Here is a 71840-nt window from a genome sequence, read left to right on the forward strand (position 1 = left end):
GATCACTTGGACCAGTTCAAGGTTTTTACCTTTCGACCAGCGCCGTGTGTTGATTTGGAAACCTTTGGGTTCCCTTTATTCTTTATGAAAAAAGACATGATGAAAACCAAAAACTTGAATAACTAAGAGACGTAAACTTATTGAAATCTTTAAAGCATTTCTCCCATGCCCATCACTACCTACTCCACATGTGAGTTTCTGACTTCTTCCTCCTGTATTTCATTTGCCGATATAACTAAACACCTCATTACCGCCACCACCTGGTCTGGCGTAAGAAATGGAAAGCTGTAGCCTACTTGTTTCTATTCTAAAAAAAAGTCTTCGATCTCTTGATCCCAAATTAATGTATGTTCATTCATGGCATTACCCCTCCTCTATTAGGTGAATTGAGATTCTATCAGGTACCCATGATAATCAGCTTTTAAGATTAGCTGACAAATTCAGACCATTAGGGGTATTGTGGTCAACCTCACCTAGATGGTGCTATTAATTCCACAACAAAATTGTGTAGCCTAGGCCAGTGTTTTTCAACCACTTTGCCGGGGCACACTAGTGTGCCTTGAGAGATCATCAGGTGTGCCGCAGAAATGCCGTCCCAAATGTCACTCACTGGTCCAGAAAAGCAACTGTTGCATCAAATAATTTATAACCACATGCTCTCATTGATTGTATGATTGCACTATTTGTGGTATGCAGGCATTGTACAATGGGGGCCCCATATCCAGTATTCACAGAATCATCACATATCCAGTTCATAACAACAATTAAATTAGATATAGTCACCTACAAATGAAACAGAGGGCGCTTGTTTTATTGAGTAGGTCTTGCATAGAAGCCATAATAAGGCCATATCTGTGTATTATTTGAAATTTTATGCTATGGCATGTTTATTTTTTCTTCACACGGGATGTTGGTGTGCCGTGGGACATTTTAAGTGCCAAAAGTGTGCCGTGGCACAAAAAAGGTTGAAAAACACCTAGGCTACTGTGCTGTACTGCTGTGATTCAATGATAAAATGCTTGATAAAATGTTTGTTTGATCGTGTGAATGACACTGAATTAGAGTTTGTTCCCGAGGAATTGAAACCTTGTCATTGTAAATTCAATAACTTCAACCAATTCTTGTGGTGAAAGATATGCAGTCATCTATTCAGTAAAAAGGTAACTCATTCCTACTATCTCTATCTGCTGACATGCATTTTCAGTAATGGGGGCATGAGAAGCAGTGTGTGTTCTGTGTGTTTGTTTGTCAGGGCACCTCTGGACTCCTCCCCTTCCTCGCTTAGACACCTCCTCCTCGTCCTCCTTCTCTGTGCCTGTGATGATGGGCAGTGCAGGCCAGCTGTGCTCTGTCAGCTCTGTCACACTCCTCTCCGCACTCCGCGCACAGCGACCCCTCTGCCCCTCTCACCCTGACTGGGGACTGGGGACTAACTAACAGACTGGCTTGGGATGACTCGGACTCCCATCCAGAGAGGGTCAACAGGTACCAGCGGATCAGAGGAGCCAAGCACTGAGGTCAGGACAAACACTTCATCAAGCAAGACCAACCAAATCCATTCTACGTGTGATTGCAGGTGAGTTCACTCCTTTGTAAGGTTTGTATTTTTCCTGTACGCTTGTAGAATAACCTTTTTCTGTTATCAATTGAGAAAATATTGAATAATAACTTAATGATAGTAGAACAGGCTGTTTCTAATCAATGTGAATTATGTGAATGTGAATTTCTAATTAAAGTGAATTATTCAGTCACACTAATAGGCCTTTAGTTTTTTGACATCAATATATGAAAAGAATCTAAGCTTGGTCTCAGGTAGTTTATGTTGTATTGGGTTTGCTACAGCAGTGTAAGTAATGATTTCTTACTGTATTAGAAGTCATATGGTGCAGGTTTTTATATTGTGTTGTATGTTTTCGTTGGAAACTAGTTTTGATGTCCCTGCATTCATTTTGAATGCCATATGGTCATATGAATGAGTAATAAGCACAACTGTCGCCACCTAGCTTTCCAGGTGATTCACTCTGAAGCCTGCGGCTGACAAAAATGTAAGAAATTCAATTACAGCAGGATGTTACCAAATATGATGTCAAAATATATACAGTAAGTCAACATACCTGCTAGCTTATAGTGCCATCTGTTATTGGTGGTAGAGATGCACCGATTAAGACATTTGGGCCGATACCGATACTGATGTTTGAAATAACAATCTTGCCGATAACCAACGCCGATACTGTTTGTTTGTGTTTTTGTTGTCTTCATTTTTGTTGTGGCAAGTAAACTAAAAAATATTCATAAAAAATCATAGCACAACATTTAACTATTGCAGACTTTATGCAAAGTAACATATAAACATCAGCCACTACCATCAATAAATATTATATAAATTTGCTGATAGCTTAGTCAACAATACCGATATCGGCTGATATCGATGTTGGGTTGATATCAGTGCATCTGGTGCAATTGGTGGTGTTTGCTAGGTATGTTTGTTAGTAAGTTAGCAGACCTATTGTGTATTTTAGACAAAAAATGTTACACATCTTCCAGGAAAACAAATAGTATTTTATGACCCAATGTGTTTGGTGTGATTCTGTGTGCCAAAGGAAATGCTAGAATTACTTGAAAGAAGATACTGTAGAACTTACTAAGAGAAGGATATGGTTACCTCACAACTTGAACTCTGGCTTCACTTTCAGTAAAAATAGTAGATTCAGTACAGTAGATTGGCTTCACTTTCAGTAGAAACAGTAGATTTACGCGGGGCGATTAAAAGTTTTTTTTAAAGGAACTGTGAGTGTGGTTCTTTTTCTTTATACTCAGTTATTTCATAAGAATGATGACCAAAAATGAGGACAGTCTTATCTTATATAACATTTGCCATTCAAAACGCTCTTCCCCAGTCCCATTAGCACAATGCATTAAATGTCATCTGTTATGTACAAGAGATTTCTGCTCTGTACATGCACAGCACATGGCATGAAAGGAACAGCAGTGTTTTTAACAGCTGTACATAGAAACTGCAGAGTGAGGGGGTGCTGAACAGGAAGTGTGTGTGTGTGTGTGCCTGTGTGTGTGCAATGCATGTGTGCATTCTTCAAAGCTGGATTTATCTCTTCACACCCTCTGACTTTAGCCTTTTGTGTAATGGCAAGATTAGCAGCACAATAAAAACACTTCATAGTGTTTTATTTTAGCACACCCACACATACGCGCGCGCACACACACACACACACACACACACACACACACACACACACACACACACACACACACACACACACACACACACACACACCCCTCATCTCTTCCCACACATACTTAAAGATATTTGGAGAAGAGATGCACAGTGGGGAACAGTACAAAAGAGAGAAGTGGACAAAGGAGGTGCTTCTGAAACATTGCATATACTGATCCCACATCAGTCTCCCAATACATCACTGTGTGAGGGCGGTGGAGGTTGAGGTGACAGTGAAACTGGTTGATGTGTGTAACAGGAGGGAGAGAGATAGACAGACAGACAGACAAATGGTCAGATGGGCAGACAGTTCCCTCTGCAGCTGCGAACAACAGGTCTGCTGATTATGCCTGCTCTTCAGAGGGTCTGCACAGCGAAGAGCAGTTTGGCCTCATAAATTATTCCCACTGATCAAGCTGCCTTTTGAGTTCCCACTGTCACATGCAGGGAGTGTGTGTATATGTGTGTGTAATCAGTGGCATGGTTGGAGGGGAAACACACAGACACACATATATGTGGAGAGGGTATGATTGTCCTCTCTTCCAGTGAAAATCAAACAGTAGTGTTATTTTTTGTGGTTTAATGACTGTTTGATTTGGATCCGGGCTTACTACCAGATTACTACAATTACTTATAATCAATTGCACTTCCAATAAATATCACTTCTTCATTGTCAATGTTAATGAAAATGCCTTTACTCATAAAGGCTATTAATGTATCTGATATGAGAGCTGTAATTGCCTTACTGAAGACCAGTATTCTAGAGTTTCCACAGATTAAGTTTTTAATGCTTAATCTAGCCAGGAAAAGCAGTTGCAGTCAGCCTCCCTTTTCTTTGAAAAACATCTTCCTAAAGTCATCTATTTCTCTCCTCGGTAAAAGACTGTGTATGGTGTATGGGAGTGTGTGTGTCTGTGTGTGTGTGAGTAATTCATGTTTTAAAAAAAAAAATATATATATATGTACAGTAATTCAAATCTCCATTTCCTGTTATGTAATTGCAGGATTGTACAATGGGGCCTCTGACCTCCATCTGCAGGCTCCTTCAGACCCAAATGAGTAGAGATGCATGGAGGACTGTGGTGTTGTGATCACCTCCAGTATTTCCTGTAAGCGATGGAGTATAAGGACCCTTCAGGGCTGACCAAGGATCTCAACAGCACAGTGTCAAATGATTCCCTCCTCCACGAGGTCTCCTTCTCCCTCCTCACTCCCAGCATGCACCTGGGCCCCCCGCTGCCGCCACCGTCCGCCGGCCCATGGCGCCTGTGGGCGCTGGTGGGCCTAACGCTGATGTTAGTGCTGACCAGTGTGGCGCTGCTGGCTAATGTGGCCGTGCTGGCGGTGGTGGTGCGGGCGGCGCACCTGCGGCAGCGGCTGGTGTTTGTTGGGCACCTGTGCGCCGTGGACCTGCTGTGTGCCACGCTGCTCATGCCCGCTGGCATGGTGGGCGCCTCGCCGCTCCTCTCTGGCACCACCAGCGCTCTCCTCGCCTCCTCGTCGGCGCTGCCGTGCCGCCTCTACGCCGGGCTCCACGCCACCCTCGTAGCCGCCTCCATCTTCACCGTCACCGCCATCAGTGTGGAGCGCTACTACTACATCGTCCACCCCATGCGCTACGAGGCCAAGATGACGGGCAGGCTGGCGGCGGCCATCTTGGCTCTGCTGTGGCTGGTTTCGCTCCTGCTGGGCTTCGCCACCATGCTGGGCTGGCCGGCGGCGTCAGCCGCCCACGCCAAACTGAAGGCCCGCTCGCCGTCCTGCTGCTCGCTGCGCTGGAGCCACGGCGGCGGGCAGTGCTGGGGTTTCGCGCTGCTCTTCGCCAGCGTCTGCTTCTGTGTGCCGGCCGTGGTCATCCTCGGCGTCTACGGCAGCGTCTACAAGGTGGCCCGCGTGGCCGCGCGCCACCAGCACGGACCGATGGCCAGCTGGACCGGTAAGCCCGCCGTTGGCGGTCTGCCCAAGTGCCATTCGAACTCGATCAACAGCCAGACCACTATCGCCACGGTGACCAGCCGCTGGCACGGGTGCGCTGGGCCGGGGGCTCCGAGGTGGCGGAGGTCGCCACGCGGGAGCAAGGCGGCCGTGACGCTGGCCGTGATCGTGGGTCAGTTCCTGCTCTGCTGGCTGCCCTACTTCACCTTCCACCTGCGGCTATCTCTGGCCCCTCCGCACGGTGTGGCGTCCAATGGAGCTGAAGCCGTGGCTCCGGTCACCTGGCTGGCCTACTCCTCCTTCGCCGCCAACCCCTTCTTCTACGGCCTCCTCAACAGGCAGATCCGCGAAGAGCTGGCCAAGCTGCTGTGCTGTTGCCGACGGAAACACGCGGCCGTGCGGCCAGTTAGGACAGAGGTGGCCATTCCTGAGGGCGTGGCCCAGGACGACTTCCTGCATTTCCTGCAGAGGAGTAGCTACCTGGAGGGTACGCCCTCCACATGTAACAGCTCCACCCCCAGGACAATGCTGGACCAATCATGTGTTAGGATACCTGGACAAATTCCTGAGGAACTTGCATGATGCACTGTGAAGTCACATTTGACTGTGAAACCTTTCTCAGAGCAAGAAAAAATCTTGGTAATTAATCTATTATCAAATAAAGTGATTTATTACCAAATTATATCAGTAAATTAATTGATTTACGTCATGAAATTGTGCATTCATGTCTTATGAAGGTTTTTGCATGACAGAACATAACTTACATTTCATACAATAACAACAGTGAATTGATGACGATGTCATATCAAAGAATTGTTGTCCAACATGATTGAGTAGGCAACACAAAGTTAAACTAACATTCACAGTGCCCAGGTCTGGTTGAATAACCATACAACAATCAACTCAGGAACACATTGCTTCTACCACCATCTGGGTTTCTTTGAAGGACAGAAACAAAGTGCCGGTAAATCTGTGTTAGGCAACCAATGTTTGGTTATGTATTTGACATATGGAGAATGAGAATGACATTATCAGCTGATGTAAAATCTTTGATTAAATATTGTATTGTATTGAAGCAAAAATAAGTCTTATTTATTTATTAATTACAATAATAATTGTAACAATGCATGTTACATTACGGAATGGATGGAACTAATGAATGAAACTAAAATGACAATTCGGTTTCAGATTGGGAGAAGGTTGCTGATATTGGAGCTCCCTTCTGTGCTGTTCTGATTGGCCAGGGTTGCTTGTCTCAGTCTGAGCCACTATGTCTGTTCCTACTTTACAGATTCAGGACATGTATGAACACCAGAGTTCTTTTTCTACTCAAAAGGCTCAGCCAGGAGACTGTGTGGAACAATTTACTGAATTTGAACAAAAGTGTAAGAATAACAGCCTACACACATGCATTTCCATGCATTCAGTAGCACATCTAAGGTATCTGTGAGAGCATCCTTTGAGATGAGTGTCAGGATGTGCCCTCGTTGCAGAGACACTGCCCCACTCTCTGTGCCCTGCATGTTCTCTGTCATATATTACCGTTATGTAAGCAAGATAATCTCCCTAAACAGCTGGAAACCAACATTAAAACCCTTGCTTGACACTCCAGCCATGCAATCCCCACCCCCACCCCTCACACACAAACACAAAACAATCAACGTAATATGACAACTACCAATACAGCACATCGTTCAACCTGGACTGCGACTGGACATGACGGCCCGTGGCACACAACTCCGCTGTCTAGAGCAGGTGCTACATTCTGCTGGGAAGAGGAGAGAGTGCAGTGTGAGTGGGATGCAGTTATTTTCAGAGCCAGCATTATTATTTAGTGGGCCGAGCAGATTAGTTTTAAAGGATCAGTCTGAATTTTACCGGATCATGACAGCAGAAGAGAACATCCATCACTACCCTGGATGGGAGGATTAAAAACGGCACAGAGGTGAGCACAAAAGAAACAGCGTGTGCTCAATCACCAGATGAAATCGCGCAGGTACCCCACTCCCAGTTGATCTGAATATTGCATCCATTTACATTTACAGTGACCCTTCTGCCCTTTAACCTCCACTTCTCTTACTGCTCTTAGTCCTGGTACTAGGGATATGTTGGCATTCTAAACAGGGCATCCTCTCAAAGGCATCCTATGGAAGTTTTTTACCTTTATATAACAGCTTTAGCAAGTCATTTTGATGGAAAAGATCGGAAAGTTGTAATAGGGATAATTGTCTGCTCCCCGGTGACATCTTGCGAGAATCGTGAAACATTACCTGGTCAGTGGATATGGCTCTTTGGAAATAGTCTTCACCTGTTGCTAGTCCTTCGGCTCCAAAACAAGTCCACACATACTGTACCAATGTCCAGAATGGAAGGGCTCAAGCCATGAGAAGTATTTACAACTGCAAGGTAAAATATAAATACTTGGCGTCGCAACTCTAGGAGGAGCCCATTAACAAAATACCTGAAACTGCATTGGATACTTTTAACCATATGCATGGCCTATGCGTATCAACATTGAGTATAAAACTACAGTATATAATAATCATATGGCAGCTGGGTTACCTGGAACCCCTGTCTGAATTCTGGCAGCTGGGTTACCTGAACCGTGCTCTATCCCAAATCTTCTAGTTACACCAATTTAGTTTTACCAGAGTCGTTAATGTTTAGCGTAGAATTAAAAGAATTCAGACTCATGACCAGCTGGTAAAATGCCAATGGAATGAATAAACCAAGGTCTGCTCAACAACCATGAGTTGAAAGTTGAAAGAATCAATTATTTGTCAGAACCAGATTTTAGTTTGGAGCTCTATAATCTTTGGTCAGAACTGTGACTGTGCAGTAAATCAAATTAACTTATGCAAAACTAATAATAATATGCGAGGCAAGGGGGCATTGTGCCAGCAATGCACTGGTTCATGGTATACAGTAACTCATTCGATTGCTTAAATATCAGGTAAATACCGTGGATCTGCCCAAGGTTTCTTCCTTGGTAAGGGAGTTTTTCCTTGCCCCTGTTGCTCTTGGGTGCTCCTTGTTGGTGCCCCCCCCCCCCAATTCCAATCCTCCCCCACCTTTCTTATGCAGCCCTTGCCACTTAATCTACTAAACCCCTCTTCTACTGCACTTTTTACCCCCCCACTTTGCACAAATAGGCTGACACCAGACATAATTTCACTGCATTTCTTACTTCCAGTAACTATATGCATGTGACAATAAACTTCCTTGTATCCTTGTATACATCACCTATTATCACTCAAAATATGCCCAAACAACTTTACCTATGCGTAGAGTTAGTCTATGATGCTATGAGGCATTACGGAATATTTCACAGAATCGGATGGAACACAGATGGAATCTGCAAGAGCTGTGGGTTTGGTCCAGCACATATGGTTTGCCTTCAAGCGGCATTTCTCACAGAGGGGGGTAAATGAGGACAGGAGATTATGAAGTGATTCAATTATCATCAGCACTGATGAAAATTATGTAAAACTAGATGTACCGCAGAGCGGTACAAAATACGACCGCCGCCCAGTCCAGGACATTTTTTCCACAAAAATAAATCACGCTGAAAATCCTATATTATTCTAACTGTCTCACTAAATTGCATTATCCACACTCAATTCTCACTGGTATCTGCTAGACAACAAGTACCAAAACATGATTAGTTCATAGATTTCACATGTAAAATTCATTTTATACAACCCCACCCCTATCTTGCCTGTTCATAATTCTGAGAAATTCTTGAATTGTGTGCATGTGTGCGTGCACACGTTTATGTTTATGTGTGTGTGTGTGTGTGCGTGCTTGTGTGTTTGTCTGCGTGTGTTTGTGCATGTGCATGCATGCGTACATATGTCTACTGTGTGAGTATGTGTCATACGTATGATTACTGTGAATGTATGTGTGCGTGTGTATCTGTTTATGCACATGTGTGCACATGGAATGGGTTAACATGACCCCTGGAGGCGAACATACAGAAAAAATTGGTCATCCTAGGCCCTATACGGTTCTCAAGATATTCACAGAAAACTGTGTCTGCCCTACCCTCCTTTCGGGGGGTCCAGTACAGCGGGGGGGCTACAGATCAAAACGAAAAACGATGGTTCCATGCTATCCATGTGGGGTTACATGCCCACCAAGTTTCGTATACCCCGGTCTTTCAGTGTCCCAGGAATCCTTGTTGGTGTACGGTCACTAAATGTACACATAAATTATTTTATTGTAAGGCCCCCCATGAACGAAAGTTCACAAAAGTTGGCATGCATTAGGAAGGTGTCATAATGATCCTACACTTTCAATATCGTGCAGTTTTGACCATGTCAGCCAGAGATATTGTGATGAAAACACCTAATTTTTTGCTTTTTAATTTTTAACTAGGTGGCGCTATACATGAAATAAGTGGTAATGGGATGGGTTGACATGCCCCCTTAAGACCAACATACAAAAAAAAGGTGGACCTCCTAGGCCCTACGGTTCTCGAGATATTCACAGAAAACTGTATCCGGCCACCTACAGGCCAGTTGGTGTATAGTAACATAAATTAATTTATTGTGTGGCCCCCCATGAACGGAATTCCACGAAACTTGGCGTGCATTCAGAGGGTGTCATAATGATATTACACTTCCAATTTTGTGCAGTTTTGACTATGTTAGGTCACAGATACCTGCGATTACAACACCTCATTTTTACTTTTTTGTGTTTAACTAGGTGGCGCTATACATGAAATGAGTGGTTATGGAATGGGTTGACATGGCCCCTTGAGATCAACATACAAAAAAAATGGTCCTCCTAAACCTTACGGTTCTCGAGATATTCACAGAAAACTGTGTCTGCCCTACCCTCCTTTCGGGGGGTGCAGTCCAGCGGGGGGGGGGCTACAGTGTCTTATTAACAGTGTCAAGTGCTCTGTGTGTGCTAGGACTCATCAACCAGTTTTAGCATAGTAATCACTCCAACTCCTCTTCTTAAACTACATAATAAACTAAATAAATGAAATATAACCAAAAGTTAAAAAGAAATTAGGAAAGTAATAAAGTTAAGATGAAAAATGATAAAACACAGTTTTCTGTCATTTGTAAAATACCAGTCATACATATTTTGTCTTATCAATTAAATCCTATGTTTTCACAATGATCTCACAAGATTTTCTTCTGTGCTGTCCAGTTCCTTACGGTTTCCTTCCTATGACTAAAGCCAGAGACTTTCTAATGAGGAGACACAGCACTCAAAAAATTCTCCATAGAAATGCATGGGCTTAGTTTGTAACGCCAATATGGCAGTTGTCTACGCATATCACACCCCTTCCGCGGCAAAACGTTGACATGTGTGAACACATTGAACCAATCATGTGGTGTGTTGTGAAGACATCGTGCCAATCATGTGTTGTGATCCTGCCGCTGGAGCAAGATTGCAGTAGATTGGTGTCGTGAAGCCTTGCGCACGCGCATTTCTGCCGAGATGGATGCCCGATGAGTGCCCAAAAAGCCGCCGAGTGGAGGGACTCGCCTAAAAGGACTTTGCTAAAGCCACAAACTTCATGCGAGCCTCATGATTGGAGGAGCATATGGACACAACAACAGATGTATAGACCCAGAGCCATATAAAGGTAGAGTTGCGACAATGGGTGTTCAAAATTCGTTAAGGTCTCGTGGTTCATGTAAACTTCAAAAATTTCCCGGAAGTGATTGACAATGGATTAGAATGCATTAAATAAGATACTGTTCCATGAGAGACAGAGCCACAAGTTTGGATAATTGACAGCCAATAAATGCATTGATATACAATATTTATAACACAGTGTAATTATTGTGTAAACTGTGTAGTTATCCTACCATTACAACAATATTAAATTAAATTCCAGACCGTAGCCTGCTAACGGGTGACCTTTTTTTCTCCCTTTTACATGTGTCACTCATTAATTTCTGTACCAATTAAAACCAAGATGGAAGATTCTTTAGAAAACGCAATAGCACCCACCCCATAAGTGTAGACTAGGCCTATCTAAATTATCGTTATAAAAAAAATTACCTCCTAGCTGTACAGTGTTTTTGAGACCAGCCTACAAAAGCGCATGGAGCTCCAGTGATGTGTAATGGTGGGCATGTTAAGTTAACCGTAGCATTACCTACACAGTAGCCTAACCCCATGGTAATGCGAGTGATCATAATAACATATAAAACGTGATATAGTCCTTGATAAATAACCAGGCTATAAACTCATAAACAACAGCATTTTGTCACCGTTGTCATTCACCGTGCTGTGAATACAGCACTAAGATGCTAGGCTAAAGAGCTTGAGATTCAGAGAACCTGCATGGTTGTGCTCATCCTGTCAGAAAATAGCAATTTGATCAGTGATCATGCATCATATCAGCGCAAGCTTGGTTTGAAACTTTCTGGGGATGGGGTTTACACAATCCTTCACTGGGCTAGTGCCTGCTGTGTTAATATGACCGTGCTAATGCTAACAGCTGCAGCTCCATCAAATCTATATAGGTTCTCATGCATATTAGGCTAGCTTTTGCCAATGAAAATGAATGCAACATAAAAAAAACAGTCCTGCCCCTAACTGAAGAAACGTTTACGTTACCATCAATGTTAACAACAAACTCCGCTTCACTGCTGCAAACAAAGTTGGCTATATGCTTCGCCATATAACGAACCAGCTAGCCTTGTGATAACAAAATCTTTTCCTTTTGTTTAGTCCACTGAAAGTTATCCACATATCAAACGATTAAATACACGGTTATGGAGGAATTGTTTTGGGGAAGCAGTTGCACTATATCCCACTTTTGCTGCCTTTAAACCACTTAAATCCATAGCCTAGATGAGCATTGCGCTTATGTTACAACTTGACGTGATGGTAAAGCTAAATGCCCGAGAAACATCACGTCATAAAAGTTGTACTAAACGCAAAAACTTAATGACAGCTGTTCGCGGTGTAGCCTAGTGCTGCCTAATTGAAATGGGATAGGCAGTTATATTCGGCTACGTGTGGCCCGTTTATTGGACTGCTCTTTTAATTTATTTGATGAGGAACTGATAAAAACTGAGCAGCAGAAAAGCTGTCGATACATAAATCGTTTATTATTATACAAGGATACAAGGAAGTTTATTGTCACATGCATATAGTTACTGGAAGTAAGAAATGCAGTGAAATTATGTCTGGTGTCAGCCTATTTGTGCATTAATGGGGGGGGGGGGGGGGGGGTAAAGAGTGCAGTAGAAGAGGGGTTTAGTAGATTAAGGAGAAATCAAAAATAATGAATAAAAAGTTCTATGGAGATGTGCAAAAGTTGGAGAAAGTCAGATATATGTGTGTGTGTGTGTGTGTGTGTGTGTGTGTGTGTGTGTGTTTTGACGTGTGATGAAATAAGAAAATAAATAATTAGGCTATTGATAGCCTACGATTACTTTACTACTATTACTGTTATTATTATTATTATTATTATTCGGATGAGGCAATAATGTAAATCTGAGTCTGAAATGTTGGCTACAGCCAGTCTATACTGCTGTAACTGCACGGCTGCTATTATTAATTGTTAACTTCCGGGAACTATTTGAGGCTTCCATTAGCTGCCATTGTTGGAAAAAAATGGAACATTAGCTTCAATGGAGTTGTCGCAACTCTACCTTTATATGGCTTTGTTATTGTACAATCTGTTCTCCCCCTTTATTTATCTTTCCCTCTGTGTTACACAGACATTCAAACAGACAGGCACCATGAAACGGTATACTAAACGTTTTTATAATTATTTAAACAATGAAGCATTGAAATAAATAGGCCACACATTTCAAGGACATGGGTTTCTGTGGTGCTTGTTGTCCTGAATAATCCTGGATATATGAAACAATATGCGCTGTTATATATAGAACATACAACTTTAATACATCTTTAAAATAACATTAAAATTTTACAAAATGTCTTGGCTTGGCTCTTGGCTTTTTCATTGGAAACAGATGTTTTAATGGGCCGCTGACTGGCTGCCATCTCTTAGGCCTACTCATGGACATCATGTGGATTATCCTTTAATGGATCCAAAGGTTGGGGGCAGTGGGAGGTAGACAGTAAAAGCCCTGCTGGGACAGTGCACTTGACACTGTGCTGACTGGCAGAGAGTTGGGCTGACGTAGTCCACTGACTCTGTACACAGATCAGCCTTCCGACTCAGTGCTTCTGCTGCCCAGTACATTTCCAGGATTTCTCAGTGGGAGAGGAATTCACATGAGAGCCCGGTTGCTGATGTCAGCCACTGTATTTGTGGACAGAATCTGTTAATATATAACACATTGACAGCCTGCAATTTCAGTAATTAAGTATTCCTAAAACTACAAGCTTAGGGATTGGAACCCCTCAGTTAATGTACGAAAACCCTGCATTCTTTGAAACTCCTTAAAACCAGAAATTTAACAAAAGCTCAATTGCTGATTCAAACATTGTAAAAATATCTCAAGATCTCAACATCTCACCTGACTAGGGGAGCAGGTATTTACATGAATGAGAACCGTTATTATCTGAGTTAAGTCCCTGTAATGAGGAAATGCCAGGAAATGTTTATATAGCCCAGACATAAGTGTTGAAACTGGCAACCACACACCATAGTCTTAAAGGAGAATTCCGGTGTGATTAGGGTGACCAGATGAGATTGGCTGAAATTCGGGACGCTTTCTTTTTTTTCCGCGGGGGGGGGGGGGGGGGGTGGACGGTGGTAGGCTTACAGCGAATTTTCAAACCTGTACCAAAACACATTTTTTATTCAAACATCAAGTCTGCCTCAAAATACAACAGAGAAATCATGAACTCAAAATATCATTGTGGGAAAAAAACAAAAAAACAATGACTGCGTAACAGTGCAAATCAGACCTTTCAGAATAAGGATAATAGCCTAACACTAATAACAAACCTTGCCAAAATTATGGGTCATTAAGTAAGAATACAAAATAATTGTTAGATTAAGTAGATTATGTTAAAACGACATGGACATTAGGCCGAACTGCCGACGTATTTTTTTTGCACACACGCTGGCTCTGCCTGCTGCGCTGCCTGCACATTCAATGTCCTCGGCTTCGCGAAATCAGTGCATATTCGCGCCTAATTATAGAACGTCAAAAAGAAACAAAGTAGCCGGGCTGCATCCAGACACTTAGCTGCCGTCGGGGGCTGCATGCAGTCGACTCAACCTCTCTACGGACAGTTTTTAATGTTTATCAGAAAATAACTACTCAGTATTCTGATTGAGTATAATTTTCGGGACAATTAGGGCAGGATTCGGGATTCGGGACAACTGCTTGGATATCGGGACTGTCCCGAATTTTTCGGAACGTCTGGTCACCCTAGGTGTGATATTGACCTAAAGTGTGTTGAAACATGATACCGAGTGTGAACGTATGTCTCATAGCCCATCTCGGCTTGTCCCCTGCACTCCAAAATCTGGCGCTAGTTAGCCGATGCTACCAACAGCTTTTTCAATGGTGGTGCTTCGGCATCGGGCTAGCCATGCAAATAAATCTTGAGTCGTGGATCTGCTCGAGGGATCAGATTCCAAAAAAATTCAGTGGAAATGCATGGATTCCAGTTTCTTCCAGTAGCAGCAACTGGAATCCATGCATTTCCACGGAATTCTTTTTGGAATCTGATCTCTTATCATACCTGTTCATTCTTACTCGTCGCTCGACTTATCGTGACTAAATTCAAGATGGCTGCAAATGCTGAACTTCATGAAGATACTGTCTGTATAAATCGTCTTGTAAGTAAACTACCAGTACAAGTTCTCAGTGTCTCGTTTTAAATGTCAGGGCCCTTGGAAGTCTACCAATGAAGTGTGGAGATACATTGAGCCTCGTAAATGGTGTAAAACAGTGATTTATTTGCATGGCTAGCCCGATGCCGAAGCAACACCATTGAAAAAGCTGTTGGTAGCATCGGCTAACTAGCGCCAGATTTTGGAGTGCAGGGGGACAAGCCGAGATGGGCTATGAGACATACGTTCACACTCGGTATCATGTTTCAACACACTTTAGGTCAATATCACACCGGAATTCTCCTTTAACATACCCAGTCCAAAGATAGGCTACTTTTGTGTACAGGATGGAACAAAAACCTTAGACCTTGAAAATGGTGTTGGCCAGAAGGTGGCGCCTCTGTATCAGTGCACTGTCACATGGTATGTTTGCTACTAGTTTAACTGTTGCTTTGCTTTCTAGCACCTGTTATCACAGAATGCCATAGCCATATATTTCAACAGACCAGCAATGCAAAGGCCACAGTGTTTGTAATGATACACATCAGTCTTCCCCAATAGAACCCCTTCAGGCCACCCTCTTTCATGAACAGGGCTACGTCCGGACTGCTCTCAAGCAGGATTCACACCTGCCCTCAGCCAGTAGAGCATTCACACCTGCCCTCAGCCAGTAGCAGTGGAAGACATTCTCAGGCTTCCCGCTTGTATGAGTTGAGAGGCTCCTCTTCCCTGAGGGTCTCCTAACTTGACTTGACATGACTGTGTGCTGCTGCTCTCTCCTCGCTTGGCCCATCTGCTCGGCTCAGTGCCTCTCCCAGGAGTGAGAGAGTATTTACGGAGCACATGTGGAGCTCGGCCCTTAAGATATTAATAACGTCTGTATTGGAGCGGAGGGCCAGGAGGGGGGGATGGGGGGGGGGGGGGTGTCTGTGATCCACCCTTGCAAGCGAGCAGGGGTTCGGAAATTCCAGTCGGGGCATGGTCTGTTTCCCAATATAACTCACAGCAAAGCAGTGCCTGCCCAACCAGGGTTTAGGCTGTCAACCCTTAGACTGTGTGAGTATGTGTCTGTGTGTATGTGAGTTGGTGGGAGCACTCGACAGGATCAAGTGAATATGCGGCATTGAGAAAAGACTGAGGGCCAGTGTGTGGACGTTGGCTTTGCTAATTTGCTAGTTCCTCTCGCTTTTCTCACCCTTTTCCCCTGCTCTCTTGCTATCCCCTTTCCCCTCTCTCTCCTTATCGCTCTATCCCTCCACTCCTCCCTCTCTCTCTCTCTCTCTCTCTACTGTGGTTGAGTGTGAAAGTGTGTGTGGGGCACCATGATGCATGGAATGGACCATGAAGAGGTGGACATTGACCTGGGGGATATGGACGAGCCACAGCAGACACAACCACAGCAGCTGCAGCAGCTGAGCTGGAAGATGCCTCTGGAGACAGTCCTGGAGGAGGAAGAGGACGAGGAGGAAGATGAAATCTCCACCCAGAGTGACACCAGGCCCCTGATCAATGAGAGGGACCCACGGCAGATGAATGAGTGCCTAAAGGTAGAAAGGAACATTTAGTCCGATTTCGTTTCTGAGTCCATCTTCAATAGTCAAACTGATTCACTGAAAGCTTACTAATGCAACAATGTCCAGGTATGTGCAGATGGTTTTTAGCCCCTAGTTCACCATATCCAATATGACTTCTGGTCTCTGTAAAGGCGTTGTAAGAACAAAACGGTTCTGTAGAGAACTTTCTCTAGCCTACCGGATGTCGTAAGGTTTAATATCCCATTGTATTTGTAAAAAGTACAAATATGTCAAAAGTAAAATAATCACAATACACAATCAACAGCTAAACATCATTGTAGATGTCTTACATTGAAGCATTTTAAAGTTGACTGATATTTAGCAGACACTTTTATCCAAAATTACAGACTTTTGGGGTTGGTTCTAGCCTACTATATTTGGTTGGGCTGGTCGAAATTTTGGGTGGGCAATATAGCAAAGCGGTCAAATTGAAAATGGCTTTGTATTTTGTATCAAAACTTTTGTACTTTTGTGGTTTAAAAATACTGTATATACTTTTGGTGATGTGATGACATCATAAAAGTCCAAAACAATGAATGTAGCCTCTGACTGGTGCTGACTTATTTGCCCAGACTTGTTGTGATCATAATATTGAGATTCAGGAAGATTATCCAGTGCAAGATGAGTAACTTATAGGTTGCTCACACACACAATACACTCCCTCTCATACCAAACTCAAGTTTCTTGAGAACTTTAATCCAGTCGGAATGCATGGGACCGGTTGCCCTGCGGTGAGCGTGCATTGACGATGTCAGAGACTTGTCTGTACCACTTGACATGTTCAGTTGTGACTTTTTAAGTGCACGATCTCTGATACAATATTTACGCTATGAGATGTAACAGGCAAGTCAGCATGATAGTTGATCTGTTGACTGTTTGCAGGTTATGGCATGTCTCGCAGGCAGAGAAAAGCTGTTGTCCACTTAATCAACAGAGTCAGTGTACTGATGATTAGACAGATATGGAAGGTTTGCAAAGTGATATCATGCTCCCTTTAAACAGTAGAGCCGTGGATCTGCCCAAGGTTTCTTCCTTGGTAAGGGAGTTTTTCCTTGCCCCTGTTGCTCTTGGGTGCTCCTTGTTGGTGCCCCCCACCCAATCCCAATCCTCCCCCACCTTTTTTATGCAGCCCTTGCCACTTAATCTACTAAACCCCTCTTCTACTGCACTTTTTACCCCCCCACTTTGCACAAATAGGCTGACACCAGACATAATTTCACTGCATTTCTTACTTCCAGTAACTATATGCATGTGACAATAAACTTCCTTGTATCCTTGTATCCTTGTATTTTTAGGCTTACTTTTCAAAATGCGAAAATACAGTATTTTTATAAATGGTGTGGCTAATGTATTTCGGCTAGTTTATTTTGATACACTAAAAATTAGGCTGTTTGATGTTTTATTTTAAAATACATTTTGATGTATTTTTGCCCATCCCTGCCAACAGCTCTACACAACACACACAGCAACACTCTAGCCCACCCTGGCCCCTGCTTAGAGCCGACCCTGCAGACTCTAAATGGTGGGAAACAAACCTGGTGTGACCGGTTGTCAGTCAGTGACTCATTTTCACACAAAGGTTTATCACTCTGGTGGGCTAACACATGGTAAACACACAAAGTAGCCTAGCTGATACTAATATTAGCCGATGGCTATACTGAATTATTTTGCAAGGAAATTCACCGGTCAGCCTAGTATAGGCTACCAGTAGCCTGGGTGCCATTCCGAACTTAGTCCCGCCCACAACATTTGAGGTCGGGAAGTTCGGTCTGGCATTACTTCATTGTCGTGCAAGTATGCTTGCCCTAGATCGGGCGGACCAATCAAATCAGGCTTTACGATGATGGACAGGTGAGCAACAGCCCCTGGTCTATCACGTCATCTGAGCACGCTTAGATTAGGCTTATGTTTGAAACAAAAACGCTGTGGCTAGAAGGATACATGGCTTTTAAGACCCCATATGGAAAATGCATATTATTTAATGAGGTTTTATCACTGAAAACGATTATTTCTGAAAACTTTGGCCAAAGTTGAGATGTGGGAAAACTCGTGGTTTCACTTTCATCAACGGAAAACAGCAGTGCTATGGCATTGCGACATGTTCCCTCGTTCGTTTGAAATCTTTGATTGACCACCTGTTTGAGGGATTTGCGACAGCCTTTCCCAGCTGTTTAACATGTTTGTAGGCTAGCAAATCAGCTAGGAGTTATTGACGGCACTAACTTTTACAAAAGACCAGAAAACAATGTTAAGGCATTTGTGGAGAAGAAGGATGGTTTGTGTGTTTTCTACACCTCACGGTAAGCTATTTCGTTGCTCTGATTGGTTAGGTCTATCCAATTGAGTGCAAAGGCAACCCCCCCCCCCCCCCCTAAACACGCCCCATAATTATGTCCCAATGGAGCAGTATCAGACTCATATTCTGACTAGAATTGAGTATGACTACGTCAGGCTAGGCTACCAGTACACTTAAGATGAAAGACAATAGCCTACAGTACATGTAAAACTAAAATCAAAAAGCTGGCCCTACAGTATGTTCATGAGACCTAATCTGAGAAAAGTTTGGACAAACCCTGCAGTAGGCCTAAAACATGTCTGAGGCGTCAGGGTTGGATTACTGCACAGGCCTACCGGGCCCAGGGGCCCAAGGGGTCAGGGGGCCCTGAAGCCCAAGCCTTTGCATGGAATTATTGCCTCAATATCAACAAATAAGGATGTAGGCTATGAATCTGATTGCATTAAAGTATTGGCCATCCCCAAAATGCACCAGAAAACAGGAAATCACATCATGCAAATTAAAAAAAATCTGGGGGAGGACCCCCAAACCCCCCTTCCCACATATGCGACAATTAGTGGGTTGTTCATAATCCGTCCATGTGAGGCATAGAGGGCCTCCAGGGTTGCCAACTCTCACGCATCTGGCGTGACACTCACGCTTTCAGCACCAATCTCACGCTCTCACGCACACTCAAGAAATGTCACGCCAAATCCATTCTTTTTTTGCAATCCGTTCATTTTTTGTTGATGACTAGACTAGACCACAGCATTGTTTCTAAATGACAGGATATGAGTTTAAGGCATACATATGTCTAGACCAACAGCAGGTAGGTCTAATATCCGCCTACAACGTTCTCAGCAGTTTTCTCTGATTGTTGATTCGCTAGGCTATTTTAATCCGGTCCGCGACACCTTCACGGAACACGCTGCTATTTAGACATGAGGCAGACCGACATAAAGTGTGGCCGCCCATTCTTCTCTAGGAACTACTCGCGAAGTAGCCTGACAGACATCACATGAAATAACTTTTTCTCATCTGGTGCTATAGCCGCTATTTGCTGCGATAAACGGTTCGCGAGAAAATTAACTTTCAAGAAATAATTATATTAGGCTACTATAGCTCTGCGCTCATTTCAATTCATATAGGAGGAATATCTCACAAACTTGTCGTTCCACGCATGACAAACCGTAAACCAGAATAAACAGCAGACCTTACCTAACACAAAGGTGTAATGCAATCCCCTGTACAATAAGCCGTTCCAGAGTAATCCGGTTTTGAAATGGTAGCAAATTTCTATATGGTCTCCAATTTTGGGCTTTAAGTGTCTTAAAACTGAGCTGTGCTTAAATACCTACATATGTGTAAATATTAAAATCAGAGGATATAGCCTACAGCTCATGGCTAAGAGTTTGTCGATGTAGCCATAATGATTTGTTTTCACAAAATGCTTAGCATGCATGTATTTAAGTGTCTTAAAAAAGTGTGCATATTGGTCAATGCATAATTTCATAACAGGCCAAATAGAAAATAAATGTTAAATATAGCCTAGACATAATATTAAAATCAGATGATTTAGGATAGTATAGAGTTAAATAAAGTTGGATGACTCCAGAACTCACACCAGTGGATTGGGTCCTAAAGGAGCCACACCACTTTTATGACACTATAGCTGTTCTGTTGACCTTTAGATTTGTTGCTACTGGGCATGAAGGGCAGGTCAATTATGAGTTCTGTCCAACATTGATGGTAGGTTTAGAAAAAAAGTCAGCACATTTTAATCATATTGCAATAATACCAATAACCGTGATCATTTTGGTCATGATTTTTCATCAAATGTTCATACTGTATCTCTAGTGGCTGGTAGACTTTGGAATCCACCAGCCACAATGGTAGGTGGAAAAAAATATTCCATCCCTGATACATACAGACACACATTCCGTACACTCATACACACATTCATCTCAATCTGTCCATTTCTTTCCACAACACTCGCCAAAAGTCATCATTTAAGGGGTTATTTTTACATTTTTCTACTGAGCTACTACCTTTTTCAGGTGGGCAGGGGGGCCCTTTTCATGTCTGTGCCCAGGGGCCCAGTGGCTCATAATCCTTCCATGCCATGGGGTTACAACACTGGTCTTGTTTTCAAGTGCAATCAATAATTTAATTGTACATTTTGAAGAAACTTTTCCATTCTATTAGGTTTTTTTTAAAAAACATAAATCAGGGATTATACTGTACATAGCAAAACAATCAGGGGACAGACATTTTTTATATAACATAAAATTAGGTTTAGGGAAAAATTTAACGCACACGCACTATGACTTCACAAAATCTCACTCCAGCCAAACACCCAAAGTTGGCAACCCTGATAGAGGGCAAGACGTAGGGAGGGAGCAAAACAGTAGATAGCCTACTGTTCAGTGGTAGCGTAGTGGATCAGGAGCTAGGCTAGTATGCAGTAGCCAGAAAAACTAGTTTGATCGCTGCCACCGTTGTGGCCTTCAGCAAAGTAGTTTACCCAAAGTTTCTCTGGGTAGACAAGCCCATGAAATCATGAAGGGAGTCATGAAAGTCACTTTGGATTAAACGCGTCAGCCAAAATGAGCAAGTAAGTATGTAGAGTTGAGTCACTCACACTCTAGAGAGTCATTTGAGTTTGGAGTAAGAGCAGATGAAGCAGCTGCCAGTGGGAAGCTCTCTGTTGGTGAGATTGTATTTGAGGAAACAACCTTTAGAAATGTTTTGTTGGATGTTGCCGGGAGGCCTACTGTACTTCAGGGCCGCCTCTTTCTTTCACCTCTACTGCCCTCTGCTGACCATAGATTGCAAGTGCAGGTTTTGTTTTCAGAGCTCTAGGATGGCAGATGTGGTGAATGACATTGACAGCAAAGCTACATGTTGTTAGTGTGATTATGCTAGGCACTAGGCAGACACAAGCAGTAAGTAAAGGTGCCAATGTCAATGTGAACACAATGTTGACTCAAATGCCAACCTTACATGTCTGTCTTTTAGTGTCACATCCACATTTAGGCCTACAGACACTAAGCTACATTTTATACAATAGCCAAGTATGTCTCTGGAGCCAACCACATAGGAATCTGCCTGGGGTCAGAACAATTAGTGTTGCTGTGTTCAAAACACGCTAAGCCAATCCAACACAATATGAAGGTGAGGCTCAGATTTAGTTTCCATTAGCTCCGAAACAAGTCTAAAGTAAGCGAGTTGTTCTCAAAATGAGCATTACTGTCATTTTCATATGCCTTTTTATAGACACTTCATAAATTGTCTATGCTTCCTTTACTATCAGGTAACCTTCGAAGACGTGATCGCCGAACCTGAATCTGTTCGTAGCGGAGACCGTATTTGGATCTGTAGCAATGCCTTGTTCGAGGTGTCCAGAGTGTGGTTTTACCGGATCGTAACTGTGTTGCTGGCCGTGCCAGTCTCACTCATCGCCGGCATGCTGTTCGGAGTCCTCAGCTGCTTCCACATCTGGTGAGTGAGTGTGTCCCCTCCCTCCCCCAATCAGCAGAGGACAAATTGTTTCACTAATCATTTAGCCTATAGCCTACCCTTAATTTGCATAGTTCCCAATTACCCGCTGGCAGTTGAGAGCCATTTCCATGCCCAGATGGCAAATACTGAGGGAGTCTCTGCTCTTGTTAATCTATTGTTTTTTTTCCCTTCTTTTGCATATTTGCTAGTGATGTGAAATGCATTATATCAGCCAGCCCCCAACTGGGGGCTCTAATTACCTAAACCTCTAAATCTTTGGGCAATACCTGCAGTATGTTTCCATAACACTGCAGAATAATTGTTTAAATGCATGGATTTATGGATTTCATTACTTTCAGTACCTAAACCACTCAGTTTCATATGTCAAACCTGATGGATTATCTGGGGCAGGATTTGCCCTCAATGGTCTGCGCTTTTTCCTGTGGTTACAAATGACCCATCATATTTATTTTTTTCACCGGATGCGGGCATCAGAGGGACACCCTCAGGAAATCTGTTCTATGGTCAGCAAAATCAGACACAAACAAGCCTGAGCTGTTGTGGGTAAATGAGTAGAGAAGTTCCTGTAACGCTTTCTTGAAGGTATACAGTAAGTATGTTTACTCTTTTGATCCCGTGAGGGAAATTTGGTCTCTGCATTTATCCCAATCCGTGAATTAATGAAACACACTCAGCACACAGTGAACACACAGTGAGGTGAAGCACATACTAATCCCGGCGCAGTGAGCTGCCTGCAACAACAGCGGCGCTCGGGGAGCAGTGAGGGGTTAGGTGCCTTGCTCAAGGGCACTTCAGCCATGCCTACTGGTCAGGGTTTGAACCGGCAACCCTCCGGTTACAAGTCCGAAGCGCTAACCAGTAGGCCACGGCTGCCCCAAGGTTCCTTTACTGTGGAAGTTTATGCATCAAGTGCAACCCTAAAAGCTTCAGGTTTTTGGAGTGTCTTTTGCCGTGCTGTGGTAGCTATTTTACAGCAATGCCCCAGTTTTAAAGTGAACGCTTTTCTGTGTGTCCAGGCTTCTGACTCCATGCGTGAAGATAACCCTTCTGAATACAGGCTGGCTGCAGACACTGTGGAGCAGCATGCTGGACACCTTCGTCCTCCCGTTCTTCCAGAGCGCTGCTGGGTGCTTCAATAGCATAAGTGTCCGCCAGGGGCAGCAGTGACATGGTGGACTATGGACTATGGAGTCCACCATTCAGAGACGAATGTGTGTTTGCATTTTCCAATCGAGAGAGACATATGGTGGGAATACACCTACCAGTGAGAAGACACGTCGTTTCCTATTTTCACCTTAGAGGTGGAAAGGAAGTTGATGAATGGACATTCAATATTTTTTTTTAAAGACGCTGGGAAGGAAGACATGCAAATTTATATTTGTAATCTGTCTGTGAACGAGATTTTGCACCCACTCTCCCCATGCTCTGCTTGTGGATGTGGGACTGAATAATGACTATGGCATTATGGGATGTGTTGACTGTGTGGGACTGAATAATGACTCTGGCGTTATGGGATGTGTTGACTGTGTGCCTAAAGCTTAATCTTTTCTGACTGGTGGCTGTGCTGATTGGCATTTCTTTTTAATTCCCTTTTACCACTGGCTTCTTTTATTTACATTTTCTTATTGGTTCATTCAGACAGGCGATGTTGTCTTATTACAGGGCGTCCAATTTTGTTTCAAGCCTCCTTTCTTATGGGTTATGTTAGATATCAGAAAAGGTAAAGCCAGCTACCTGAATAAAAGCTAACTCCAAAATGTCCATTCAAAATATATATTTTTTGATATTCTTAATGTCAACAGTAAAAAGAAGCTCTAGGTTTGAAACCCCTTCCCCCTTGCAAAACCTTGCTGATACACCACAGCTCTGAACGCTTGTGTCATATTTCATACAGTTTCCATCTCAAGCATCAGTCAGCAGACCTGTCAGACCCCCCCCCCCCCCACCCCTCCCTTCTCCGCTCAGGGCTGTCTCAGTCTGGCCTCTGTATTGTCTGCACACTTTGGGATTGTATAATCTGACACGTCATCCATCTTTTGAAGAGGAGATCGGCTAAATAAGAAAGCAATGCAGCTAAAACATGTCGGTTTGACTTAGAGAATTGACGGTAATGTCAAATTGGATTTGCAGACCCAAAGTGCCTTATGAATAACCATAAAATAATGGTTGCTGCCATGCTAGATTGAAGACAAGTACACCATGCCAACCATTCTAACTGTTTCTGTGATGTAGACCAGTATTGACTTGGTGCTGGCATTGGCATGCATGGATTACTTTTGTCCTGTGGTTGCTATTGACAGTCTCTCTTTTTGTCTGACTCTGTTCCCCCTCTCCTTGCAACCCCTTTCTCTCTCTACCCATAAATCTTTTCTTTCCTACTCTCTCTCTATACACACCATCTTCCTTTCACAAATCAAGCTTCCCCTCTCTCTGTCACACACACACGCACACACGCACACACACACACACAGTGTTCTTGTGCTTTCTCACCTTTCAGAGGGAAAACCCTTTTTGACTTGTATATGTGATGAATATAAACCTCAGTCTAACCTTCCCTCCAGGCTCAAGGGTGTATCAAGCTGCTATATATACCGACAATTAATCTAAGAGTCCTCTCTGGTTGCTTTGTAGGGGAACGCACAGGCACACACACACATACAAATGCACACACACACACACACACACAGAGACACGCATGTGTGTGCGCATGCACACACATGCACACACACACACACACACACACACACACAGACTTACTCACAAACACACACAAAGGGCTCATGCAGTGCAGTCTGACACATGCTGTGCTGCTCGGGAGAATTCCCTATCCGGTGAGAACAGTGAAATAAATACATAAATAAAGAACTGTATTTATCAGTCACAGCCAGACGCACAGCCTCTTGCCGTTAAATTAGGTGGACCAGGACTCCTGTGTTGCTCCTTCAAATTCAGAAATTGTGGGTGGTGTGAAGTTTCTGGGAAAAACATATTTCTGGCTTTGACTTAAAATGAAGTAAAGAATGTAGATAAGCTTTTCAAAGAATCTGACAGTAAAGAAAAGCATGACAGAAGAAACAATATGTTATACAACATTCATAAGAAGGCACATTCACAGTAGAACAACTTTATTCCACAGTTGTAAAGTAATTGTTTTACATCAGAGTTTTCTGTTTTTAATTTCACTTGGATTGGAAAATTGTGATACCAATAAGAGAGTCCAACTGTAAGTAGAGAGCGTTAATTTCCTGGGCTGGAGGTCTGTGTTTGGTCGTTTGTATCCGTGGGTCTGGGACTGATCTGTCTGGACTCCCGAGGCTGCTGCCGGGGCTGTATGACAGCAGTAATTAGAGCCACTGGCTCGCAGGTCAGCGAGAAATGCAACACAGACGTGCTTTCCCTTTTAGGAAACACTTAGGATCTATGTGCAAGTTCTGACATGCGTGTGTGTGTGTGTGTGTGTGTGTGTGTGTGTGTGGGGGGGGGGGGGGGTTTGCATGTGTGTGTGTGTGTGTGTGTGTGGGGGGGGGGGGGGGGGGGGGGTTTGCATGTGTGTGTGTGTGTGTGTGTGTGTGTGGTTTTGCACGCGTGTGTGTGTGTGTGGTTTTGCATGTGTGTGTGTGTGTGTTTGCGTGTACATGTGAAGGGTCAGTGCCAAGGGACTGTTACTGTATACCATCTGATGGATACACCAGTCAGTCTATCTGTGAGGACAGCTGCTTTACCAGCATTCCTGGAGTATCTCTCTCTCTCTCTCTCTCTCTCTTATCTCTTTCAGTCTCTCAGATTTTTTTCTGGCACACAGATAGACTGTTTCTATTTCTCTCACTCTCTCTCTCTCCGTCTATCTCCTTTCCCTTACAGTCTTTTTCTGGCACAAAGACTCTCTCTCTCTCTCTCTCTCTCTCTCTCTCTCTCTCTCTCTCTCTCTCTCTCTCTCTCAATCTGACACACTAACCGACTGTCTGTCAGCACAAGGGCTGTCACATCACCTGCCGTCTCCCGTCCTCATATCCTCATACCACGCACTGCAGGAGCAATATCCATCCATCCACCCATCCATCCATCTCTCCAGCTATGATCCAGACCAAAGGCATGGCCCCGGACTGCAGCGACGGCCACAATGAGGCCACCGAGAGCAGCCTCAACAGAAAGATTGACCTGGTCAACAGAGACCCCAAAGGCCTGAACGAGGAGGCAGTGAGGGTAAGTGGTTCATCTTACCAGGTAGGTGACCTGGCTTTACAAAGTAAAAGTCCCACCACATATTTGTCCCAATCATTCACTAACCCAGCTGATTCTGATTAGCACAACTATACAGCCAACTATACATCTCTAGTGATTAGTGACATTGCCTGTTAAGTGCACTGCTAAAAACAGTATGTGGTAAAGCTTTTACTCTCTGAACCCGGGATTACCCACCTCTGCATGATGTCAGATAATCTTGGTCCATCATGAGAAGCTCAAATGCTGGCACACAGCCAGGAAAAAAGGCTGAATTGGAGTGATGGTGAAGTCATGTGTCTTAGGTAGTAAAGAGTTTAGACACATTTGCTAACATCTGCTTGTATGATTTAGTTAAAACTGTAGATTACAGAAATTAATTAAGGACCACCCTAAAAGCTTTTGCCTAATCTTTTGTATTTACAACGGTGTTAAAAATAGCTATTGCATCCTGTATAATATTACTGTAATTAGACTTGCTTGTTGATCAGCCACTGTTAGAAGTCCCCAGCCAATAGCACACGGAATTAAAAAAAAATCCTGTGTATAATTGATGACAACCCCTTGAGGAGGGAAAGCACAGCACCAATTGTCTTTATGACTCAGAGCGGCGCGTACACTGGCACACAGGGCATTTGAGGTACCACTGTTAATCTCATTCACATCGTACCAAGAAATTTAATTACAGGACAAATGGCTGTTTACTCTGGTGCCATGGGATCTTCGCCTCTTGGCAACATCAATTCTGGTCTATCTGCCACTTCTGTCTGTCAGATTCATATCCTGTGAACGAGCCAAATGAAATGTGGCCACAGTTGTCTGATAGGGGGAGCGCAATGGAAGCCAAATGAGAGTGAGAACAACTCATATCCGGCACGTCAGCTTTGAGTTTATGATGTTGCCTCATTTGCAGGATTAGGATCTTTTGTCAAACACCACCGAGTTCCAAATTTAGATTGGCTCTGAACTCCAGGGTGCCGTGTTAAGCATAGCAACTGAGACTTAATGAGATAACCAGAAAATATTAACTTTGAGTGTTTTGTAAAGAGACATATTTTTATTTTTTTCTGCTGTTGGACATTTTCTTAATTGTAGCAGTAGTGTCTCTTACAGCGCGCTCTCTTTGCTGTGTCAGTGGTAGTCGGGAACTCTCTAGCCTCTCTCTGCATACAGGGGTTGTGAGGAGACCAAGCATAACAGTGTGCATCGTGTCATGACTCCTAAACCCTCCGCATTTACATTTCACACATCCTGAGATTCCCAGCAACTAGAGCACAGTGAGTATATACTGTATATGCAGTGCATTTAACGAGCAATTATATTCTCTGGGGATTGCTGGCATGCTGAAGTGCCTTTAAGCTCCAGACAGATGACCTACCACATACAGTATTTGTTCCAGTCATTCACTAAATTTTCATTTTAATTCCAATTAGTACAGCTCGTCAGCCAGCTATATGAGCTAATTCAGGAGGGACTTTACTCTCTGAATAGGAAATAAGGAAATGAGGAATAGGAATGACTTTCTGTAGCCAGGGTTACCCACCTCTGGCTCCAGGAACTGACCTCTGACTCTCAATCCCTCACAGGTGGACTTTGAGGATGTCATTGCCGAGCCGGACGGGACCCGCAGCCTGGATGGCGTTTGGAAGGCCAGCTACAGCGCCTTCACCGTGTCCAAATACTGGTGCTACCGGCTGCTGTCGGCACTCCTGGGCGTGCCCCTGGCACTGCTGTGGGGCGTGCTCTTTGCCACGCTGTCGTTCGGCCACGTGTGGCTGGTGGGTCCCTGCGCCCACAGCTGCCTCGTAGAGTGGCAGTGCCTGGGCCGAGTGTACGGGCATGGGGTGCGCGCGCTCTGTGACCCCCTGTGTGAGTCCGTGGGCAGGATGTTCCAGAGCGTGCGAGTGGTCCTGAGGAAAGAGATATGACCACGTGCAGAGGTCAGTCATGGACTAGACTCTCTTGAGAAATCTGCACACGCATCCAATTTCAAGCTTTGGGGTTTGATTCTACCTGACTGGGTCAACTTCACTCAGTGCTTCCAACAACCAAGTTCGCAAAAAATGAAATGAGAGCTTACCTGTTTCTCCAAAGGGACCCAGAGGAGAAATAAGCCGAGATAAGAACAGCTTGAGAAGAAAAACAAGAATATTTTGAGATCTTCAGTTGAACTTAAATTGGAAATTGGAGACAAGAGGAGCACTATTTCACAACTGATAAATTGTCCTTCGGGCAACACTGTTTTATAACTATATCACTAAAATGTAAAATATTGTAACTGACTAACACAAAATTAAATATCTTTACATGGTTTTGCAATGTTTGCCAATGCATGATAGAGGTGACACAGAAGAGTTTGAAATCTGTCTGCCCTTTCCAGCTCTTTCTGATCAGATTTTTCTGAGATCAGATAAAGCTGAAAACTGCTAGAAGCGTGCCTACACAAACAGCTCATACCCAACCCACTCAGGACTCAGACTGCTGTGGATGATGTGGATCTTTTTTTTCTACTCAAATCTGTTTGATGTGTGTAAAATCACAACCTGATTCATCTCTCTGTCCTTCTCGTGTCCATGTAGCATTAAACTTCATTTAAACATATCAATTCACCTAACAGAGATATCTCAGAGAGCGATACATTTTCACATACACTTGTTTCAAACATCAATAAAGGTAAAGGTTGGACTGTACTGGATGTTCTCCCATATGGCCTTCATCACCCTTTCACGCCAGGCTTAGATAATAAAGTTGATCATTCATCTGAACCCCTCCGGAACAAAAGGCATTGATGGAAACCATCTGCTTATACCGGTGAGTTCTAGTTCTAGATCACCTCTCTCCACACTGTCCAACATATTTAGAGCTGTTTATGTATAAGACCATTGCATAGGTCTTTGTCTGAGTTCACTTCTTTTACAGTGACAGTTTTCATGTTAGATAGTGTTGTGAATAACTGGCACTAAGTACTTGTGAAGTGTATTTTTAAATAAATGCATGGGTCAGTGCACATCTTATAGCTGTCTCATGCAGTTCAACCAGTTTAACTGTTTAGACAGTCTGTCAGTGAGAACCATGTGAGGTAAACATTTACAAGAATTTACATCGAGTTCAGCCAAGTCCCAGTAAGGAGGATTTCACTGGATACTGAGGAAAAAATTTGCCAAGTACGTGACGTGGCATCAAACTAATGCGATGTATCCACCGCGCTCGGACGAGGTGTTATTACATTTCCCAGAAAAACACAAAACCTAATGTGTCTCTGCCTCTATCTCCTGCATCTCCTGCTTCGTCTGCAGACTGGCTGTGCCAGGGATGGCTTTTCAACCATTAACTCCAGGGAGCAGCAGACGAGTTCAGAGTTCACTCACTTTCATTTGCCCTCCTGTCGCTGTATTATTGTTGGACTGATAGTGGAAGCATCAGATTAATTGGCTTTCTCGGTAGAGGTTCTTGTCTGTGTGCTTGGTGGTGTTTTGGACGGAGTTGTGAAGCATTAAACTTTCTCTCTATTATTTTCATCCGCCTGTGTGATAATAGGATTTTTAAATTTGTTTAGGTGGCTTAACCTTGGCAGGAGTGTGTGTAGTATCAAATCAAGTTTCAACTAATGAAAGAAACAATAGCCAGGCAGAAGACACAGAGAGAGGCTTTTTAATATATGAGATAACATTCAGTGGGAGTGAGTCACAGTTTAACAAAACACCAAGGAAATGCCACTTTGTAAAACAAAAGTATTGGTCTTGCTCTGCATGGAGTGCTTGGCAAGTCAAAGGTTTACACAAAATAGACAGAAAGCAGGTGTATTTGCCGTGCATACACACACACACACACACACACACACACACACACACACACACACAAACAAACACACATAGTTCAATAACACTGTGTACTTCACCAGAAAAGTAGGACAATAAATTAGTGGCAATACACAAATGGAAATAAATGATGTAAAAATGTCTTAAATCTTTTTAAAAAATGTGACATAGAAATGTTGTGTGTATTTCACATGATATATTGTTAACAGAAATTACAGTATTTCAGTCATATCTTGATGGGAATAATGTAGTCGTCTTGCCTTCATGTTTCACATTTCTTCAAACATCCTATTTCCACGGAAAGATCTGTTGATATATATAACAGGCACAAGAATTTAATTATAGACTTGATTTATCAACTGCCTCTAAAATAAGCACCCAGCTGGATTATGTACAGGACAATTCTTACTTGTAAGATGAAGATGTTCTACCCTGTTAGTGTGTGTGGAATGTGGAATTTAGATGTAACAAGGGGTCAATTTCACCACATGTACATTGCTATTCTGTGTCTAAGGTCAAATCCATTCTCACTTTTAGCATGAATTTTTCAACTGCCATTGCTTAAATGACATTTGAGACTTCAAATTCTAACTCCTGAGTCCTTACCTATTATCCCATGCCCATTACTTGAGAGAGCCAGTCAATGGTCACATCTTTGAGGACATTGAGGGGCTGATCAAGAGAAAATGTTTTCCATATTTTTGACTCTGTCTCATGTTACAATATACAGCATGTTTTGAGTACACAAACAAGAAAACAAACCAGAACAAAATGTCTGGCCTATGCCAAGCACACATAATAAATTGCCCAGAAACCCGGTAACTGTTCTTGGCCTTGTGCCCCAGTTTCATAAGGCCAAGCGACATGCGCACAATAGCTTTAGATCATCTCCAAAGGTGCACTTTTGGTGTGCCCACATTTTACATACATTCGTTACATATTCTCAAAACTTACTGTACATCAGCTGTTCTATATGAAATCATGTGAGCTTTCCACCTCTCAAAGGAGTTTATTCACTAATAATTGCAACTTTTTAACATTAAAAAATCACACTGTATTATCCACATTCACAATATGTACACTCATCAACACTCTAGGAAGCATTTAATACCACTGGTATTGTTATAAAAATTAGAATATAACCTCCACCATCATCGAACATGTTCTGAATGCCTTTTTAAAAAATCTGATACCGCATGGCACAGTCCTCCTTTCCGTGATCACAAAATTCATAGTTTACCCACCTCTTATCTTACCACTACACCCCTGGTCAGTTGTGACTGTATACAGTCCCTTATGATGTGCTGATGGTTTGAACAGTTCAGCTCAGCTCAGGACACCAAGCACACACCTCATTTCCTTCCTTCGCTCGTTGAAGATGCAGAGAGTAAGTTAATGTTTCCTCAACTCATAGAGGCAGGTCTCACAGGTAATGAATAGCTCCACAGGCCTTACATGTAAATACTGCTTCAAACAGATCACTTACTTAAATACAGATCAAAGCTGGCTATGTCTGGGATTTACTCAGTCTTTACATGGGAATGCATATAGACCCTTTCAAGAGAGTTCCATTATCAGCATCATAGTTGGCCCCACAAGGCTTCCGTTTTATCATTCCATATGTTATCTTAATGCAGAGGAAGTAGATTGTGAACCAAATACAGTAGAACGTTCAAGCATTGTTTTTGTTTTTATTGTTGAAAGGGTCCATACTTTAAGAGAACATGCCCAAACATGTTTTACCAGTGAATCAGGAAACTAAAGTTTGTTTATATTAGCATTTTGTTAGCATTGAGTTACCCCGCAACAGACATGAGGGTTGCCACCTGTCCAGGATTTCCTGATTGTCCAGGATTTTCATGGTCTGTCCAGGAAAATAAAAATAAAAATCCTGGACACTGAATGTCCCGGATTTTTGTACATGATGCGCAAAATGTGTATTTCAGTTTAATTGAAGCGTGCCTACGTCCATAAACATATGCACAGCCTTATTGGCTCTACAAAAATGACAAATGGCATAACATGGGTGGTGGTGGTGGGGGCACGCACTGTGGAGGTTCATTAGAAATGGTAAGGTGGAGAGGGAGAGTGTGTGGGACAAGGAGAGACAGAGAAAGGAAAGTTTATTCCACATTAGCAAAAAAGCAGAACCTAATTATGTATTCCACCTTTTTTCTCAATACAGCCCCCAGGTGTCCACAACTACAAACTGTTGAAAATATAACAAAATAATAAAGGTCTGCTATTAAATAAAGCAATTAGCTAAACAAATAACTAGAAATTGTCATTCTTACTAATTTTAGCTATACAATTGTCGCTTAGAATGACGGTTTTTATCTTAGATGTGCGAAAGGCATCGTTGCTTACAAACAAAAAGGTCGATTGGATGGTCAAAATGTCCAGGATTTTTGTCAGACACAGGTGGCAACCCTATAATCAATCCATTTGAGAATTTTCATTTAAATAAGTGCCACTCTTAAGTAGTACGGAGCCCTAGAGGTGTCATTGCAAAATGTTTTGCATGTTGAGAGAATGTGCGCTCGTTTTACTAAATTGTGCTCTCGTTTTACTACATTGTGCACTTGTTTTACTAAATCGTAAGCTCGTTTTACTAAATTTGTGCGCTCTGTTTACTAAATTGTGTGCACAATTTACTATATTGTGCTCTCGTTTTACTATAGTGTGCGCTCATTTTACTAAATTGAGCTCTCATTTTAAGCATAGAACGATGGCACAATTTTTTAAACGAGTGCACTATTTACTAAAACGAGCGCACGATTTACTAAAACGAGGGCACGATTTATTAAAACGAGAGCACAATTTGTGAACATGGTTATAGAACATTGTGTGCACGATCTACTTAAACGTGGCCACAATTTGTAAAACGTGCACTCAATATTGTCTTGACACATGTAAACATGAGCACGTTAGGCTATAGTATATTCGAGATCTCGATCTACTAAAACGCACCCACGAATAATTAAAACGTGGGCTCGAAGAAATTAAATTGTGTGCACAAAAACGTAGTGTGGTGTCAAGGGTGGCTATAGGTGGGAGAGCAGAGCAGATGATTGTGTGTTTGCACAGGCCCCTTGTCATCTTCGTCCAGCTGAATGTTTGCCGAAGTTTTGAGTGTTTGTTGAGGTCCAAGTTTATGCAGAGCTGTGGTGCTTATCGCGAACGGTGTGAGCTACATAGCGTGAGAAGCTGAGCATCGTGTAGGCCACTGTTTATGTCTCCCGTTTCATAGTCCGTATCAAAGCTCACTGCGTTGTGTGCATCATACTGGTGTGCGGGTGGGTTATATGGTGAGGCCCATCGGGCGCTAGAGGGAACCTTATTGTATTGGGTGGGTATTACTACTAATAAGCAGTAGCCTATTTGTACCAACAGCAGTAGGTCTACGTGTTGTAATTGTTTGGGAGCTTGTCGCTGTGTGTGCTTCGATTGCCTTCACAGTTAACGTAGGCTTTAGTCAACAATCCAGGAGGTAGTGAAAACCGGTCATTACAACAGAGCCCGAGTAGCCTATGTAGCCTAGTAGAATTTCCCCATTATGGGTCTCCATAGCTGGCGGTTGACACCACAAGTGACCCTGCTACAAAGAGTCCGCTATAAACCATCCTGACCACCTAAAGGCTTTAATTAGCTGCCTACGGTTATCATCACATTACCAATATGAACTGTAATGTTACAGACAGCTGTAGGCCTAGTCCATGCCAAGGTAAAACGAAGTTGCCACCACAGCACAGCGAGCGGTGAGAAAATGTCGGGAATTACTAAATGTGAGCACGAAAATAGGCCTACATATTTCGAGAGAACATCATCAAGCTTTGACTATTTGTAGATGCTCTGAACATAGTATTTCTTCAGGGTTGGTAGTGCATGAAGCCTTTAAGTACCTAACCTAGCCACTGAAATTAATGGGAGGGGGGAGGGGGGGTTTAGGGTCTGTACTTCTTCACTTTCACCCAGCTCTCCATGTAACACCTTCATGTTCTATTAACCTGTTGAGGAGTGAATTATTTTCCTGTTTCCTTCTAGAATTGTACGCAAACAATCTAGAGTTTCAGTGTTGTCAATATAGTCTATGGGGAAAATCTCTGAGGGTAATTGTCACATCATAATGTGGAACATTCTAATCACATTTTCGTGACCGTACTCCTCAACAGGAGCAGCTCTCCCATGTCCAGGGGTTGGGGGGAGCGTTGGGGGAGCGGTGCTGCCCCCTCATGTGGTGGAGGTCTGGGTGAGGCTCCTCTGGCTGCCGGTGCTCTTGATGGCGCAAGCGGCAGTGCTGGAGCTGGTGTAGGTGCTCTTGCGATTGGGCTGCCGGTCGCAGTTACAGGGTGGAGCACGCAGACAGCGGTGCAGCAGGTCGTGGAACAGGTGGCCAGCAAAGAACATGTAGATCCACGGGTTGCAACAGCTATTGAGGCTGGCCAGAAGCATGGCGATGATAAAAGGAAGAGCTAGAATGAAACAAAAAACTCTTTAAATTCTAAAATTCTATAAAATAATAAATTCTCTTAAAATAATAAATTCTTCAGTCAAATAAGCCAAACCTTTGATAGTTAATGAAGCCATTGCTCAATGAACTGAACTGAATGAACTGAAATTCATTCTCCCATATCATATTTCAGATGAGAATGAGAAATTACATAATCATACTTAATGAAACTTCTTTCATTTAAAAGGTTATTTCGAAAAACTCATATTTCCAAAATGTCATATTTCCAAAGCAAATCCTCTCCCACAAAAGGAATAGATTTGGATTTTGATTATTAGTCTGATTGCAAGTTTATTACATACTGTAGTAAATTGAGACAATATTTTGTCTGTGAAAATCCAATGGCATTTAAATTACAATATACATGCTGAATGACAAATTCACTCAATTAATGAAAAACACAATATATAGTCCTTGAAAATGTTCAACCATTCATTCTCTTACTATTTAGTAAAATAATCGAAAGTACAATCACCCCTATTTAGCATTCAGTTGTCATGTCTAGATCCTTAACAACTAGTTATAGTTGCAGTAATATGGATGGTGCACATAGGGGGATTGCAGGGGGAGGAAAGAATGCTGATATGAATGATATAAAGGCTATATATTATAATATAGTATATATAAAACAACTATATATTATACACTGTATATAAAGGCCTCTCCAAAGCTGCAGTACTAAAGTCCCTCATGCTACAGGCATTGTTGACATTGTTTACAAAGCAAGGGGCAGTGTGATGGATTTATCTTAGAAATGCTCATTGCTGTGACCTTTCACAGTTTCCATCAAGTTGTGTCTTTACTACATTCATCCCCATTAGCAAGGAGAATTAGCCTTTTATGTGTTTAAACATATCACTCCTCCAGACCAGGTCGTTCAGATGGAACACTCTATAAAGTGTTGTTATGCACGGGCCATTTGACAGAGAGGTTGACTCAGCGATTTGCAGTTGACATATGGTTTTATATGACCGAAAAAACTGACATTAACATATTTGATTCTCATCCCCTTTGTGGTGGAGAAGACTCTGAAGACTCCATTAGCGCATGGTGCCATGTCATGGTCTGTCAGATAAATCAGGGACAGTCATCAGCATAAAAGCATAAGGCTCTTCTGTCGACAGACAGAGAGGAGTCTGATACTCTCCTGATAGCAAAACCGAGTGGCAACCGTGACAGGTCACTTCCATTATGTGTGAACTTGCATTTTCAGCTACTTTGCACTTTTCTAGGGACACATGACAGATATTTCGTATTACAATGCTTATTATTCCCCTACAAGTACTATCCGATGGACATGCGGAGTGGAGAGTATTTCCCCCCTTTCTCAAAAAGTAGATGCATTGTCCATTTCAGACCAATATATATCAGCCTTGAAATTGTGATTAGGGGATCTAAAGCTTTGCACCACTGTATGTGAACCTGTAAATTGGTATACATTCCAATAGAAGAGTGACTTGGAATACTGGGCGACGTTAGGGACTTCCATGGCCAGACAAATACCATCAAAGATGGTATGTAAATTGGTATACATTCCAATAGAAGAGTGACTTGGAATACTGGGCGACGTTAGGGACTTCCATGGCCAGACAAATACCATCAAAGATCTGGCAGAGAGTAAAAATGCCAGAGGTTTAGCTTGTATCTCTCCAGCGGGTAGAGCAACTGTTGAAGTCACTAGCGTCTATCAGTGTTTTTACTGTTAAATCTTTACACCCCCCCCCATTTTGAGTTTTTGCTCGAATTCGCAAACCGCCTACTAACAATGGCCCTATTTCCACATACTTTGACTTACATTCAAGTGCTTGACATCTAGCAGAGGCCTAGTAGATTATTTTGGTACCAATAGATTGACTGTGTGATGAACTGTCAGAGAGTGGCAAAGGGTAGAATGATGATTTGATGATTCAGTTTTTGTACATCTCTGGAAATGACCACATTCTACCCTCTTAGTCATTTATTTTGTCTTGGAAACACTGAGGCCCACTACCAGGTCTTGTGAATCTGTATCTCAAAGTAGATCAATATAGAATGAAATATGAGTAGACCATTATTTGCCAAGATATGCTCATGCGTTTTGTAAAATGCCCTATGGAAACTCCCCATAGGACTTTTGGCTACCCAAAATGCATACTGAAAATAACATGCTTACTGTGTGGCAACCTCTTGGTGTAGAAGCATAATCCTGGTCTCAAATGAAAGGTAACACTTTGAGGTTTCTTGTAGACTATTTGGAATGTATGTCCTGGGGTTCTGATGACTACACAAAATATGGAATGAGAAAACAAAAGTCTCTATTTTTGCATTTTCTTTGTTGGTTCAATGGATGGGTATAAGATGGACTATACATCTGCACAATTAATATTGGATAATTGGACAGTTCAATTTCTAGGGATTCCTGTGAATATTTCAATACCCAATATGCAGCATCTACTTATTGCTAAGGCAGAGAGGGGGGGCATTTTTGATCAAATTTAATTGAGACATAGCCAGATTAATCTGACAATGTAAAGCACTATACAGATTGTACATGAAAAATGTTGTCATATATAGATTCCCAAAAGTTCAAGCTTTTAAAGGGGAACTTGGCAACTATTTCAACGTAATAAACCCGTTTAGAAATCATTCGGATGGTTAAATGACCTGTTCCGGTGAAAATGGTGACTTTCCCCACTGCGCCTAGCGTCCCCAGGCGGAAAACCAACCTTGCAACATTGAGACTTACCGTCCCGGAAAGAGAAGTGAGAAACAAGAAACTCGTTTTAAATCGTGTTTCTTACCTTGTAACATCCACATAGTTCTGCCAAACTTATGCTAACCGTTCGCTAGCTTGTAAACAAATCCATGTGCTTTATCGTTACTTTTTCCCACAGTTTGAAATAGCATAATGCACAATTTCTCCAGCAGAGGGGGAAATCCTGCCAAGTTTCCCTTTAAATGGTATATACTATTACTATGATACATAGCAATATGGTGCATACAATTGATTTAGAATGTTAGGGGGAGGTGGGGGGCACTGCAATTGTCCCGCCTGCGGGACACCCGCAGTGTAACCAGTTGTAAAGCATTATTCATGTATATAAAACCCTACACATTTTCAGATTGTATATGTTTCATAGAAATGGTGTCCTCAACATTGCTTAGAAGAAGAAGCCCCTAGTCTAGAGAATGTGATTCTCATGCAGTTGTAACGGAGTAAAAAGAGTTGCTAGTTAAATTATATTAAAATTGATGCAATTATGCCATCTAGAGGCAGGTTGATTTAGTGTGACAGTGGGATTCGCGTTGCATTTACCCAGACTGGAGATTACGAGATACTGGGTAAGTCACGCAATTTGGGAGGTCTGGGATAAACAATGTTTTCTTGTAATTCTAAGTACATATGTCTCGTATTTTGTCATGTAATGTACTTATAATGATTTCAGTTAACTATTTTGAGTTCAGTTGATGATTTATGTGTCTTGTAAAGTCATGTTTAAGAGACTTGCAACGAAGCATATTTTCATGTGAACTAGCGTGCTAATTGTCACTTGCTTTACATGTTATTTAGATTGTTGTCCCGAGATCTATTTGCTGAACCCACAATTCCACACTGTCATACTTTGTTCCAGGTAACTATTCTTATGTTGTGTAAATGGTTTCATCGTCATGTTATTCTCATTGTGCAAGCTGCCTTATACATTAGCTTTATATGGATAAGCAGCTTGCGCTAGCTTAGCTATATTGTAGACCAGCGTGGTAGTTTGGAGATTAGCCACATGTGCTCGAGTGCTGCGTTTGCAATGATAAACATGTTCCTTATTTTGTTATTTCAATATAATGTAAAATGGATCAAGTAGTTTCACTATTGTAATGTTGAAATGTACTGTATGTATGTTGTGTAATTCAAGGCTTATATCAGATATTCTAAAACTTAGCTACTATACGATCACACACAGTTTTATTTTGTTTCATAGATATATCATTTACATTTGCAACTAGCACAAATATATTCAGGTATTTGTAGGCTATAGCATTTACCCAGACTAGAGATTACGAGATACTGGATTGTTGTCCCGAGATCTATTTGCTGAACCCACAATTCCACACTGTCATACTTTGTTCCAGCAATAAAGAAACCTGATCCAAGTGGTTGTCCGTGGTGATGTGTAGAAGCAACAGTAGAATGGAGTGACCCGTCACATTGGTGCCGTGACTCATCGATTTGAAGTTGGATCTTCACCTCGACCCGGGACCATTCTACTGGACGGCTTCGTCACACTGTCAGGTGGACAGCGTATCGCTTCACACATTAGTGTAGGCCTCAGTTGTTTTTATTTACTTTTCTTTGCTAGCCCTTTTCTGACTATATTTCATGCAGTTGTTAGTGATTGACTGATACTGTGTTACTGATTGTTTGATATTGCATGATACTCCAATATGAGCTACAGGCGAGGGTATATCAGTACGCCTTTTGGTGAAAGCCTTGGTAGAGGGAGGGGGATTCCAATAGTTTTGGATTTTGATAGTCCTGTTCAGGGAGGTGACGTTCATGTGGTGGGGGATAGTCAGATTGCCGCAGCGGCCCCTATAGTTAGTGGGGTCGGGTTTTCTTCCCAGAATCACCACACTGAGCATGCACCAAACACACAGGTTGTTGATACGTCCACCCCAATCACTACTCCCCTGTTACCTGACATAGTGAGTCAAATGAGTGACATAATTAGGAATGTTGGTCAGCAGCTGGCTGATAGCGTTATTGCGCGCCTCAGCCCAACACAAGCAGTGCCCGCGCCTAGCACAGCACACATGCTCAGCACACCCACTAACACATCCACACAGAGTCTGGACCTGTCTCAAGTTCAACTGGTGCCTCACAGGAAGGTGAAGGAGCCTCCAACCTTCAGAGGGGATAGCACAGACACAGTGAATGTTCGTGAGTGGGAAGACTTAATGAGGAGTTACGTAAAGAAAACAAATATCAAAGCAGAGCAACAAGCAGAAGAAATACTCACGCATCTCAGAGGCAAAGCAAAAGATGTTGTAAAGTTTGGGATTCGGAACAGTGGCATTAAAGTAATTGAGAACCCGGAAGCCATCTATGGTCTTCTACGTAAACATTTTGCTGCCGTCCCCTGTTCACCCCTCCCCCTAGCAGACTTTTACACTACACTGCCAAAGAGCGATGAGGGTGCATATGACTACTGGCTGAGGCTCCATCAGGCTGCAGATGTTGCCACTGTCCGGCTTAAAGAACAAGGTAAAACACTAGACTGCCCTGCTCTTGAAGTGACGCGTATGTTTATCAAGAATTGTCCATCTAGAGAGCTTGCCATGACGTTCAGGTCAAAGACAATAGATAAGTGGTCTGTTGAAGAGGTCCAAGATGTGCTAGATGAATATCACAATGAGATTCGCTCTAAGGGTACTGTATCTGTGAATAGGAAACTCAATGAGAATGTGCACGTGAACAAGGTTGAAATGCAGTGCGCTGGTGCGTCTTTACCTGACAGACAGGACCTTCATGCAGCCAAGTCGACTGAGTCCCCTGCTCTTAACCGTGTCATCACGATGTTAGAAAAAATTCTACTTCAGAGAGCTACTCCTGCTCAGGCCATGTCAAACAGGGCGTCTACGCCTAGACTTCCCAGGATTGAGGGTCTGAATAGCATGCCATGTGCTGTATGTAGTGATGCTAAACACTCTGCCTTGACTCACTGTCGTGACAAGAAACTCTGCTTTCTGTGCCATTCACCTGACCACTCCAGACGCAGCTGTCCGGCACAAGAGAAATCCGCTCAGTCGGGAAACTGATGGGTCTGCATCAAGAGGAGGACAGTGCAGACCCTGTTTGTGAGCCTCCCACTGACGAAACAGAGGATTTTGAGTCACTATACAAGTCATTCAGTTCCAAAGTACCCTCGAACAAAACCGTTGTATTTCAAGGCCTACATAAAATACAGAAGTCTGATAGTTTGTTCTATACCACTATCTCGGCGGCAAACATTACTCTGAAAGCAATGATAGATAGTGGTTCCATGGCATGCACACTGAGCGAAGCAGCAGAAGCACGCCTCTTGCAGCATAACTCAGGCCTGAGAAAATATTCTGCTGATGGGGTCATCATTGTCGGTTGTGGCGGTCATCAAGTCACACCTAAGGCTATATATGATGTGGATGTGGTGGTGTATGATTGCAAGATGGTCATTCCAATGCTTGTGGTGCCTGGCCAGACTGATGAAGTGATATTGGGTAGCAATGCTATTAAGAAGATTCTTCATTTCATGAGAAAGACTGACAGCTATTGGCGGTTGATGTCCGAACCCAGTGGTGGCAGTGATGAGGATTGTCATCACTTCTTCTCTGTTCTTTCAAATATGGAGAAGTGGAGAGGTGAGACAGTGCCTGTCAAGGTTGGTACGCTGAAGTTGCAGCAGTGTGTGACTCTACAACCAGAGAGTGAGCATCTTGTGTGGGGCAAACTGCCTGCATCTGCGCCTATATCAGCAGGCAGCACAGTGGTTGTAGAACCAACTCAATCAAGATGCAGGCCAAGGAAAGTTTTGGTCGGCAGGATTGTTGCACCGATGTGGGGCGACAGATGGCTGCCAGTAAAGATCATAAACCCCACCACTGAGCCGGTAGTGTTAAAGAGAAACACAAAATTAGCAGATGTGTCTCCCTGCATCGCTGCCGAAGACTTATCTCAGCCTGACAGCATTCAAGCTTTCTCCCAGACTGTGACTGGTGCTTCTACGACAAGGTCCAGAGGAGATATCAAGAGAGCATTGGATGAGCTTGGTCTACATGACCTGGATCTGGATGCCTGTGAAGTCTCTGACCTGTGGACAGACAGGCTTTTGCAGATCATTGAGAGATATGAGACGATCTTTTCGCGACACAAGTTGGACTGTGGAGAGGCATCTGACTTTGTGCACAAGATACATTTGGTGGATGAAAAGCCGTTCCGCCTGCCTTACCGCAGAGTGCCACCAAACCACTATGAAAAACTAAGAACAGCTCTCAATGATATGGAAGAAAGAAGCATTATTCGTAAATCCAGCAGTGAGTATGCATCGCCACTTGTTCTTGTATGGAAGAAAAATGGAGATCTGCGCATCTGTACGGACTTCAGATGGCTTAATGCAAGAACGGTTAAGGACGCACACCCACTGCCTCATCAGGCCGATGCTCTCGCTGCACTTGGTGGAAATGTCTACTTTTCCACCATGGACCTGACCTCTGGGTTCTATAATGTACCTTTACATGAAGACCATAAGAAGTACACTGCTTTCTCTTCCCCCTTTGGTCTGCATGAGTACAACAGGATGCCTCAAGGTCTGTCTAACAGCCCAGCTACATTCATGCGAATGATGCTTTCCATTTTTGGAGATGAGAACTTCACCAGTCTCCTATGTTACCTGGATGACCTCATGGTATTTGCTCCGACTGAACAGCTAGCTCTTGAGCGTCTGGAGATGGTTTTCTCTCGCTTGAAGAACAACAACCTCAAGTTGGCTCCGAAAAAGTGCTACTTTCTGCGGAGAACAGTTAGGTTTCTTGGCCATGTCATCACTGAGTCGGGAGTGCAGACAGACCCTGGAAAGGTTGAAGCCATTGGCCAAGTACAGATGTCTGATCTGATGGACAGTGACGGTGTCTCTCCTTCACAGAAGAAAATTCGGTCCTTCCTAGGCATGGTGCTATACTATCAACATTTCATTTCAGGGTGTTCAGCTAAGGCCAGACCCCTTTTCAAGCTTCTTTCAGAACAAAACAATGGGGGAAAAGCTCAGAGAGGAAGGAAGCCAAAGAAAAAGTCTTGCAGTCCTGTGAAGCTCAAGCCAGAAGACTGGACCCCCGAGTGTCAGGATTCCTTTGACACTTTGAAGCACGATCTATTACACACTGTGACGTTAGTCAACCCTGACTTCGGGAAGCCGTTCATCCTGGCAGTAGACGCTTCGTTTGATGGGATTGGCGCTGTCATCTCCCAGCTCCAGCCTGGAGAAGAGGTTGCAAGGCCAGTGGCCTTTGCTAGCAAAACACTGTCACGTGCCCAATTGAACTACCCAGCGCATCGTTTAGAGTTCCTTGCTTTGAAGTGGGCTGTATGTGATAAGTTCTCCCACTGGCTGAAAGGGGTGCACTTCACTGCATGGTCTGACAACAACCCCTTGACCTACATCCTAACGAAACCCAGGTTGGATGCATGTGAACAAAGATGGGTGGCGAAACTAGCGGCATATGACTTCGATCTGAAGTATGTCCCAGGACCGAAGAATACCGTCGCTGATGCCCTAAGCCGTGAACCTTTTGTCCAGTCCTGTGTAAGCCATCGCCTGATGAAACAGCCTTACTTGTCTTTGTTGGATGAAGTCAATGGAGTTGTCACCGGCACAGTGCAAGATGCTTTTCGAATGACCACCAACTGTCAAGCCGTTCAGACCACCGATGACCATGGTGATGAAGCCCTGAGTCCCGAACCAGATCCCCATTTGTCTTTTGGAGGTGCTATCAGTGCTGAGGAGGTGTCAGCAGTCATGGATGCCCATCGCACTGGAGGGGTCTCTAGGTTGTCTTGCACAAGCCCAGAGTCACTGCAGCTGCCTGGGGAAGATCCATCCATTGCTATTCCACTCAGCCAATTGCACAATCTACAACAGCAAGATGCTGTAGTGAACAGAGTACTGTTTTATGTGCAGCGGCATAGGAGGCCAAGCGCTGGCGAGAGAGCAGCCGAGTCGAGCCCTGTGCTCAGGCTGTTGAAACACTGGAAGAAGTTGAGGGTGCGTAATGGACTCCTCTACAGAGTGAGGAGGGACCGCCACATGGACAGGAAGATCTTTCAGTTTGTCACCCCAGAAGCTCTGAAACAGCAAGTCCTTCATGGAGTTCATGATATAGCTGGTCACCAGGGCCGCTCAAGAACACTCTCTCTGGCCAGTGAACGTTTTTTTTGGACAGGCATGCAGAGAGATATCGTGAGTTATTTGAAGCACTGTCAGAGATGTATCTTAGGGAAGACTCCTGAACCAGATGCCCGAGCTCCTCTCGAGAATATTCGCACCTCAGCTCCCATGGAACTAGTTTGCATCGATTTTTGGACAGCGGAATTGGGTGACAAGAAGACCACTGATGTTCTTGTTGTCACAGACCATTTCTCGAAGCTAGCTCTCGCTTTCCCCTGTCGGAACCAGTCTGCAAAGCAAGTTGCCCGATGTCTTTGGGATAAATTTTTCTGCATCTATGGGTTCCCAAAAAGAATCCATTCGGATCAAGGAGCTAACTTTGAGAGCCGGCTTCTTAAAGATCTACTGGAGATGGCAGGTGTGCATAAATCCCATACGACTCCGTATCATCCCATGGGCAATGGCATTACAGAAAGGTTCAACAGAACTCTTGGAGGCATGATAAGAGCTCTTCCTCCGAAGTGCAAGTCCAGGTGGCCACAGATGCTCCAAATGCTGACCTTCTGTTATAATTGCACGGTGCATGAGACAACAGGCTTTGCACCGTTTTTCCTGATGTTCGGGCGGATCCCACGCTTGCCTGTCGATATCATGTTTCACCATGTTCTGGAGGACACCAACGTCGTCAGTCATCATGAGTTTGTGCACCACCTAAAGAGGGACCTATCAGAAGCAGCGCGGATTGCCCAAAACAATGCAACCGGAGAACAAGACCGTCATGCCAAAGTCTACAACCGAAAGGTCCGAGGAATGCCATTGTCTGTGGGTGACCGCGTGTTGCTGGCTAATCGTGGTGAGAGAGGAAAGAGAAAAGTCGCGGACAGGTGGGACTCAACTCCTTTCGATGTGGTGTCTGTGAGGTCTGCAGTTAATGTGTACCGAATCAGAGACGCTGTCACAGGGAAGGAAAAAGTCGTACACAGAAACATGCTGCTCCCTGTTGACTTCCTAACATTCCCTGGACAGGATGGGAATCTGGCATCTCTTGAGGAGTCACAGTCTAATAATTTGTGTGTCAGTGCTCAGAGTTCTATTGCAGCGGCTGATAAGGAGGACTCTCAGACGCGCACCATGAACTGGCTCATGCAGTCGCCGGTCCAGGCGGAAGTGGAGAGTGTTCCTGAGGAAGACGGCGTTGAGAAGGCCTTATCTGTAGATGCCTCCGGAGATTACCAGTCAGATGAACTGCAGGACCGTGTTCTTGATGTCTCTGTAACTGACCAAATCACTCATGCACACACTGACAAGTCACCAGATCCAGTACACGACATCACACACTTACCTGTTGATGGATCTGTTGCTCTTAGTGACACTCCACATCTAGATGACGTTAGACCAGAACAAGTTGTTTGTGCGCATCCTCCTAACACACAAGCCCCTTCAGTTGTCACAAGATGTGGGAGAAGTGTGAGGAATCCTAATAGGCTTATTTGTGAGATGTCAGGCCAAAGATTGTTGGGGAATGCTGAACCTATCATAGGGTCTGCATTTAGTTTCATTGCAGTGTCTATGGGAGTTTAGTATGTTCAATTAAACTGTTTTTTTTTTTTTTTTTTCTCATTGCCAACCTGATCTGTGATCTATTTCAGAACATTCTCTATACTATAAGGGCAAAGTTATGTACAACACTGTGAGATGTAGAGGGCATCTCTGTTTCTCTGTGATAAGTATGGGTTTTGGTACCACCCTGTATTTACGCACTTCTTATGGAAGACTTTATGATATTGAGATTTTGGTACATCGGTGCTCGAGATACACTTTTTTTTTCTTTCTCTTCTTTTCTTTCTGTCTGTCAGATTTTCATGCACGTTGCCTCATTTTAGCATAATTTAAGGGGGGTGTATGTAACGGAGTAAAAAGAGTTGCTAGTTAAATTATATTAAAATTGATGCAATTACGCCATCTAGAGGCAGGTTGATTTAGTGTGACAGTGGGATTCGCGTTGCATTTACCCAGACTGGAGATTACGAGATACTGGGTAAGTCACGCAATTTGGGAGGTCTGGGATAAACAATGTTTTCTTGTAATTCTAAGTACATATGTCTCGTATTTTGTCATGTAATGTACTTATAATGATTTCAGTTAACTATTTTGAGTTCAGTTGATGATTTATGTGTCTTGTAAAGTCATGTTTAAGAGACTTGCAACGAAGCATATTTTCATGTGAACTAGCGTGCTAATTGTCACTTGCTTTACATGTTATTTAGATTGTTGTCCCGAGATCTATTTGCTGAACCCACAATTCCACACTGTCATACTTTGTTCCAGGTAACTATTCTTATGTTGTGTAAATGGTTTCATCGTCATGTTATTCTCATTGTGCAAGCTGCCTTATACATTAGCTTTATATGGATAAGCAGCTTGCGCTAGCTTAGCTATATTGTAGACCAGCGTGGTAGTTTGGAGATTAGCCACATGTGCTCGAGTGCTGCGTTTGCAATGATAAACATGTTCCTTATTTTGTTATTTCAATATAATGTAAAATGGATCAAGTAGTTTCACTATTGTAATGTTGAAATGTACTGTATGTATGTTGTGTAATTCAAGGCTTATATCAGATATTCTAAAACTTAGCTACTATACGATCACACACAGTTTTATTTTGTTTCATAGATATATCATTTACATTTGCAACTAGCACAAATATATTCAGGTATTTGTAGGCTATAGCATTTACCCAGACTGGAGATTACGAGATACTGGATTGTTGTCCCGAGATCTATTTGCTGAACCCACAATTCCACACTGTCATACTTTGTTCCAGCAATAAAGAAACCTGATCCAAGTGGTTGTCCGTGGTGATGTGTAGAAGCAACAGTAGAATGGAGTGACCCGTCACACAGTCAACCCTCATGCTGTGAGGTAGCTGACTTGCTTCTACACCTGCATAGAATGGATAGCATAAATGACTAGAAAAGGAGAGGCAGGCACATCCGTGTTGTAAAAAAGGGTCACAAACACAGGCTTAAGTCAACTGAAATTTTGTTGTGCTGATTGCCTATCGCCTCCTGTTGTTGTTCAGTGCTTCAGAGAGTCTGATATCTCACCAAGAAGCTTCTGTCTTGACACTTACTTCTTAACAAATTTTGCAGACTATTTACCAACCCTCTCATTGCCACTTTGATTTGTTGCAGCCATGACAGTCAGTGGTGAAATAAATAACTGCCATCCAACTCCTGTCAGTTCAGACATTGAGCATACCCCAAACAGACAGGGTGGCACGGATCCAAACAGTGGAAAAATAGTAGACACGCAATTGGAAGATGCAATGCCCCAGCATCATATTGGGGGTCTTTGGTTACCTAATGTTGAGAGAAACACAAAGTTCAGCTCAGTAAATGAGACAGGTGTTGTGACTATATGCAGCTAAAGGCTCTGACTGGTATTGCACTCTCTGTCAGAAGTGAAGCTTTAGGAAGATCTCTCTGACCTCTGTTCCAGAGGAGTAAACATCAGTGGCATTCATCTTGCACTTGACATCACAGAATAATCAAAAGTTGACGCTAATGGAGCTCCCTGCCACAAATAGAACTAAGGAAGTACTTTTTAGAAGGCTTCATGAAAGATCTTAAGAACTCGACTACTTTGAGTACAGGATATGAGGATCATAGGCCAGCTTAAGACTCTCGCTGCATTATTCAGCCATTTCCTTGGACCAGCTTCTCCATTGGAGATGCAGAGCAGACATGTATACACTACAAGGAAATGACACACTTTGGGTCTAGATCAAGATAAAAGAGACTTCCTTTGATGCTAGGGGACATTTAGTCCCATCGATAACCTCCCTGAGAGGGATGCGATCTTTGGCCTCCTCCTTTTGTGTTGCCCACCCCCACCCCCTCACACACACGAACAAAATGTCATTGAGAATGTACAGAGCACATACATGCCTAGAATGCATACATGTACTGTATTGCCGACTCTTTCATTTATGCAAATGGGCTTTGGAACATACAGTACTCAGTCTCAGTCAGTGTTAATACAATGCTCGCCCACATTGTCATGCCCCAGACAACACTCTCTGCCACTAGTCACTGACTCAGAGACAATACATTTCAATTATTTGTTATAATTCATTGTCCATTTAAGGGGTTCTAACTCCAAGGTGTATACTATTTTGCAATAGTGTAATGCATAGTTTCATCTGCATGGACTAAAATTAAGCTATTTTCACACAGAAGAGGGCAAGCCAATATGCTGTGGTAAAGAATACAACTGGTGAAGACTACTCCTAATATGAAACACTGTTGCTTTTGCACATACAGTAGTATTGCTTTCATACACATGCACTAAATACACTAGTAACAAAATATAAAACTAGATTTAAATCTAAAATACCAACCAATATGAATCTCTCTGTGGATAACAGTGTCAGCGAAATTAAAAATGCTCTAGAGCTTGAATTTCCCCTTGGGGATCAATAAAGTATATATCTATCCATATTTAATATAAACTTTTAATTTGGCAACATGTGTGGTAAATTAAATGTCTATTTAGAGTGATCAACCATTCGGTTTACCCTTCCACATCAGCATTAGCCTTGCTTATCAGTTTGTTTGTAATGATCCTTGCTATGATCATACCATGCAATTTACCTTTTACTCGCAATTTACAAAGGAGATTTAACTCCAACGCTTGTCAAATTAAAACAGGAAGCAGTGAGATCACTCACAGAACACCATGCACGTCAGCCTTAGAGAAAAGTATGGACTTTTCTGCATTGCGTCAACAAAAGCCTTTCGAGGACGCCTTGAGTCCAGCAAGTACTGTATGTGAAGATCAACAACAAAAACTAATTTTACATAGCCTATACGAGTTTTATAAATTATTGTCGATATACTTTTCAGAATTGCTCCAAATACTATAGCCTAATTAAGACAAATCTTTCTTTATATTCCAAATGTGATTTATTTCTTTATAAGATGTCGATATCAAATTGTTTACCTTGGGCAAGTTACAGTTTTAGCACTTTAATGAACCAAACCACAGGCCTACCTTCTCTAGGTGCGTCTGGGTCCCACGCTGACCACATCTGGACGAAGAAAAATGGTGTCCAGCAAATGATGTATGCTACAACGATTACAAAAGTCATTTTCACAGTTCTTATTTTGGCTTTAGAAATAAGTTTAACGCTGCTGACGCGGCTGAGAGCGCTCCCTTTGGAGGCTCGCGGTGTCAGGGAGATGCATTGCTCGCGCCTTGTCTTCAGTTTAAAGTTCTGCCAGATTTTAAAGCTTATCAGTCCATAACAAACACTCAGTATTGTCACTGGGAAGATGTAAATAGTAAGACTAATCCACGTGATGTAAGCTTTAGCTCCCCATGGCTGCACGAAGTCCCCCCAGCAATCAAATACCCCATTCCCCACTTCCTTTAGGGAGAAAATGTAGACTTGAGGGATGCTAAAAAGAAGACTGAACACCCATGAGATGATCACATAGAAGCGGTCTTTCCTCCGACGCAGAGACCGGAGTGGTTGACAGATCGCCAGGCATCTGTCAATTGACATTAGTACAAGCATATAGGTCGATGCGAACATGCCAACCACCTGCAGATATTTCACCAACCGGCAGAGAAAATCTGGCCCATAGAAGCGAAATGTAATATCCCAAATCAACTGAGGGAGTACCTGGAAGATAGCGACCACCAGATCGGCTATACTCAGGTGCTTCATGAAGTAGTACATCCTTGACTGGCTGTGTTTACTGGTGTGGATGGCCAAAAGTACGCACAAATTCCCGGCCAAAGCGAACACCAAGATAAGGACCAGGACGGTCACCTCCACTTTAGCAACCTCCTCATTTCGTTTCAGTGGATTCACGCTTGAGTTTACATTTCCCGTTTCGTTTCCTGAAGTTGAATTGGTCCATGTGCTGTTCACCATCCATATGTTGACATCTTTTAGGAAGTTCTCCATCATTCTTAAAAGTGGCTCCTGCGCAACTGGCGCACTGGTGTGACTGTCTATATTCATCAGTCCTTAAACATCCGCGACGACGCGCAGGTTGTAAAAATGACAGATGTGAAATGCTGACACGTTGCTCCCACTTTTACTGAAATGCATAGTGTTATGAAGCAAATGTCTCATTGGTGGTAGTTTTCCAGTCTGGTGCATTTGTCATGACATCAAACATATTTATCAAAAGTTAATTTCACGGCAATGTATTCCATTATATGGCCTCTGCTTTTGCATCGTCAGTAACAGACACTGCAAATAAACGACAACAGTCATTATATTTAGTGAAGAAGCAGATTCATTTTTAGCACATCTGAAAATTAATATAATATAACTAGTGTTGTCAATTATACAAGTTATACAATTTCATACTATACATAGGATATGGTAATTCAAATTAATCAAGAGAGCAAAAGAACAACTTACCAGATTAAATACTTTGAATTATTATTCGGATATTATTTCGGATCTTTATGCAAAACAAAAAATACTGCTGGCTTGTGTAAGCCTGAGTCCTGAATCCTGCCTTTTTATCTCCACAAGTCGCTGTGCTCCCGTGTTGTGTGAGCGTTTACGGGTAGTCCCGCAATATATGTAGGCACTTTCCGTTGAAATTCCCTTCTCCGGAATTTATGCATTTCTACCACTAGATGACAACATTCAGTTGGCGTGCGTAGGCTATACATTGGTGTTTGGACTGACTTCCTTTGACGGGTGAGCATAAACATCATGTTTAAAAACAAATCATTAGATTGACGGAATGTGAACCTGCTCCTGAACTTAATTAATTGACTTTTAAAATATTTGTATTTACTTAAATGCTATCTGAACGACCTTTATTGCGGAAACAGTAGCCAGACAATGCTGGCGTACAAACGAGCCTTTATTGTAAAGCCTTGGCACTTGATAAGTCAACAGGCCTACTCTATCTAAAAAATGTTTATGATTTGTAGGTGACTTCCCATTTCAATGAGTTGTTAAATATCTCAGACCGGATAGCATGGCTGTGCCCACTAAGGGTATGGGTTATTGGGAATAGAATAACCCAGTATCTCTCACCTTCATGAGAGTGTGAATATATAGGCCTATTCACTTCCCTGTACTTTGATTATGTTAAGCTTAAGACATTATGTCCAAAATGTTGTGGTTGCAACTTCATTTCATATGATCAGTGAGCACTATTTTTGGCAGATTGAAATGTGAGCATTGTCAGTATCAGTGGCCCATTGAGTTAATGTGAATATGTAAAATCACCATATAATTAGCCTAGCTTGCATAATAAAATCATACAATCTATCTATCTATCTATCTATCTATCTATCTATCTATCTATCTATCTATCCATCTATCTATTGTATCTATCTATCTATCTATCTATCTATCTATCTATCTACTGTATCTATCTATCTATCTATCTATCTCATCAATTCTGTTTCAAAATTGTAAAGATGCACTCCAGCTGTTGATTAACCCCTAACAACTCATCTTAGTTCCTCAAAGGTATATATTTAATTTTTTAACATGAATACATTTTTCAAATGACCTTGATATGGCTCCTGTGCATCTCCACCCTCTCTGCCTCATCTCCGATGTGGGAAGCTAATTGACCAAAGCATATTTCACCAATCATACTTTCCAAAGGGATTAGTAAAACTCTACCCCGCAAATCAGTCAAGATTGAGTGCCATCCATTGTCATGCAACAATAATTCGCTGTTTTGATTTACAGTATTGTGCTGAAACATTAGCTGGTGCACTGCCCATCGAAACTAGAAATACTCAGCCATGTCACTGATTTCACTCGTGATATGTCTTGTAGCACATGAAAAACACCTAATGGACAAGTAAAAAAAGGTTAAATAGTTGATTTTTTCCAGAGTGGGCCTTTACAGTTTTTCTCAGTCGCTTTGGTGCTTTTTTCAGATCAGAATTAAAATTCTCATAACTATTAGTTCAACCTCCACAACATTTAGTCATTTGTGCACATCATAGTAGCAATTTCTCCTTCCTCTGAACAAATTGCAAATACTTTTGGACATGTATCAGTTGCTTTCATACAATTCTCTGCTGTTTTTTAACATTATCATTTGCTTATGTCATGTCAGTCAAAATGAACTATACTTATGAATGCTGAATAGTCGTTCCCAATAAAACTAATAGTCTTCATTTCATTGCTTGAGTCATTACATACAAAAGTGTTGAACTAGTTATCAAATTCTGTCACAATGCTGTAGAATTGCAAAGAGCATACAGTAAAAATGTACGTATTCAGTGTCTTGTACTCACTTACTCACCTAACTACAGCAATGTGTAACTTTACTGTAGTTTTCAAATGGCTGTACAAGTACTGTATAGTGCTGTCTTGAGCATGTTCAGGTAGTGTCACCGAGTTCTGACCTTTTTTGCATTGGAAAACACTGAGAGAACTGTCATAATGAAAACATGACAAAGCCATTTGACTATCTTGTTCTAAACGATGGTGTCAAGACTTCTCATTTTGATGACACTGACAGTTTCATTGACATGAATACCTGCTTTTGAGGAATGGACTATACATTTTGAGCAAGTGACGTGCTTTTGCAGGTCATCCACTAGGTTTTGCAGTTTGCACTAATTGTTTTGAGAATTACACTAACTGCTGTGCAAATGTTAATAGTGATGTGAGAAAAGCACCAAAGCGACTGAGAAAAACTGTAATGCATTGCTGCTTATGTTGGCATAGCACTTTGGGAACCTTTTCAGAAGCTGTCAGAATTCTACCTCTTCATCCCATTATCTGTATCTGGCCCTGAGAGTTGTGGATTCAGGATTACTTTTGTCCAGTTGGCTAATACTGTTGAGACATGGTCTTAAAAAACAGGGATGCAGCCCAGACAGTTCCTTCCTGGCAACTGTAGGAAGTGTTATCCCATGAAAAGTAAACCCCTCTCTGTTTTCATGTCTCTTCCATGTTTATTAGAGTAACCCATCATAACCTGACCCGTCTTCAAGGGTCATGAGCACAACACAAACTGCGGGCGTAAACACGTGTGTGTGTTTGCGTGGGTGGGGGCATTGAAATGGAGTAATGGTTTCCTTTCTTCTTCAACAAACACATCTTCTAAAGCCAGCGTGCAGCGTCAGTGCTCCATCATATTCTTCAAACAAAACAGTAGCCGGAAGCATGTAGAGCAAATTAAGAGAGATCTGTGTGGAGCAAACTGTGCCTGACAGCAGAATCGAGCCTGGGATCAGGTAAGGTCCAGCCACTCTGTTACAGCACATCTAATTAACCCTAAATGATCACAGGAAACTGCCCCTGATGACTTCAGCACGACAACAGTTTTGACACACCTATAATGAACTATCCAAACACATATATCCAAAGAATCAAATCAAACAATGACAAAAACACGTCTTGCCATTTTCACAGCACAAAACAAAACAAGAATCATGTACAAAACAGAGGTAGATGGACAGATAAATGGCTTTATTCATCCCGAGGGCAATTTTGGAATGGTGACTCTGTTGTAAGAGTGTTATCACTGCAGTGAGTTGAAAATGTGATGTAACTAAGGCTGTTTGTATTCCGGGGCTCTTGCAGAAACAGCACCTGGGTCTGGCTGATGGGCAGCAGATGGGGACTGGGTACATTTAGAGTGCGTGGTGTCCGGTGGTCAGAAGGACCAGTTCTGAATGCTCAACATCTCAAGGCAGCAGCCCTGAGCATAGTCTGATATTAGTGTTCTCTCTTTATCTCTTTCTCTCTCTCTCAAATTCTCTCCATCCCTCCGTGTCTCTGTTTGTGTGTGAGTGCACGTACAGTATGTGCTTGTGCATATGGGGGAAATGGTGACTGTTCTGCAAATGCAGGTGTATTAGGCTAAAGGTATGTGTAAATGTGTTTGTGTCTTTGTGTGTGTGTGTGTGTGTGTTAATGTGTGTTTATGTGTGTGTGTGTGTGTGTGTGTGTGTGTGTGTTTGAAACCCTAGTGATGAGCATGAGAGCTGGTGTTACCTGATAGGCGATGCATTAAGAGGCAGGTCAGATGCGAGAGCACTCTCAGCTCTAAGTGTAGTCGCATACCAAATGGCACCAATTGACACAGAAGTACTTCTAACCAGTAATGGGAGAGAGAGCTTCAGAATCTGTGCTATTAAAATCCTTGGGGTGGCTGGTAATGGACTGTAGTCCCAACACAGGCCCCAACAGTCATTGTGCCTTTGTGATCTCTGTGGTCTTGTGAGCAAACTGTTTGTTCTTTCTTGTGCAATGTACACCTGCAATTCACCCTGCCTCCGAGGTCCGTCAGTGTTATCTGTGAAGGTGAAAGAGGAGCTGGCTGTGTTGGAATTAGAATGCATTCATTCATTTATCCTCAGGCTTGGCTATTCTGCTGTCACACCGATGCTGTGTAGCCCCAGCTAAGCCTGAGTCAACACCAAGCTGGTACTTTTGTGTTACAGGCTGATGTCAAACTACACAAGAGAGGAGGCTACTATCCTCTTGTTAGGTGCTTTTTCTGGGGATAGGGGTGGCCAAAGGCTTCCTTTACACATTCAAAAGTCTCCCTGGGGTTGTTCAATCTAGGTGAATACATTATGTTCTGTGTAAACACTTGAGTCTTTTTAACATCTTGTTTACTGTATGCCTCAGTGGTTCTCCCATGAATTACAACCATATTATTAAAAAGCACAGAGAGCTGCCTGTCTGTGAGCTTCTCTCCTCACAGGAGCAGGAGCACAGCAGACACGCAGAGCTGCTCCGCTCTTCCTCTCATCAGTTTCCCTGCTCCTGTGTTCTACCTCTACTTCTAGCCTTCCTCCCTCTCTTCCTCTCATCAGTTTCCCTGCTCCTGTGTTCTGCCTCTACTTCTAGCCTTCCTCCCTCTCTTTTTCTCACTCAGTCCCTCTTATCCATCCCTTCCCAATCTCTCTTTCACTCCCCCCTGATCCTCTCTCTCTCTCTCTCTCTCTCTCTCTCTCTCTTTCAAACTCCTTCCTTCACTCTCTCTCTCTCTCTCTCTCTCTTTCAAACTCCTTCCTTTACTCTCACACTTCCTTCCTCTCTCTCTCTCTCTCTCTCTCTCTCTCCCCTTTAGCACAGAGAGAGTCTCTGTCATGTTGTATAACACAGAGTCAACCCTGCTGCCTACCCTCTCTCTTTATCTACCCCTCTGTCCCATCAAATGTGCTCTCATTATCCAATTCTCTTTCATCCTACGGCGCATGCCACAGATAATGATGGGGCTTGATGAGTCAACCACACCTGCTCTTCTTCTGGATGGATTAACAGCCTCAGAGAATGGGTGAGGTTGAGTGAATAAACATTATTAGATCTTCAGGGTGAGAGTGTGTTATGTATGAGAATGGATCCAAAAAATGCAGGACCATCACATCAGCTAGTCTTTTACAGTCCCGTTTTATCAATCATTTACATGAATCAATATTAGTTATGGCAGGTCATAGTAGTATAAGGAATCATAGATTTTTACTTTATTACTCTAACGGTCCTAGTTCAAAGAAGGGGTGTTCTTCTTCTCATACATAATTATGCTTCCCTGTAGCTCCCTCTCTCTGGCTCTGAGACTACCTCAGCCGGTGTATAGACTTTAAGAGGAGTCTGAAGCAAAGTTTCTTTTTAGACTTTGACGTGAGTCACTGAGAGCCAAGCACACACTCATTTGGCAACATCTTTGAAATCTTATGAAATCACAGCACACACATAACAAGACTCTTGCTACAGTATGTCAAGCCTTTATATCTTAAACCTGACTCACCTCTAGATGGGTCTACCTTTATAGTGATCATTTTAAATCTTCCTCCAAGGTACAGGTACGTCAGTAAGTCTTTCAAGGTCACAGATTGTGCTACAGATTGTATTTCTTACACTTATTCTTACTCAAACCATTGTAATAATAACCAGACTGTATGTACTTCATGTATGTTTACACCAAAGTAATCAAAAAAGAGAATAGTAATACAAATTCAAAATATAACCGCAAGCGGTAATTTTCAGGGTCCAAGCAAAATGGCAAGAAGTGCCCTTTAGCAGAATGAAGGTGGGGCTGTAGCGCCCCCTATGGACCGAACTGTATGACATTTGGTGTGCGTCCAGAGAATGTAGTATTGATTGTGTGTACCAAGTTTGAATAGGATTGGACCTTAACAAGATACGATATAGGTAATAGAATTGTTATAGGCCACGTCCCAAACTGGATTGATGCAGAATTTTCAGAGGGAGCAATAAATCATTTTAAATCATCAATCAAAAAAAAAAAACATGAAAGTGAATGGTATTTACACCCACTCGATCGATTTGTTTGCTAACCTAAAAAAGACATTGAGCAACATTGAGAGGTTAGGATTTAGGAAAGGATTCAAAGGAATTGGATTGACGGTCGTGAGAGAGACTTTGCTGTCGCTCCGCTATCATCATCGTTTTAAATCTGCCAATAGCGCGCCAGGTGGCAGCTTGTGATTGGTCCCGGCAAAATTGTAACAGAAGCAGCAGAAAAAGATGCACAGGTTTCCAGCCTGAGCTGCAGGGCGAAAAAGAAATCGCCGGCAGATCAGGCTGGGTTCACCCAGTCTATGGATTCACACCAACTAAAATTCCATCCACAGGGTTCACTACAGCTGCCACATGTCAATATCTCAAGAACCGCTATAAAAACATGGAATTTGGTACACTTATACCTGGCCTAATTTCTTCACATTTAGAAGTGAAAATTGACTCCCTCTTCAAAATGGCTACAATGGCCAATCAAATTTCAGCTGTCAGTAAAATGGCCGATCCTGATGAAACTTCATAAGTTCATTAATAATGATGGAGAGAGGCTATGAATCACATATGACAAATTGACAATATGGCACAAGAGGCATGGGCGGATTATGAACTTTCGGGCCCCTGGGCCCAGATGTATTAAGGAAAATTAATGAAAATTTTTAATTTGTTTGATGTGATTTCCTGTATTCTGGTGCATTTTTGGGATGGCCAATACTAAATTCGATCAGATTCATAGCCTACATCCTGATGTGTTGATATTGAGGCAATGATTCCATGCAAAGGCTTGGGCCCCTGGGCCTGGGCCCGGTAGGCCCGTGCAGTAATCCATCCCTGACAAGAGGGCACTATAATATATACATTTACATTTAAAATTGCAGGAAATTACACAAAAAATCTTTCCCTGCTTCATTCCCTGAAAACTTCTGAATTTTACACATACAGTATTGCTCAATTTCCATCCAAAAAAAATCCCGCCATTTTTAAAAAAAACTCACAAGTGAAACTAAACTAACTACAGAGGTTATTCGTTCAAATGTCACTGAGATTGGTATAGAATATCTACACACCATCTATCTGATTTTACATTACATTACATTACATTACATTTGGCTGACGCTTTTTAACCAAAGCGACTAACAACATGGTAAACAGTAAGTTTTAGAACAATTCTCACAATTTTAGGACAGTTTAAAAAAACATTAGAGTACAGTAAGAATAAGTGCGTCGGTGAGTGCTGTTTTTAACAGTTACTTGTCAGTTTAAAACGGCTGGTGAGTGCTAGGATCAGTAAGACTTGTTGTAAGTGTTGCTATGAGAGTAGATGTTCTCTAAAGAGCTGGGTCTTCAGGAGTTTTTTGAAAGTGGAAAAGGATGTCCCTGCCCTTGTAGGAACTTAACTGATTTATGAGTGATGAGTAATTTCCCTTTGTGGATGAATAAAGTATGTCTATCTAATGATTCTATTACCACTATCTTCTCAGAGACATAGGCCTACATAGGGGGTGCTTAAACTGCCTCTTGGGGATACCAAAATAGCAGATGATTGGTGCCAAGGAGCTCGTGCCATCAGCAGATGTCATAGATGGGAGATAGCAGAGTAGAACTGAATTCTAAGATGGTGATGATGGTGATGATGATGATGATAATGATGATGATACCATCACGTAGATATGTAAAATTTGGTGTGCTTATAGTTTGTCCCATTTCCTTGTTTACCTTCAACCTTTTCTTGTTTAAGGGCGCTTATTCCCATTTCCTTGGACCCGGATAATCACTGTGAGCAATTATATTTATTTGAATGATTTCTTTCAGAGAACATGTACAAAATGCATTAATAATCACATAAAGAGAAGAAATGCTTTGTATTTCCACCTGTCCCCACACCTTACACATTCAGTCCCCTGGGCAGGTGAAGAAAGCAGAACGATACAGTGGAAGTCTGATATCACCACTACACATTGGCCCTTGTAGGCACTTGTAGGCACGCACAGTTACACACACACACATACACACACACACACACACACAAACACACACACACACAAACACACACACACACACACACACACAAACACACACAGACACACACTCACACACTCACTCACTCACTCACACACACACACACAGACACACACACACGCACACACACACACACACACACACACACACACACACACACACACACACACACACACACTGTGACTTCCTATATTATCTGAAGAGATCATTTTTTTCTCAGACAAGGGGATACCAAAATAGCAGATGATTGGTGCCAAGGAGCTCGTGCCATCAGCAGATGTCATAGATGGGAGATAGCAGAGTAGAACTGAATTCTAAGATGGTGATGATGGTGATGATGATGATGATAATGATGATGATACCATCCCCATCTGAGGTACACTCTTTCACTGACTAAAATGGGATGGGGAACTATTTTGGGATGGGCAACTATTTTGAAAGGAATTTGAATTTGATACTATACAGCTGAACATCCCAGGGATAGCAGGAGCCAAGAAAGAATCCGATTGGTATCATAACAGCATCAAGAACAGTATCATCAGTAATTTTCAATTTTCACCGATTCATGTATGTTTACACCAAAGTAATCAAAAAAGAGAATAGTAATACAAATTCAAAATATAACCGCAAGCGGTAATTTTCAGGGTCCAAGCAAAATGGCAAGAAGTGCCCTTTAGCAGAATGAAGGTGGGGCTGTAGCGCCAATTGTTGGTCACTGAAAAGTTCTTTCAGATTATTTGGCCATGTCTTGTGTGATGATTTCTGTTTACTTTTTATACCTTTACAGCCAACATCATCTCAAAAACAGTCAAAAATTCAGTCTTGTACCATAGAAATTTTCTGAACAATTGTTTTGTTACATTTCATGTCTGGTCATGGAATAAACTATTAGAAAACAGAGAGGATTGGCTAGACTCTAGTTTTATACTTCTATATCTGTGAACAATAATAATAAACTGGACTCCTACTCAATACCACTCTTTCGATGTGTACAGATGTGATGCAAGAAAGTGTAATCTTCAATCCAATGTAAATGAATCTTAACTCTCAAAGGGAAAGGATTTTGTTCACGAATATCAGGCAGAATATTTTGGGACAAAAACAACCCAGTAAGCAATTATCGGCCAAAAGAAGAATTAGAGCATTAAAGCCCTGTGTTAGCCCCAGTTGATATGTATTTTCTTTAAAGACATGCAAAGCATTAAAAGGATTTTCTATGTTTAGGAAAATCATAACTAGATTGGGCAAAAAAACATGATATTATGAAAACAGGCCATAAGCCATTTGGTTTGGTTATGTCATTTCATCCTATATTTAAATGTCTCATTAAATGCCAGTTCTCCACTTGATGCCAGTCTCTCTGTAAGCCTGAGAGTCTCTTTTGTGGTGATGTCCCAGGGCTGTGATGTGTTGTGGCAAATCTCACTGCCTGCCAGTAGCTCCTCTATTATAGAACCCATCAGCCCACACCAATGACTTTTGGGTTCTGTGTTACTGGAGAAGAGAAGTGCACAGATTTTTTCTCCATTCTTCAGGTAATCAGAACTAATATGTTCACTGAATGGCTTGCTTACCCACTTTGAACAAGTTGTAAAAGTTCACAGCGGGATCATTTCAGGCTAATTTATAAAGCTAAAGCGAGCAATGCCTATCAGAATGAATGCCATTGATCCAGAAAAAGCTGGTGCTTTGACATGGTCTAGAATGCGCATTGCCTTTGAAGTTCAAAGCAGCTTAAGTGATGTACCCATTTGAAGTCATGGTAGAAAAAAAACATGCATGTTTTTTTGTAAGAAAAGATTAATTTTCAAACTTCAATTATCGGTATGACGATGTTTTCAGATTCATAAAGTGCAATGTTTCTTACATCTTTAGCAACATAACAAAACTTTGTGTGTATATGGTGGGCATAAAGTGACGTGAACAGTATCCCGCATAAATGTTTGTACAGTACCTGATTGCCTAACCTTACAGACTTTACAAAAGAATTTCTAGGTACCTTATAAAATCATTTCCAGAATACAGTCTGCATAAGCAAGATACACCTTTCTGCTATCAGGAGAGTGAAAGGATTTCCAATGTGAGAGGATTTAACACATCTGATGTGAAGCCATAATGATAACGCTTCCAACCTTGACAGTACAAACACCATGTGGATTTTTGTCTCTTGCACATGCACCTGTTGCAGAAATGGCACAGACAACCAGAAATTCTCACCCTGACAGAAGTGAGTGTGGAAAATACCATGTGACATATGAAAATGTTCTCATATGAATGAGTCCTTTTGATCTTTTTTTCCTCTACTTTGTGATTTACAGTAAAATGCAGTTCTCTCCTGAGCTGTTTCATCGCCCATCCTATAGCTTCACGTTTGTCTCTGTTCACTCACCGCAAAACCAAAAATAGTATCCTATACATTTTTTTTATGTGATGGGTGAACCACTTAACTGTTGTCGTCAGTGGACACACGCTTCAAATGAGTTTGTTCTACAGCACAGATGTGGTGCAGCCCAGCCATTAGGATACGCTCAGCATCTGTTATCTGTGCTGGCTTGTCCAAGTGTTGTGTAATTTAGTAAATGATGCCTCTCTCTGACGACTGATGGTGGGCTCTTTGAGTGGATTATGTAGTCCAGCAAGGCTGCCAATTGAACAGCTTTCTCTCGAGAGTTGGTTCTGAGCCTTAGAGAAGAATGTTTGTACCTGGGCATAATTAAAATCGATGCTTTTAGGAAACTCTGCAGGCTGAGGAGGTTCTGACCAAAACACTGATAGCAATAGAAGCCTTTTATCATGATGATGGATACATCTGCTCTGAAAGGATGAGACAGGGTTCTCCAATTCCAAATGTAAAAGGAAGCCCAATGAAACTAGTTTTGGCTTTTGGCACTTGGGTATATTTGACTTACTGCACAAAATATATTGTTTCCTCAGAAAATATGAGAAAATCAGCAATCATATTTCCTGCTTTCCTTGTTTGTTTGAGGAAGCCATAGCATAAAGGTAAAATTAATGGATTTAAGTGACATGCCAGCCTAGCTTGACGGAGCCTTAGGTTCCTCAATTCTATTCAGAATTTGAGTCTGGGATCAGAGCATTGGGACATGATTATGGGCATGATTATGAGTTTCAAGGGGGGAAAATGCCTCTGCACACAATTGAATAAACCTAACCGCTAACTGAATGCCTAACCTCCATTAATCAGTGGATGAGCAAACATTTTTTGAAACTAAATGATGACAAAACAGAGGTACTTTTGGTTGGACCAGAAGCAGATGGGTGTTTGGTCCGAACTGAGAGTTTTTCCTTGCCACAGTTGCCATATGACGTGTTTGTGGGGGGTAAAGGGTTAAGGCTGCCAATCTTACATGTCTGTGTATAAAGTCAAATAAATTGCGACATATGCTAAGAACAAGCTAAGGCTGGCTGCTTGGAGTCCGCATCAACGGGGCCTAAGCATTTGTTAGTCTAGGCATTTGTCAGCAAAGCATTTATATATCCATAGTAGTATAATAGTATTTCTGATATGTTGCTGATTGGATCATAAACGGCCACAGCAATAAAAGGGAATGACTGACTCTTCTCTAATAACTGTGTTACATGTTATTTTTTATATTTCTGATATGTTGCTGATTGGATCATAAACGGCCACAGCAATGAAGAAAAGTGAAAGTGATTGATAATGACTGACTGACTATTATTGTGTTACATGCTCCAAATGTAAAGCACTTTGAGCTGCATTCTGTGTATGAAAGGTGCTATACAAATAAAGCTTATTATTATTATTATTAACCAATCCGACCATCGAAATAGCATACCATGAATCTTAATAGACAGCACATCCTTCTTCTTGACAAATGCTGTTTTCTGTTCGTTTTTAAAAGTTATTGGGCTGTCAGTAGGCCAGGCTACATACTGTATACAACAGCCATGATAGCAAAATAAATGTCTAGTGACAAGATTTTTGCTGCAAACAAAATCAACCGAAGTGTGCTCAGGTTACGCAAATGAACAGGCACCATTGCTCCTCTTATCTGTCTATCATTGTATAAAGCCCACCCAGATGATTGGATTGGTCCACAGACTCCATGCAATTGTCAAGTTTCATATAAGCTTGTTACCTGTCAGTGGAATAAGCCCAGACCGAACTTCCTGACCTCAAATGTTGAGGGCTGGGCTAAGTTCGGGCTGGCTTTTCAGGCTAATGCCAGCCCGTAGAGTAGGAATATGTTGCTGTTAGTAAATGGCACAAGACAAGAAAATGTTTGTAAGGTCAAGAGGCAGAAGCAATCATTCAAATGTCAATGGGATTACATATGACAACAAAAACATATCCATTCCTGTTTACCTCTGAATATGAGTAAAAGAAGCATCTTCGGCTATATTCAGTCTTCAGAGACCTAATTTCTCAGGCACATGTTCTGAAATCGATCCAAATCTATTTTAGCGCTGATTAGTGCAGGCCCATTTGCATCATTACATCAAAATTTGGCAAGAAGGAAGAAACCATTTTGGATACCTGTCAAGCCACTCACCAGGTGGCAATAAATGAACTAGATTTGAAACAATCCCATTTGGCACACAGCCTAGTCTCTAGTAAGGGCCCCTACTGAGAAAGCATAATTAAAACTCTCAGCAGAGGTAAACACAGGGACAATTTAAATATCTGTTTGACCTTGTTTTGATCATTGTTGATAGTTGACAAAATGGGATTTAATGATGAGTCATAGCCATTAGCCTACTCTGCTGGCTTCCAGTAGAACAACCTCTACAGAAAGGTAATTACTATTCTACCACAAGGATTATGCTTAACAAAAAAAAAAACTGAGTCTGTATTGAAGAACGCTATTCATCTATTAATTCACCCATTCCAAAGTAACAATGAATGACCAGTACGCTGACAAAAGGTAAATGTTAGTTCCAGTCATCTACATGAAAGTGCATAATGAAGCTCATTACTAACTAGTCCAAGAACATGTGTCAGGTGATCAGCACTTGCTCTCTGATCTCATTCCAATCAGACGAGCAGGTTAATCTAGCAGTCCAATCCCACGGATCAATTCATCTTATTTCATTGCTTTCATTAGCTGTCTGGAATTCGTCCCCTTTCTGAATTTATTTTGCACTGCTATCATGCAGTCCACTTCTAGCCTGAGTTGATAGCTGCAGCTTTACTTAGGAGCCCATTTCATGCATTCCATGTCAAATACCTTCATGCTTCATGGAGATATGGAATACTTATATCAGTTTCTATACTACTGTTTACACTTGGAGGTGATTGATAATGTTAGAGTTACATTGAAAGTGTTCTCCCAAGAGCACTTCCCAGCAAAGATTCTAGAACAGAGCTCCGCTCTAGAATCTTTGCTTCCCAGGTGCCTTTAATGTTTCTCATACTCTATCTTCTACTGATCAACTGACATCCTCAGAATGACAGTTCCTCCACATTCTGCTCGAGTGTAGATTTTTGAAGGAGTTCAGTAGCTGTCAGTTTTTTGGGGACATATTATGCAACATAAAACATCTGTGATATGCAGAATTGTTTTTAAAACCAGTAAGTAATTCGGCCAATGAAACCTTCTAAAGGGAATGCCAATGGCACCCTCTAAAGGTTTTTAATATAGATGACATTACCTGCTGGCAAACAGAATAACTCAATTGAGTCAGATACTTAAACAAACTATGAAACAGAAAATGTGCACCTTTTATTTCTCTCCAAATGGTGGTATTACATTCAATGGGCACTATTGAGCTGAACAGAGAGAGAGAGAGAGAGAGAGAGAGAGAGAGAGAGAGCAACGTGTAGAACATAGTGGCTCTTAACAGCCTTCAGAGCAGCCTCTGATGTTGCCACCTATCTCAGGTAAATGCCTCGGGGCCCGTGGCTGATGATTACTTGTTACCCAGGCAACCACTTGGCAACTGCATGGTAAGAGGTGGCACATCGTGCGATATGCCCCACGCTCGCCGAAGTTTAATGAGGACATAAAGGCATTTGCCTGTCAGGCCCAACAGCCCTTCATCAGGGTACTTCATCTCAATGGGCTGCCCGCCTGAGGCACAGGGCGGAATCAGAGACGATGGTATTAGCGGATAGAGGGGGCTTCGTGGACAGTGCTCCATGTAATCCACAGCCACAGTCATAATTTGTTGTTTAATGATGTCCAGGCGAAATGGTTCTGCGCACTGCGCATGGGATGATGGCTGTCGGTAAATCACACAGGAAACATTCTCTATTTAATCCCCAGCCCTCAACGTGTCTCCTTCAACTCCACATGAAGATGGAGAAATCATAATGAGAAACAAATAGAGGAAGAGGCCATAAATCATGGACTTGAGTGCAGTGCTGATTCTTAAAAGCGCTAGAGAATATCACATGCAATCTACCCACTCTGAAAAGATTTGAAGAAGCTGTTTCAGGATCCTAAATCCCATACAGATAAGGCCTGTAAATCACACTAGTCATGTACAATATTTGCGTTATAAATCGGTAAACATACCGTATGCATACATATACATATACAAATGAACACACATACAGGAAAACACTGAACATTAATTTTATGATTTCCATGTGGGAAAGCACTTCTATAATGACATACATTGAAAAGAGCTTGAAATCTCATAGGTAATGGCTGATAAAAAAAAGTCTGAAACCCTCCAAAAAACTGCTGCTGTGGCCAAGATAGAATCAGTGGTGGTACATACTCTAATGACAGCACGGGTTACACTGGGACACCAGGATTTCCGGGCTTTGGGAGTCATCACATGGTGCACAGCTCCCGAGGTGGTCACTACCGTTCCCTGCTCACTAGGACGACTGGCCATGAGAAAGTATGAAACTGAAACAGGACGTCCTTTCAACCTGTGCCAATTTCCCCTAAACAGTGAATGTGCCCGGCTCTGTTTTGTTAATGCAAGAAATGTAAACATCAAAGAGGAATGGGACACTTCAACACAGAAATAGCAGACTCAAATAACATGGCAAAATAGCATGCCAGTGATGAAGTACTATGTAAGAAGAGGATATTGGAAGTTCCCTCTGAATAAAAAGGGTCTTGACTTGACAGGGAACAGATTAAACTAATCTTCTGATGCCTGCAAAGTCTGCAAAAACCTTATGTGCATAATTGCGCAGAGACTGACAATTTAATGGTCAAATCTCCATGAGAAAAATATTCTGCGGTACAGCTTTAGATCAATTGATTTTACACTCAAAAGGAGATTTACAGAATTATGGTGGTGGTGCGACTGGACTGAGAGACTGATCCTTTTGTCCTGTGTAATAACTTTAACATTAACATGTATTGTATAATAACAACATTTGATCGCACAAATGATTCGATATATAGCTAGATAGATAGATACTTTATTGATCCCCAGGGGAAATCCAAGGATTTGAATGATTCATCCAGTGATGGGCTAACATTTTGTGGTTTTGTGTAATTGTTAAATGTAGATTTATTTACATGTAAAATTACATTTACAGCTTCACAATGATTCTCAATAAAATTATAAAAAAACAAGGACATACTTCTCATGCCAGAGTAGCTTTGATCCCTTCACATGTTGCCGTTAGCCATGCTGGTCTGCTTGAGCTGTTGGTGGTGTTGGCATTAGATTTCAGAGAAGATGCTGACATGGCCGCCTGTGGGAAACACCCTTCATGACTGGGGTGGAGAGATCCATCTATCTCTCCACAGACAGGGAGATGCTGAGGATGAGCTCAGCTTCCATGCATCACACAGTCACCCAGATGTGAGCAATGTCACTGTGCTGCAGAAACCATCCAAATTACCCATCAAAACTACTCGAGACAACACTACACACAATCTAATAACCACAGAGGTCCTAATTTTTAACAGCCATTGTGTACTGTATGTCCTCAATATTCGGTTGTATTTTGCTTTGTCTCAGTTTTTGCATATGTCAAATATAGTTAAAAAAAAACACTATGCATGATAGATTAATCACATGCCTTCTCTACTTGTTATCTTCGGGAGCAGTGGTTTTCTCCAATAACACTCCCGCTTGAACTCCCGCAGTGGAAGAGCTCAAAATAGCCTCTGGGATCGGGTTAAGGGTCCACTGGTCATTTGAATTGTGTGATGGTCTGGACCCACAGGCCCAGAGAGCTCGACGGAGAGTGGTGACAGGTTTAATTGTCAACGTTTTCAGTCTGCTGTGGTCCCAGAGCGACTCCTCTGGAATCTCAAGAGGCTGTTAAGCGTCAGTGCAATGTTGGGAACTCGCTGATAAACCATGAGAACAAAAATGGTTTTAAATCAACGGTAGACATAAGCCAGAGATATATCAATGTTGAACTATACATGCCACAATTCTATTTTTCTCTGATTTTTTTCTTATCAGGAGAGACTAAGGGCTCTAATAATTCTTAAGGGATTTAATCACATATGTTACACAAAGCTCCTAATTCATTAAAGAAAATTATTACGTAACAAAACTTATAGCAATGATATTGATTAGGTGTGTCAATAGCAAACAAGTACCGATAGTTTTTATGAGTTGTGAGGTTGAAAAGTCCATACAGCAGTCATTTAAAAAGGGTGCATTAAGTTAAGCAGACAACTTAGGGTGTATGCTTCGATATCAAGACATTTCTCATCCCTAGAAATCAGCTCAATGAACAGCCTTCAGGGAACAGGACAAAATGGCAATTACTGCCTCTTTGACCTCAAAGATTGTAACTGAACTTGGCAGAATCAAATCAGGAGACAACGCGCCACGAAATACATTTGTTCCTCCTTTTCAACTGACTAATCCATTTTCTCACAGAGATCGAGCTCCATTTCAAAAGACGCTTCTCACTCTCCCATCACCACCCTTGCAGCAGAGAGGGCACAGAGGCTTGCACTATCACATGGCCCCTTCATTTCCCTAAGCCTTATCTCCTAATAAGTCGTCCTTGCTCTAATGGTTTGCATTTGACATGGGGATTACTTTCAGTCCCTGTCCCCATACTGTCCCCACCACCACCTCCATCACACAATCCATATCATTTGCATCAGTGGCAAAGTGAATTTTCTGGAGTAAACAGCCCGCCTCCATTTCCTGCCTCAGATGAACGCACACACCTGCCTTGTTGCTTTGCTTAATGCAGATGGGTTTTTTCCCTTTAATTTGATGGGCTGTGATTCAGTCTTGTAGAAGGGCCATGGAAACCAATGCATAGGCAAAGAACATCTTCCATATAGCTTTTGTCCTTGTGGTGTTTAAGTGTAAACTGAATGAAAGTCACTGAATAAAAAATACAGTGAGGTTTCATGATGGGATTAGTTTTGTCCATGAACAACTGCTTTTTCACAGGATCTTGATGAATGTGACACACCATTAGGAGTTATTAATTTCACTTGCTTCAAGCTGATTCATAGCCTGAAGACTGAAATGATTTAATCAATGCTCTTTCTGACAGCGTTATTTTCAGACTTCTTTTCCTTTGCTCTTTTTGTGTGTGTGGGAAGACTGGTGGGTATGAAAGTTGAAGGTAAATTTGGTATTTACATTCGAAGGTGTCTGTCTATTACTACAAATGTTTGAAGGAAAAGTTCAGGAATTATGCTGACATAAGCAATGATGAGAGTGGTGCTGCTGACCTTCTAACAGAGGCCAGTGGACACAGATCTATATGCAGTGTGTAAATCTCACTCCCTACAACAATAATGCCCATGGGTCATTTTAGTCTCCTTGCTGAATCTCCCACACCAAATGTTGGAGGCTCAGTATAGTGCCCAAAACTGTGTTTGTGTTTCTCAAAGGTTGTAATGGTGTCTCACCTGTTGTTTGGGTCAGCTATTGCTCCTAGAGCTTTTGAGATATCGACACCGTTCCGTGGCCTGAACCGGTGTACCCTGCTGGTGAAAATGGCATCACTGCCCCTTGTCATTGTTCTGCCATATTAGATTTTATCAAAAGTGAAACAAAATTTTCACAGGTCCCAAACTTTGTCCAATCTTCACGAAACTTGATGTACATGATCTTCAAACCATGCCTCACAAAAGTTTCCAAAAGGATTCTCAATTTTTGAAATCATTCGCCTGTCACAACAAAGCCACCAAACAGGAAGTAAGGTCATATCTCAGCAACACTTTCATGTATCAAAATTAAACTTGGCATGTGGACTCAGGACTCCATTGTGAGGATGTGCAAGACATTTGGTGCCCTTTGGCACCTAGGGGGCGCCCCAATAGGCAAATGTAATGTACATACCTTTTGACCCGTTTGCCAGATTTTCAAAAATTAACCAGGGAATGTTGAGATCCTTGGATCAAGGCAAGTTCAATGCACCCTACGAAGTAATTTTCCGGTATATTGGATTTTCCACCATATTGGATTTTATTGAAAGCGAAACTAGGTCCACAGATCACAAATGTCTGATTTTCACAAAACTTGACATGCATCATCTTCAGACAAAGCCTCACTAAAGTTATCAGAAGGAATTTAGATTTTCTAAAGTGTTCATCCGTCACAGCCAATCGAAATTGGTGACAAGAGGTGAGGTCATCTCTCAGCATCCAAGAAGCCCCTGACTGCAGCTTGCACTTGACCTCAGGTGCCCTTTGACTCCTAGGGGGTGCTGCAATAAGCAAAAATCTTTTTGGGTGTTTTAGACGTGCATTAATGCACATATCATTTGACCCGTATGCCCCTTGTTGAAAAATGAGGTACTGTTGGAATCCTTGGATCAAGCCAAGTTCTATACACTTCCACTGTCTGCTCCTGTTGGTGAACTGCACCTGAGCAAGCACACTTTGTGTGAAATGCAATCTAGTTTAAAACTGATTTTTTTTTTTATTTGTTTGGGCCTTTTGTCCACATGTAAATGGAGATTTAGCTCACCTAAACAGATGTTTTTTTAAAAATGCCTTCTAAAGTGAAGAGTTTTTAAACGCCGGATTCCTTGGATCCATGTGGACTTGTAAAACAGAGATTTTTACAAACGATGACGTGATTGTTATACTCTACTGGGCCTTTCTGTTTTTTTACTGTAATGTGACATTCAATCTCATTTTCTGTCCATAGCCTATAGGAATCACATTTAGAGTTAGTTTTTGCCATGTTTTGTTTCGTCTCTCTGTTCCATCGGTCTACACTAAAGGCTACTTATTTTCACATTTTACCTCAGGAAGTTCCTTCTCTAATATTTGATGTAACTTTGATGTAATTGCCACTTATTGATCTGTCATGGTAGTTTGAGCACACAAGGCAGACAATAGTATGCAGTCATTTTTGTGTTATAGTGTTGTATTTTTTCATATATATATCCAGGTATGTGTGTACAGGGCCTGATTCCCCTGCTTGATGTCACCTCTCTGCTTTCCAAAATGTAACCCAGATGATAAATGCATTAAGAAAATAAATAATAAATAAAATACATTTAATAGAAGGACTGTAATTGTTGAATTGTGTTTGATGAAGACGGGTGCCGAATTCGTCGAGTTTTCTTTGTTGCAACCCTGTCTCGGTAAGCTAGCCTGTTCATCCTTACGTTAGTTAACAGCCTGAATCACTCATGTTATAAAGTAGTTGAACTTGTGCTAAGAAATACTTTGATAAAAGATAGAAAATGTATATTTTTGTTTGTACTTTTACTACGAGTGGTAAATTTAAAGTTATCAAGCGAATGGAAAGATATGTTGTTTGAAATAAGCTTTTACTTTGTTTTAAAAGGTTAAACTTGATTCTAAGTCATGTTTCATGAGTGAAATGCATGTGAGGTGCTAATTTGAAGCATTTATCCAATGCCTTATTCTGAAACAAACTAATTATCTTTTGGTACAATTGTAAGCTTATTGCAGTTGTGATTTGAAGTACTTATTTGAATTCAAGGTATTCTATCTGATTACTTTGTACTGGTTAACTGAATGGTATTCACTACTTTTCAGCATGTAGATGTAGTTCTGTAAAAGCGTATTTTTACATACTGGAGTTAATGTTGTACAACATGTACAGGAGCATTTGATAGATGAATATAAAAGCAACCTGCATTAGGGAAAGGAGTTATGAAACTTAACAAAAGGTTATAACCTGGTTGTGAATGCAGGTCAAGTTTTTTGTTGGATTTGAAAATCCTGGAAGAAGATTCATCGATCTCAATAGATGGCGAGCCAACCCATTTGATTTCTGTCATTGAATCCTGTCCACTGAAGGAGCCGGATGCCCTATCTGCTTGTGGTAGGATTGTACCAGTCACTCCACTGGTCATCACTCTTCGGATATTCACACACTGACTATTGACTTGACTAACTTGACTTTACACTTAAACCAAGGATTAGAAAAGGAACTCTCATTGACATTTAAGGAAACACAGCCAGTCAACTTAAAGGACAATTTCTTTTATTTTCAAAGGGCCCGTTTTATTTTCTTACATGTGTAAATGTATTTGCACCTGGTTCAATTATACTATTTGGTTACTAAAGCACAAGTAACTTTAACCCTGGTGTGTGTCTGCTTATTGCACTTGAACTCCCCTCCTCACGAACCTAGAGCGAAGGTGTACTTACCCAGGAGTGGGTTACAAAAACATCAGTTAGAAACATAATCACATACAATACACAGAGATGCAGTAAATCATAAAAAATGTGCACTTGAGTGCACTTGAATAAATCTACATCTTCGTCTGGCCCACAATTGCTGTTTTTAGCAAAGATGGAGCCTTGACCTGCTCAGAACACATCTGCCCACTTCCTCACACCTTCCTCCAGAACACTTCACAAGGGAACTTGAGAGAGAAACTCAATAACAACACACAGTGGCACCACTTCAGGCAAAAAATCTGGTCACGAAGATGACTCTTTGACTTTTAAATATCTGGTTACGAAGATAAAGACGTGGAGTGTGTTGTAATATGTTTGCACACACTTTATTGGGTTCAGGTGCTTGAACCAGTAAGATTCTCTAACAAAGCTTTTGCAAGCCCTGAAAAATGTTACCGAATGCGTCTGAAAACCTCAAACTATACACAAACACAACATGCACACAGTAATACTGGAGGTTAGTATCTCTTCACTTTTCTCTTATAAGTTATATCTCTATCATTAGCTTTTTTCCTTCATATTTTGAGAATATAAACAGATATTTGCACCCTCAAGGTTGCACGAGTAGATTGTATTTCCTGTTTCTTTGAGAAACCTTTTCATTAAACAATATTATCAGGTGATATGGCACATCTCTGACTCTGTATCGGAGTGTTCATATTTTTGAACATGTAAGTGTATTGAATTTCCCTGCTGCAACAACAGCAGAAGTATTTAATTCAATAAATCACATTATTTCATGATTCAGGTCAGGGTCACAGCCACACATGGAACGGTTATTCAAAGTTCTCCCGGACCAGAGCCTGGGGAAACACATCTTAAAGACATTTGGAAATGTGGGAATATAATGTATTCCAAATCGTGAGACTGTCCTAGGTTGGGATACTCCAAAACATAGTCAGAGCAATCCCTGTTGACCTTCCTGTCACAAATAAAGTTTGTTTGTGGAGGAGAATTTGAGGAGTTCACATCTTCTCATACAATGCTTCTAGGTCACTGTAGTCAATTTACCATCTATCCCTCTCCAGGCAGATGTGCATGCTGATCAGCCATTGTGCTCTGGCTCCCAATAACGCTGCCACGTGCAGAATGTGCATATGCAGAATCTATAAGGAAGTGACCCCAGCTCTATAGGTATGTATTGGATTAAAGCTTTTGTACTCCTGGTAATTGCATACATATTTAAGGGCTCATGGTCCTTGAAGGCAAAGTGCCTTTGCAATCCTCAGGCTTTACACATGCATTGTGTTCACATGCGCCTCTTTGC

The 71840-nt window shown here is 42.1% G+C and overlaps 5 protein-coding genes and 2 long non-coding RNA genes across 8 annotated transcripts in view; 4 read left to right on the forward strand and 3 right to left on the reverse strand.

Annotated features, from left to right (window-relative positions):
* Positions 1–204, reverse strand: part of rrp9 (ribosomal RNA processing 9, U3 small nucleolar RNA binding protein) — a 6654-nt gene extending 6450 nt beyond the window's left edge. For both annotated transcript variants that reach the window (XM_042090428.1, XM_042090427.1), the window contains exon 1: positions 30–204. In XM_042090428.1, coding sequence (XP_041946362.1) covers positions 30–98 — 69 coding nt within the window. In that variant the 5' untranslated portion in view covers positions 99–204. The remainder of the gene's footprint in view (positions 1–29) is intronic.
* Positions 205–1256: 1052 nt separating this feature from the next.
* LOC121707245 (probable G-protein coupled receptor) lies at positions 1257–6019 on the forward strand. The gene is made up of 2 exons (XM_042089659.1): positions 1257–1576; positions 4237–6019. The coding sequence occupies exon 2, from the start codon at positions 4349–4351 to the stop codon at positions 5747–5749; it is 1401 nt and encodes a 466-aa protein (XP_041945593.1). The 5' UTR covers positions 1257–1576; positions 4237–4348; the 3' UTR covers positions 5750–6019.
* Positions 6020–15894: 9875 nt separating this feature from the next.
* zgc:172270 (uncharacterized protein LOC100136849 homolog) lies at positions 15895–24038 on the forward strand. Its single transcript, XM_042089661.1, has 3 exons — positions 15895–16453; positions 22069–22256; positions 23294–24038. The coding sequence occupies exons 1-3, from the start codon at positions 16229–16231 to the stop codon at positions 23442–23444; spliced, it is 564 nt and encodes a 187-aa protein (XP_041945595.1). The 5' UTR covers positions 15895–16228; the 3' UTR covers positions 23445–24038.
* Positions 24039–25892: 1854 nt separating this feature from the next.
* Positions 25893–28433, forward strand: LOC121707248 (caveolin-3-like). Its single transcript, XM_042089662.1, has 2 exons — positions 25893–26480; positions 28085–28433. The coding sequence occupies exons 1-2, from the start codon at positions 26352–26354 to the stop codon at positions 28424–28426; spliced, it is 471 nt and encodes a 156-aa protein (XP_041945596.1). The 5' UTR covers positions 25893–26351; the 3' UTR covers positions 28427–28433.
* A 1747-nt stretch (positions 28434–30180) lies between these two features.
* On the reverse strand, positions 30181–31920 carry LOC121707251. The gene is made up of 3 exons (XR_006031275.1): positions 31561–31920; positions 30923–30988; positions 30181–30622 (listed from the first exon to the last, which is right to left on the reverse strand). It is a non-coding gene; the product is annotated as an uncharacterized LOC121707251 (long non-coding RNA).
* Positions 30297–38845, forward strand: LOC121707250. Its single transcript, XR_006031274.1, has 3 exons — positions 30297–30307; positions 36646–36652; positions 38012–38845. It is a non-coding gene; the product is annotated as an uncharacterized LOC121707250 (long non-coding RNA).
* Positions 34158–50249, reverse strand: oxtrl (oxytocin receptor like). Its single transcript, XM_042089660.1, has 3 exons — positions 50160–50249; positions 48773–49985; positions 34158–34788 (listed from the first exon to the last, which is right to left on the reverse strand). The coding sequence occupies exons 2-3, from the start codon at positions 49749–49751 to the stop codon at positions 34547–34549; spliced, it is 1221 nt and encodes a 406-aa protein (XP_041945594.1). The 5' UTR covers positions 49752–49985; positions 50160–50249; the 3' UTR covers positions 34158–34546.
* Positions 50250–71840: the final 21591 nt, after the last annotated feature.

This window comes from Alosa sapidissima, chromosome 4, assembly GCF_018492685.1.
Source record: "Alosa sapidissima isolate fAloSap1 chromosome 4, fAloSap1.pri, whole genome shotgun sequence".
Lineage (NCBI taxonomy): Eukaryota > Metazoa > Chordata > Actinopteri > Clupeiformes > Clupeidae > Alosa > Alosa sapidissima.

What these genes read in the sequence shown, in the direction of transcription:
- LOC121707248 (XM_042089662.1), top strand. Translation starts at nt 26,352, where the DNA reads ATGATCCAGACCAAAGGCATGGCCCCGGACTGCAGCGACGGCCACAAT. An exon ending in TGAACGAGGAGGCAGTGAGG is followed by an intron (nt 26,481 to 28,084) that starts GTAAGTGGTTCA and finishes AATCCCTCACAG; the next exon opens with GTGGACTTTGAGGATGTCAT.
- zgc:172270 (XM_042089661.1), top strand. Translation starts at nt 16,229, where the DNA reads ATGATGCATGGAATGGACCATGAAGAGGTGGACATTGACCTGGGGGAT. An exon ending in AGATGAATGAGTGCCTAAAG is followed by an intron (nt 16,454 to 22,068) that starts GTAGAAAGGAAC and finishes CTTTACTATCAG; the next exon opens with GTAACCTTCGAAGACGTGAT. An exon ending in CTCAGCTGCTTCCACATCTG is followed by an intron (nt 22,257 to 23,293) that starts GTGAGTGAGTGT and finishes CTGTGTGTCCAG; the next exon opens with GCTTCTGACTCCATGCGTGA.
- LOC121707245 (XM_042089659.1), top strand. Translation starts at nt 4,349, where the DNA reads ATGGAGTATAAGGACCCTTCAGGGCTGACCAAGGATCTCAACAGCACA.
- oxtrl (XM_042089660.1), bottom strand. Translation starts at nt 49,751, where the DNA reads ATGAATATAGACAGTCACACCAGTGCGCCAGTTGCGCAGGAGCCACTT. An exon ending in CCCAGACGCACCTAGAGAAG is followed by an intron (nt 34,789 to 48,772) that starts GTAGGCCTGTGG and finishes GTTTCATTCTAG; the next exon opens with CTCTTCCTTTTATCATCGCC.